Source organism: Gadus chalcogrammus, chromosome 1 (genome assembly GCF_026213295.1).
Source record: "Gadus chalcogrammus isolate NIFS_2021 chromosome 1, NIFS_Gcha_1.0, whole genome shotgun sequence".
NCBI classification, from domain to species: domain Eukaryota; kingdom Metazoa; phylum Chordata; class Actinopteri; order Gadiformes; family Gadidae; genus Gadus; species Gadus chalcogrammus.
The window spans coordinates 198845-270933 of record NC_079412.1 but is presented as its reverse complement, the minus strand read 5'-3'; the positions used below and the strand labels follow the sequence as shown (position 1 = coordinate 270933).

At 44.5% G+C, this 72089-nt stretch overlaps 2 protein-coding genes and 2 long non-coding RNA genes across 4 annotated transcripts; 3 read left to right on the top strand and 1 right to left on the bottom strand.

Annotated features, from left to right (window-relative positions):
• Positions 1-29624: 29624 nt before the first annotated feature.
• LOC130390184 (uncharacterized) lies at positions 29625-42463 on the top strand. The gene is made up of 2 exons (XR_008896759.1): positions 29625-30287; positions 40027-42463. It is a non-coding gene; the product is annotated as an uncharacterized LOC130390184 (long non-coding RNA).
• Positions 42464-43377: 914 nt separating this feature from the next.
• Positions 43378-45188, top strand: LOC130390440 (zinc finger BED domain-containing protein 4-like). Its single transcript, XM_056600406.1, has 2 exons — positions 43378-43876; positions 44657-45188. Exons 1-2 carry the CDS (start codon positions 43794-43796, stop codon positions 45186-45188), a joined length of 615 nt encoding a protein of 204 aa, XP_056456381.1. The 5' UTR covers positions 43378-43793.
• A 10161-nt stretch (positions 45189-55349) lies between these two features.
• Positions 55350-56426, top strand: LOC130390130 (uncharacterized). The gene is made up of 4 exons (XR_008896757.1): positions 55350-55491; positions 55854-55923; positions 56016-56170; positions 56380-56426. It is a non-coding gene; the product is annotated as an uncharacterized LOC130390130 (long non-coding RNA).
• A 729-nt stretch (positions 56427-57155) lies between these two features.
• Positions 57156-60515, bottom strand: LOC130390426 (uncharacterized). The gene is made up of 9 exons (XM_056600381.1): positions 60196-60515; positions 59554-59686; positions 59180-59417; positions 58652-58928; positions 58386-58563; positions 58162-58238; positions 57883-58063; positions 57401-57649; positions 57156-57247 (listed from the first exon to the last, which is right to left on the bottom strand). Exons 1-9 carry the CDS (start codon positions 60490-60492, stop codon positions 57156-57158), a joined length of 1722 nt encoding a protein of 573 aa, XP_056456356.1. The 5' UTR covers positions 60493-60515.
• Between the last annotated feature and the right edge of the window lie 11574 nt (positions 60516-72089).

The following is a 72089-nucleotide window of genomic DNA, read 5'->3' as shown; positions in this document are numbered from 1 at the left end:
TGTAAACTGGCAGTTTACACAGATTAAGATGTTCAAATGTATTTAAAAAAAGGTTAAAGGCCATGGTGCAGGTTATATTTTTTTCGAATTTGCGCAATTTTCTTGTTGGTAATAAACATTTGAATGGTTACCTATTGTATTTAATGTTGTTGGGTATCACAAAACGGATTTTAATACGAAAACTGGGTCAAAACTGGGTCATATTGGAGCGGTTTGCGATAGCTTCTCATTTCTCCCGGAAGGCGTTGCATGACGTCACGGTAGGGAGACGACAGACGTAGCCCTTCGAAACCCATTGAGAGTAGAGTACGAGAGAGATAAGAGATAGATAAGTAAGAGATCAATTCATAGATACATATATAGATAGATAGATGGATAGACAGCATAGATAGATAGATAGACATATATAGATATAGACCGAGAGATAGGGAGAAAGACAGATAGCATAGCATAGCATAGCGTAGGTAGGTAGGTGGTGGGTAGGTAGGTGTAGATTTAGAATGGTGTACAACTGTGTTTGTGCTGGGTGTAATAACTCTAATAACTCATGCCTTTCCGAAGGACAAGGCAACCCTCAGACAGTGGGTACAGTTTTTCCGCGTTAGACGAGCAGATTTTTCTATTCCCTCGGTCACAAAGAACTCCAAGGTCTGCAGCGCTCATTTCACGGAGGAGGATTACGACCAAGGGGATGTCAGGATGGTATCTCTCGGGTTAAAGAGCCTGGCACAGCTTATTCCGAACGCCGTGCCTTCTGTGCACACGCATCTCTGCTAGGGGTGTAACGATACATCGATGTAGATCGATACATCGATTGATTGGCGAACGATCCAACTGCATCGATGCAACGGCCAAACATCGATGCATATCGCAGTATTACACCCTTTTATTATTATATATCTCCTTTCGCGGGTGTTTGTGAAACTATTTCTGCGCAAAACGCCAAGCCGCTCGTATCCATTCACCGGTTAAACGAGGCAACAGCGAGCACATGTGTTAGCGCGAGGATGTCTAGTTTCGGTTTGTGTTGCCAGATTGGGCATATGTCCCGTTTTTCCAGCCTAACGTGATTAAAAGTAGCCAAATCGGGCTGAAAAATGTGCCCAATCTGGCAACACGGACGGCTTATTTTAACAGCCAAGATGATTCCGAGGGATGTTTTGTTTTTAGAAGAAAACTATCCACACAGATAGGTTGGGAATGGTCTACGTTCAAAATGAAAGATCATTACAGGCTCTTTAATTTAAGCCATAAAAAACCTTTGGCGCTTAAATGCAATTATGTGGCACTTTATTATTTGTATTAAAAAATTGATTTTTTTTGTTTTAAATATAATATTGTTTTAAAGAAATAAAATGATGAAATTATAATTAAGTTGATGTGAGTTGATGTGATTGTAAGAGGTTGTGTTAAATGGGCATATGATATCGTCTCATATCGATCGCATGCCCCTGAATCGAAATCGTATCGCGGCAGACTTTTGATATCGGCAAATATCGTATCGTTGTCCAATGAATCGATATAATATCGTATCGTGATGAAACCAGAGATTTACACCCCTAATCTCTGCCTGCCCTGCCCTGAGACCGAGAGGCACCAAGATCAGTGCCGCCAGCCGCAAGCGAGAGCTGGCTATGGTAAGCCTCATGCTAATGTTTACAAGCTGTGCGTTAGTTAGCCCTGTGTATACTACATACCGTATTCCCTTTGACACCGCCTCCACTACAGTCATGACTCATGATCAGTCTGACATTAGAAAAGCACATTTCGTGATTCATGAATATGAACCAAAACAAAATTGTCCTGAAGTAAATGTCCAAAAGCTTGTCATATCTAACTAGAAAGCGCCATGGCTAGTGTTTGGATCACTGGCGCTCATCGGCTTTCACAACAGTGTGTGTGTGTCTGATTTAGTTGATGTATTTAATTGCCCTTTTCCTGATGGAAAGTGACTATTACGGTCCTCTTTCATATGTATTTAGACGTGACCGTGTCGCTGACGCTAATTTATTTATGCAAGATGTTGACAGATGCCTCACCTTGTGAGACCACGGACAGTGTCAATGCTGCTACGGTAGAGGACCCCTTGCCCTACTATTTGCTATAATTCATATGCAGGACAATTTCATGTGTGTTTCCACTGGAGAAAAGAAAATCTGTCTATTTGTATGTCTGCTGTGTGTGTGTGTCTGTCTGCGTGCCTGCCTACCTACCTATCTTGGTCTCTTGCAGGCTCAATGGCAGCAGTAAAACTGGAGGGTATCATCACAAGGACATCCTTACTGAAGGATGTTCGACAGCTGTCTCCGCAGCACCAGACTTACTCCCTTGAAGCCTTCCACTCCCTGATCCTGCACTTCGCGCCCAAGCACACTGGGTTTTCATACCATGGCATGTATAGCAGGTCAGTGCTGTCCCATGGAATAACAATGCCGTATTTGATCATACATACACCAGGTTTCGAAAGTGTTCTCAAATGTGTTATTCTGTAGGCTTCTCTTAGCGGCGCTGCATTACAACTATAATGCGAACCGAGAGACCGCACGAAGAAGCGATGGTTTGGAGAGGTATAGCGTGCGATATCCACGTTTCAGAAAAGGTGCCTGGGTAGTTGAAGAGAAGGCCTCATACGGTAGGCAGTGTCATGCAGTTCTATCATATTTTGACATTTGCGCACAAGACATCTGTAATCAGTGACAGCGATCTTTATACAGTATTTTATCATTATTATGTCTGCAGGTTATGCAACGTCATTAATCAAGGCCCTTCGGGAGAGCTACATGGATTCACCCAAGGCTCTTCAAGAGGTTAGCGCCAATTTGTCAGCCTGTGCACCTGCCCCCATCGCCAAATCCTTCCAACAAATTCCCAAGGAGGAGGCCGTCAGCCTCTATCTAGCCCAGCAGTCACGCTACAAAAAATTGAATTAGAATATTTTTTTTCCCAGACAGGTCCAATCATTTAGTTGTGAGTATGTATATGTATATAGTAAGTATATGTTATTTTATTTGGTGGTGGTTTTCTGTATGCCGCATGTTTTGTTTTCTCTTTGTGTGCTGTTTATTGCTTGTTTTTTTTTATTGTTCCAGGAAGTTTATTATAACCTTACATTTGAACCCCTTGCGCTGACCCTAACATCTGTAGACTAACATTATCTCTTGGTTATTTATGGCATTCATTCCTTTATCAGCATCACCATGGTCACTGCATGTCGCATGTTTTGTTTTTATTGATTGGGTTTTTTACTTCTTTTTTTTGTGTGCACAAATCATTCCTTTACAGCTCCATTTGCCCCATAATTCATAAAAAATAATTTAAGAATCCGAAAGGGACCTCTGTGTGCGCTTTTCTCTTGGATCACTATGCGTCTGCTCTATGTAATATCATTGCATGCATGTGTCCGTGAGTGAGTGAGAGAACCATCAGCTGACCCTCAGGTAAGACCACACTATTGCAAGATTATTTTATGTTGGTTTCTTTGTGCCTAACCCTTTTTTTCTTGAGATTTGTTTACTTTATCAGGCCTTTCAACCTGTCCCTTTTTTCAGTAATCGATCCCCATTACTTGGGATGACCTAATAAACTGTTTTTATATGAATTCACGTGTTCTGTGTATTTTATAAAATTTTAAGGGCAGTTGAGCGATCGCAACACAACAAGCATGAGTTCATTCTTGAACTGAAAAATAATTGTATTCATGTTGCACGTGCCAATATGGTTTTTATTCTTCATCCAAACGAGGCCATTGAAAGCCATGATAGGTCTGGTCACCACTCTGAAATTGTTGCCTGATGGCTGAAACCAGACAGGAGGGTAGAGGCTTCCTTATATGCAGGCCAAGAACTCCATAAGCCCAGCGTATAGCCTGCCTGTATGCAGTGTACCGGTATTGCCTGGGAAGTAGGTTGGAAAATAAAAAAATGTCATGCATGTTTATTGTCTATGCAACACATCTCTAGTCGCCTATAACTGTTTAAGTTGGTTCATAGGACTCTATAAAAAGAATGCAAAAGTAAACAAACAATTAACATACTCGTGCGTGCTGGCTTGAAGGGGACCATGATCCTGCTTGAAATGTGTGTATGCTATCTTCAGCACAAACGGATTCAGGCAGCATGCCTCAAATCCTGGATGCTGAGTGAGGCATGTCACATCTGCTGGTCTTGGGCTGAGCTCCTCGACCAGCGACCAAAACGCACTCACTTCCCTACAGCACAAGCTCTCCACCACAGATTCCATGGGACGGCACCGCCCACACAAACACCAGCCAAACACAGCGACACAGACACGCTTACTACTCTCCCTCCCTCGGTAAGCGGTACCCTGACGGTGTCAATGACAATCAATCACGAGGAGTAGAATCGAAAATAATCACGCTGAATTCATGACCAGCCTACGTGACCGGCGGCTACCGGGTACGTTTGCAACAACACTTTCACCGGAGGAATAGGTAAAAGCTTAGAAATAAACACTAGGCAAAATATGTAGTTACTGGAGCTATTAGGCAACCATCAAAACGTGGGATAACTAATCGTAGGGGTTATCGGGGGGGGGAAAGCTCGTACAGCAACGAGCTCAAGCACTCGTTGCTGCATTGCTAAATGATAGCAACTCACTGGACACCTCACCAACTCTCCACCCATTCTCCTCTGACCATGAATTTAATTGGCTTTGACGGCCATCAGTCCTCGGCAATTCCTCATTCGCCCTCTCACGTCTAACAGGCTCGAAATTATACGGCTGCGGGCCATCATAAATGTAATTTGTGGTTCTTGCCACCTCTTCCTCATCCCAGTTAGACGCCATAGTTCTAGTACTAGGCTGAGGCTACCTTCCACCACGACTCCCTACCGTGACGTCACCAGCGAACGACGTTAGAAAACACCCGTTACTACAAAAAACGACAGAAACTGGACTTTAACACCATTTTGGAGACATTAGATGAATGCTATACATATTTTGAGTGCTTTATGTACCCATTAATCGAAACTTCCGGTTAACCTGCACCATAGGCTTTAAGCTAAAACATGCTTAGATAAAGTTGTTACATTTTGTTGTTTAACCCATTCAGACCGGATCACGCATACGTGTGTATTTACCTTTAAGACCGGAACACGCATCTCTGCGTAGTTACCATTGAGACCAGGAAACGCGTCTGTGTCATTTTCAGCAATGCGGTCTTTTTCAAGGCAAATGACCAGTTATACTCACTGTGATTGGTTGATATATTCTTGGGGTGAGCGAACGAGATGCTTGGGATTTTTTTTTAATTAATAGCGAAGCATTCTATTGGTCGAAATACACGTGGATCATGTTTTAGTCAGTGGGACGTTTAAACTTTAAATCGCCGAAGCGATCGAATATGGCATCGAACATCACACATTCGAGTGAAGTTAGTGACATCGAAGACACTGAATTAGATAACTTAGATGAATTAGATAATTTGGAAGAAAATATTTTACCATCTGATCGCGTGGTAAGAGAGCAATGGATTCAAGCGATGTTTGGGGAAGAAGAGGATTTGAGCGAGTTTGAAGGCTTCGCGAACGAGTGGAAGAGTGGCAACTTTCACTCGCGGGAAAAGATTCCATTCAATCGCCAACCTGGCATAAAGATCGAGCTGCCAATGCCAGATGTTATAACACCGGTGCAGGTATTCTCCCATATCTTCACGGAAGAAATGTGGATGCGTCTTATAACGCAAACCAACCTCTATGCTGAGCAAACGCGGAGTGCAACGCCTTCGAACAGCAAGTGGGATCCCGTCACAATCCATGAAATGAAGACGTTCGTGGGACTGTGTCTGGCCATGGGGATACATGATAATGATTTGATCCTGATACTAATTACAATACGTTATGTCACAAGTCACTGATAATAATGGATGATTTGAATAATAATATGATACATAAAAACAATACAAATGACAATTATAGATTATTCTTACGATAATAATTCATGTCTGATGATAATGATTTGATCCTGATACTAATTACAATACGTTATGTCACAAGTCACTGATAATAATGGATGATTATGGATAATAATATGATGATAATATGATCCATCAAAATAATACAACAAAGAAAATGAACATTAATACAAATTGAAATTATTAGGTAAAGAAGAAGTAACCCTCTGTTTTGTTTTGTTCTATATCTGTGTTTCAGTGTCTATCACTTGTCACTTTGGTACCTCAAAAGTATGACATAGAAGCAGATCTGTATTGATTTTCAAAATGTTCTTGATGTTTTTGATGTCTATTGATTTTTTAAAAATATGCAGTTTAAGTTTATGGTCAAGCAAGTCAGTCAAGTTGACAGCCAAAGAATTAATCTCTCAAATGCCTTTTACCTCATGTTTTTATCTGCTATAGAGCCTGAGAAATTAAGGTTTTATTAGGCGTTGACAAACTTTGAATATTGTTCTGAAAACCTTCAGGTTTTGAGAGGGGGTTTACAGAAAAGTTCTTAGGCATAAAAAGGCCTTTTTTAGTAGGCGTTTTAGGCCTAAATGGGTTAAAAACGCAAAAAGATGTAATGTTTCAGAAATATGTTAAAAAAATATGTTAAAAAATTTGTTTCAAATGTTTTAAAATTATGATCGGAGATGTTTCAAATGTGTAAAATAATTAAAATAGCTTTCAAAACACAGGTATTTAGAAAAAAAAATTGGGGGGGGCTCAGCTGAATTTTTTTCTCTGAGGGGGGGCTCACTCTCTCACACTATGAAAACCCCTGTTCTAGAGAGAAACAAAAGGATGGGGAGAGGGGGGGGGGGGGTCTGACGACAAAAGGTTGGGGGGGGTTTCACGATAGGATTTTTTAGAGATAAACAAAGGGATGGGGAGAGGGGGGAGGAGGGAGAGAGAGAGGGGGGGGGGGGGAGAAGAGAGAGAGAGAGAAGGGGGGGGGAAGAGAGAGAGAGAGAGGGGGGGAGAGAGAGAGAGGGGGAGGAGAGGGAGAGAGAGAGAGAGAAGGGGAGAGTGTGGGCTCTAGCCTTTGGCCCCCTACATAGCGGAAGATGGCGCCTGTTTTCACCAAAGGCAGTGACTACTGGCGAGGGTTGATAACAAAAGAAACCGACGTCATGAAGACGCGCCGTCTCTTTAAACCGTACACCCGTAGTTACACTCAAGACTCGCGGAAGAAGCAAAGTATAAGCAATTTGACCCTGATTATTGGTCAAACGCGTTCATGGATCTCTATAAGAATATTGAGATTGCGGTAAATCTGCTTCCACGGCGGGTTAGCGAGGCACTCACAGCAGTTGGGTTAAAATTGCGCAAGTGTATAATTACCTCTACGGCTGCGTTTTACACTATGCGAAATTGCACATTTGATTTTCTCATGAACCGGGCCGAGAGGAATGAATCCCATTCTAACTCCAGGTCAAACAAAGGCCTAGCCTTCGGTTTAATATGCAATTAAGCTAGATTAACGTTAAAAACCCTGACCTTTCCTCCCCCCACCGATCTAGAGTTTGGAAGTTTATGGTCGGTATAAATAATACCTTATGGTGGCCCGGCTTAACTTCGGCACATTCACCATATACCTTATGGTGGTCTCGGCTTAACTTCGAGACATTCACCATTTACCTTATGGTGGTCTCGGCTTAACTTCGAGACATTCACCATTTACCTTATGGTGGTCTCGGCTTAACTTCGAGACATTCACCATTTACCTTATGGTGGCCCGGCTTAACTTCGGTGCTTTCACCATATAACACAAAAACCACAGGTAATACGTCTCCCACGTGGTACAAACATTAGATCTAGACGGGATTGGATACAGTCTATCGACAAACCCATAAAAACACACTCCTAGCCCTTTGTTCCTTTAATATAATTATTTAATTTCGTTCTCAATCTGTGGTACGCGTACCACTGGTGGTACGCGAGCGCCCTCTAGTGGTACGCGGAGTATGAACGATTTTTTGAAGCAATTTTTTGAAGTTGAAGCAACCGTTTCTGATATCTGGGGAATCGATAACTCGAGTACTACTCGTTACAAATGAACTCGGTTGGTGGACAGGCAAACTCGAGTTTGCATACACACAAACAAACAAAGTTTTCTGAAGCAAATGTATACATTTTCTGTCGGCGCCACTAACGCATGCCGTGGGCACAAAGCAAATTAAATGTATCCATTTCTGTGTGGCGCGTTCCGTGCCGTGTGCAGGCACGCCAGAATTCAAAAAGTTAAGAGATGGCGGTTAAAGCAAAGCGCAGCGAAGAATTGAAATAGGCCTACTTTAAAGAAATAGGAGATCATAAGGTGAAATGTAAAATATGCCAAGCGAAATCGAGCTACCAGAGTAGCTACTACAAGTAGGCTACTAGGCGGCAACATATGCTCCTGAAACACAACGGTGAGTTCGGGAAAGCAGGCCCGCAGCAACCAAGTGTGTCGGCTATTTTAACCGCCGCAAGACGCAGCCGTAATCCCGGCCGTGTAGAGAAGATCACAATGCGTAATCCATAGTCCATTTGCTGCCATTTTATTTGCAGCTTTAAATTATTTGCAATGGTTAGGCTACTTGTTTTGTTTTAGGTTTTTTTAAACTGTTACAGGCCTTGGTTCGACGTGATTTAAATTGTGAGACGCATAGGCCTATTTATTTTTGTAAGGAAAATGTGTTTTGAACGTTTGCAAAAAAAAAAAATGATGACTCTGATAACGCTGACTGTTTTGATGGAGAATAAGCATTACATGTTTGGTTGGTAATATTGCCGTTCATCATCAGGCCTATTCCTGCTGCAGATGCGTTGCATTCTAAAATAGATTTGATTAAACGAGTACTCGATCTCGATTGATCCTCGAGGATTTCCTTAGATCACTCGAGTTTACTCGTGCCCATCCCTAGGCCATGCACCCATCATATGCAATCATCTTAAACCTGCATTGACTAACTGCTGTGACGACGAGTAGAGGGAAGCAACATTTTTGCAACAATCGTCCCTGTGCACGAGACGTTGAAAGTCTGCTTTTCAGAGGCCAGACATTTCTGGACTTTCTGGGCGATGCCCATCGCGAATATCCTGCGCCCTTTCAGACAAGGCACTGTGCTGGGGCTTTCTCATCCCATTTGCGACCAGGCTTCTCTTGGTCGCAAATGGTCGCAAATAAGAGCGATGACTACTGTCATGTCATCGCTCTTAATTTATCCCCAAAAACGCAGCTGATCGGACGCATCACACGATTCGGAGGCATGCATCACATTTAAGGATTTCAAAAACTGATTCTTCTTATTTTTTTTTAAAAAATGCATTCGGAAGAGAAGGGAGACTAGCGTTGCTCACGGGTTGGAATGAAAGGGAGAAAAGGGGACAGAGTTTCCTGCGGAAGCGATGTCTGAGATGCAGAGACTGCTTCACGCTAACAGTGTCAGTTTCGTACGGTGTGGAATGAGAGCTCGGGAAGGCACTATTGCGCAAGTACGCCTGCGTGCTTGCGCAATAAGCATACTGCCCGAGAATGCAGTATCGCTGTCAAATCTGTCCCTGGGAAAAGTAACGTTGCTTGTGCCGAAATGAAAAAGGAAACCGCTATAATGAAATAGCGGTAATATTTCCACATTAATTGATAAAATAACAGGGGATGGTAAAGGGGGGATGGCTGTTTTCAGAAGGGGGATGATTTTGCTCATTTTAATTCCAAGGGGGATGCCCAAAATTTTCCCCCCCCCCTCAACTTTGGTGTGCTGGAAGCAGGGTTTGGAGACTGACCAGTCTACGCTAAGCTAACCTCAATCGAGCCCACATCACCGCCCTCCAGCTAGCATGATGGCCTAATTTCAATGTGTGCCTGAGTAACATACTCCTTCAACCTATAACATATTTTATATTCTGACCTTATGGCACTTACTGCACAGTATTTTTTTAATACTGACAATACGTGTGTTTTTCTATGATACATTGTTTCTTGACTCATGATCTAGTTTGATTCTACAGTGTATCAGCGTACACATGAGTTCTCCTCGTTGCTCGCATGCTATACTTATAAACAGATTGTTGACTCCAGTATTTAAATATTCATCTTCAATTCTTTGAATTGTTTGAATGCAGGAACAATTATACCTCACCATATTGGTTGACGTGCAGTTGTTTAAAAATTATATATTCAGTGCTCTGAATGCTTTAATGCAGTATACTTGTTAATAACCTCACTAGATTGACTGGTATGTTATATGCCAGATGATATCCCCATTTGCTGGGTAGCCCTATTGAGGCAGTTGTTCAATTGTTAGTATTATCCCGTTGCAAGTGTTTAAATACAATACATGAGTTATAGACAGTTGGTTGCTTCAGTCAAGTCAAGTTATGTGAATAATAAATCGTGTTATTAATATTAATGCCTTCTGTGTAAACTCTATGTAGTTATAGGCCTACGCACTTTATTTTAATTCCGGTGGTACTTGGAGAGCCAAATCATTTCTAAGGTGGTACTCATGGTAAAAAGTTTGAGAACCACTGTGTTAGCGTATATGAGGCCGTCCAAGTAACCGGCTGTTTTGAATTACAATCGGATGGCCGAGACCCCGGGACCACGCAACCAGACGGAGGCAGTAAAGCTATTTGCCTAAATGTTACTATTCTAACTATTACAGAGTTTGGTCATTAACAACAGGTTCTGTTTACCTTTCAATGGCGGGGCCTGCATCCAGCCTTGTACTAGCATCTCGCACGATCGCACGTGGGTATATGAGTTCTCGGTAGATAGAACATTTTTCCAAGAAGAACGTCACTTCGGTCGACCAAATGGTTGAGTTTTCTTCAAGGAATAAGAGTTTCAAGTCCGGGAATAGCTTGTTCAACTGACTTTATTGTGTCTTAAAAGGTACGGCATGTTTCGGTCATGCGTAACTGGCCTAATCGGAAACGACACGTTCTAGGAATCGTGTCGAACCTCGTGTGAACGAGACTAATACACTCTGGCCACTACTTTCAGCCTACGGGCTAGACAGACCCGCCCCGTGATGCTGTCCACGGGTGTCTGCCTGAAATCTCTGCTCCCCCTTCACCCTAGTGGTGCACAGGTAAGGGACCGTCTAGTGGGCGTGTGCCTAGTGGGGCCGCTAGTGTGGCTTCGGCTTCCTCAGGTGATGCCTTCTTGTGGGTGAGCCGCCTTCAATAAGGTCTAGCGAGCGGTTTCTGTGCAAACGTCATCGCAGATGTGCGCCGCGCAGCCCCAGTGGCGCGCAGAAAGCGGGACATTGTCATTTGTTTACCAGCGGAGTCAGCGGAGAACTGAAAATGACAAGGAGCTGTTGTGCTGTAACTGCACGAATCGGCAAAAGGATGCGATGGGAACTGTTTAATATCCGAGAGGATCTCATCCTTTTGCCAAGAGAAGAAGAAGATTGTGGCTCCAGGCCATTAAAAGAGTCTGTGCAGCGCCCACTTCGTTTCTGGTATGTTTGTCTTTTCCAACATGAGCTGGATAATGAGTAGCGACTGCGTGTGATTTTACCATACTTAATGAGGATATATTAGCCTGTCGAATTTACTGACTAACTGGCCAACAACTTTGTCCGTCTTCTACTGAGTTTGTAAAGTTTAACGTTGGCTCTCGCGGTCGTAACCTATAAGTTAGCTTTAGTTGTTACCGTAAGTACCAACATTAGCTGCATGGCTGGTGTAGGTTTCTTGGTTCAGGCTGAAAGTCATACAAGAAAGTGTCTTCACAGTTAATGTTGCAGTATACGATTTTCTTTAACTCTGAACCCGTAACTTAAATGCTTGTGCTATTTGGTGCTCATTATGACTGAGCTCGTAATTAGCAAATAGGTTAAAAAGGTGAACAATAAAAATAAGCATAGCTAATTCTCATTCTTTTTTCTCAGTGGTCACCTGTCCAGGATTGCTGATAGTCCAGATTTTGTTCCATCCGTTTTTTCACACAGCAGAAACAGAGACATCTCGGGAAAGGTGCCAAGGTCAAGTGTCATGTCATGCTATTGAAATTTTCTAATTTCTTGGTAGCTTGTTAATTACGTCTGAGCAAATAAGATATTCTTGTGTGTCTTTCTGTATTATGTAATTGTACTTATCTCTTAATGTGTTGATTATTATTTTGGCGCTTTTTTAACCTTAACTACTACTCTCGTTTGTCCTAGATATGAAACGAAAAGAGACCAAGAGATGAAGATAAGCGCCCCTGCTACCTGCCCCACAAGCCAGCCTGAAGCAGATACTGTAGAGTCTTCTGAAGGTAGTGCACAAGTCATACTATTAAGTGTGTGTTTGTGTCGGTCGGTTGGTTGATTGGTTGGTTGGTGGTCAGGTGAGTAGAGTGACAGAGAACTAGACAGATAGTTTGTGTGTTGTGTCTGTGTGTCTGTGTATGAAAGATGATGTGTTGCACATGAGTTAATTTATCTCCGTTTTGTTGTGTTTGTAGATGAATGTAAGTTTGAGTCCAGAAAAGAGATGCACCAACTCAACCTGCAGTACAACCAGCTCCGTGATGATTATGAAGCTCTTGAACAAGAGAACTGTATGCCACACAGGAAGAAAAAAAAACATCTGAAGGAGCAACTGAATGCAGTCAAGTTTTGGGTTTGACTTCCATAAAGACACAAACGCTAAAATATTTTTTTTTACTGGTTTACAATCATTACAAATGGTTATGTGGCTGCTGGATATTGTAAAAAGAAGCACCTGTTGTCCTCAATAGTGAAACCTTTGATAATGTTGGGAAAAACGGTCTGTCTAGTTACTGGACCAGATGAAATGAGACGGAGAGGTAATAAAGTCTGTCGGCACGAGGACCTTGGATTTATAGAGTAAAGTGGCAACGGTTATACAGAGTCATAAAGCGTGAAAAAATCGAATTATGTCTAAGTCCCATAATCAGCGCTGATGGTTCGTCCGGAGCTTCGCCTCCCGTGGAAGGTCTGCTTCAGAAGAAGGTGGTCATGAGTCCCTGTGTGATACAGTTTTATACTGTATCCTCCTCTCGATGAGGTGTGTGTGGTTCTGTGTGTTTTTTGCTTGACCTTGGCTCTCAGGCCCTGGTGTATGCAAGTGTATCTTCTTGTGTTCCTACTAACGGGGAAGAGCTCCTCAGTGTCATCCTTTGTTTCTCCGAAAGTACTTCCTTGGTGTGCTCGAAGTATCTCTTGTGTGATGAATTAATGTGGCTCTCCCCGTTAGTGTCTACCATTTGCCTGCTTGGGGAAATGGGGCCTTGGCTCCTGGCCTTGACCTGACTATATTATCATGTTTGTGTTATGTGTTAAAAGCTGACTATATTGTAACGTGACTGCCATGTGTTGTGCTCCTCAAGCTAGGGTGGGAGTTAGCTATATTTATATGTGCTCAGCAGGTTATTTTGCCCAACATATCCCCCTCAAGTCGTCGCAAGACGACTTTTACTCATTAGGGGTACGAGGGATAGGACTTCAGCGCGGGACCACCATCATAACACTTTTAGAAATAACAGAAAGAAGGCAAAATTATCATAAAAACAAACAACCATGAGCATGGGACTAAAATAAGTCGCTGGACCGGGTGTATGGGGAACCACGTGGGAGAAACGCCACCCATGCTTCAGACATGGGTATGCCATACACACCCCACCTAGGGGGTGGCATCCACCCCGGCCTTACATCGCGAACAGACAATACCAAATAAAGTGGCAGCAGGTGATACACAACAAAACCAACACCAAACCATAACAATAACAACAAAATGCAACAATAAAACTAACAGTAAACAATAACGATACAAACAAAAACGCAACAATCACACAAACACTACACCATAACAATCACAGGAAAGAAATGCAACCATGAAATGTGTCCCTAAATAAAATAATAATATCAGAAAGATATGAGGTGCATAACGAATGGCAATCCCCCTCAACCCATCCCTAGGTGACCACACACTAAGGATGTGAGGAGGAGTTAGCTGGTCGTGTAACAATAAGCAATCACACGCATGGGGTATCCAGGGTAGGCACGGGGCACGGGAACAACTGAAACCACGGAATAGCCCTGAGCGTCATCACGGGCAGGTGGACGCAAGGCGCCACCTGAGCATTAGACCCTTTTATTCAACTGCGCTCAGGACCTCATCTGATAAACGGGCAATCAAGGCCCCTGGAATCTCGCCCGTGTGTATCCCCGAGCTCCATCTAGTGGGACAGCGATATAAACAACAACATTTACGTTCCCGGCGTCGGTTGCGTAGACGCGGGCATAGATATGGGAGCGGCTAAAAACAGTGAAGCGTACAGAAGCGAATACAGCCAGGGGCGCCCTCAAGCCTTAAGGGAACGGGCCGCAGCCCCTGGTGCCGGAACGCAGATCCCTGGTCCGGGCGACGTGGGTGCATCAGGTGGGAGGGGGGTGGTGCCGTTGGGGGGACGGGGGAATGCGGGAATGGGGCAGCCCACCTGGAGAGGTTACTAGCACGTCACAGGCGGGGGGGGGGGGGAAAGGGGGTGTCGTGGTGGGGTTTCAGCATACGGTGGTGGAAACAGGACGCCGGGGCCGTGCACCGGGAGAGGCCACTAGCACTCACGGGTAGATGTCCGGCTCGGCGAAGACACAGTCGAGCTCGTACTCAAAGTCAGGGGTTGCAGGGCGAGGGAGGCCATACTCACAGTCAAATTTTTCAGGCACCATCTGGTCGTCCAGGGGAAGCTCGTCCAGGCAATCCAGAAGGGGCATGAGGGGGGCTGCTTCGGAGTAGGGAGGGGGCTGTTGTTTCTCCTTTTCGAGGGCCGTGGTGATGAGGCGTGAGCAGAGGGTGCGGGCACAGGGGATGCAGCAACACCCGCAGCAGACCACAATCCCGACGAAGCAGGCCAGGGATGTCAGGACGGCCATGAGAAGGCCCTTCCACTTGCCGAACATGTCGGTCATCCATTTCTCCATGGGGTTGTCGATCCCAGAGTCCTCTGCCATCTGGACGGAAAGAGCTCGAAGGCCGGCCAGGGCCCTTGTCACTGACCCGTCAGGGGCCGTGTTGTTGGGAATGAAGGTGCAGCACTGAGCCCCAAACATCGAACAGACCCCCCCTTTCTCGGCTAACAACATGTCTAGGGCTAGACGGTTTTGATACGCCATTAGAGAGGTGGCGGCCAGTTGTGAGGCCAACCCTTCTACCGCGTCGCGAGTCAGGTTGGATAGGCGCTGGACGTTGTAGTGAATGTAATTAATGCGATCTACGTTTTGTTGGGGGTGATTGGAATTATGGCAGAGATAAGGGGTATGTTCTCGAAACCCGCGGCTATCTGGTCTGCTAACTTAAACTGGTTCGGAACGCCCCGGGGAATGCCTATGCTATCCATGTACGTGGGGGTTCTTGGTTAGGTCAAAGTGGTCGGTGAGAGCGGAGTCGCGGCGGTGTCGAGAGGTAGTTCGGTTATCGGCCCGGGCGAACCCCGGGTAAAGAGCGTGACGGGCATAAGTAGGCGCACTATAATGCAGGTTCCGGACCATTGTGCCGGGAGTGTAAGTCTAAGGGTGAATTTGTCACAGGACCAGAATAGGTCTTGGCGTCCTAGGCCCGGTTCGGTCATGTTGGGCCAAAGCGTAACGTTCGTGATGGAGTGGCACCACGATGGTGGTACCACCCCAACATTTACCGCTCCGACCCTGGTGATGCAAGAGTGGGTGTACTCCCCAGGGGAGTACACCGGGGGAATCGAGTCGTTAAGGCCGGGTGGAAACAGAGAGCTAAGGAGGCCGCAGCCGGCCGGTTTGGGGTAACAAACAGAGCTAACATGCAGTGAGAACCGATGGGGTCGCTGGTAAAATCGAACAGTACTGGGGTCGAGATTAGATGGGGGCGAGCTGACGCACAGGCTACGCAGTCGGACAGCCCCTGGAATCGGATCGTAGCAGCAATCCAGCTAAGCCATGCATTATCGTCTGCGTAGCCGGTCGCGAGCGCGATGGAATCGTGGGTGGGGAGTCGCCCCACGGAATTTAAATCAAAAATCGTGACCGGGCCGTCGCGAGTCATTATGGGTCGGACGGGGGGTTTAGGAGTTGTCGTGTTGGCCCTGGAGGCTGGTGCGGTGGGTGTGGTGGGGGCCTTTCTGAAATTTATTTTCAACAAAGCCGCCGTGTCCGTGCCGGATTGGGACACCCCGAACACGAAATAGGCAGAGTCAGTATTTACACCGCACGCCCGAGTCGACCCTAATGTGGGGTTGCCCCATCCTTGGTACGGGTTGCTGGTAATGTTCCTGAGGGTAAGGGTGATTCTGCCGTTGCCTCCCGAGAGGAAGCCCTTCGCCTGTAGTGCGGCCGTCGCGTCAGGCCTGTGGAGAGTCTGAGAGCGGTTAGTCACATAGTACCCCTGGTGCCTCCCTGTCATCCATAGTACATTTCGCCATCCTCGACACCAGCTCTGGCTGTTGTCCGGGGACATCATTACCCCGTTGCCCTGGACTCCCGCGAAGGAACCCTTGGGAGCATCGCAGATGTATGCATCGTACTTCTCCCAGGCTGCGGGTCCGCCTACGCACGGAACGACGTCGCATAGGAGGAAGGTATAGGCGGCGCTGGAACCATAAGTATAGGTTAGGGATAGCCCACCGTATTTGTTGAGGCAGGGGTCGCTGGGGGATTTGGCGGCTTGCAGGGGTGTCTGTCTCCTGCGGCGGTGTGGACTCTGGGTTGGGGGTCCCGATGAGGGTTGTGTCGTCGTAGAGGGGCTTGATGGTGGGGGACCTCCCCGGGATGGCCGTATGGAAGTCCACTCCCCACAGGATGAAGAAACCCATCATGGCCCCGGTTATTCCTACCATGCCGATGATGCAACGTCTATTGGTCCGGGCCTCCTGCGGCGTCAGTGGTGGCCTCATGGTGCAGCCGGGCGAGGTCGCGTTGAACGGTAGTCAAGGTGCGGTCATGCGGGTTGTCGGCCTTGCGGGTGGTAGACAGGTGGTGCCAGCGGGCGCCGCTCCTTCCTGAAAGGGAGACAGAGAAGGGGGTGGCCAGACGTACCTCATAGGGCCTTCCCACCGTGGCTGAAGGCAGTGTCTCTTGTGGACCTTGACCCAGACCCAATCCCCGGGATTAACGAGGACGGGGTTGGGATCTGCGGGGGTCGGGAGGGAGGTGACCTGTGTGTACAAGGCTCGGGAGGCAAGAGTCAGGGCCTGTACATATTCTAAGAGGGCTTCATCATAATGGTCTAGTACCGGGCCCCTGGGGGGAGAATGTGGGCTGGGCGTGGGTTGTGTATTTGGCAGGCGTGACAGTCTTTGATCACTTCCTGGATGCTGGCTTTCATTTCGGGGTGCCACCAGTCTCGCCGGATTGTCTCCATTGTCGCGGTGGTGCCCTGGTGGTGCGGGAGTGGTGTGACCGAGCCATGAGAGAGAGAGCTCGGGAGCTGAGTGCCGGTTTGCCATCGGAGTAGCGGTAGATTTCGGATTCGTCCTGAGTGCATCCTTGTGCGATCCAGCAGCTCTTCTCATAAGGACCGGCGTGTTCTTGCATCTCGCCAAGGTATATCAGGAAGTCGCTCATGCTCCTCGGGTATGGCTCCCCGTCTATCAGGGACGATAGGTTGACCCGGAAGGAGGCCAGGGGCCAGGGGCGCCGATTCGCGTCCGTATCCTTTCTGCTTTCGGCTGGGCTCGCTCTGGTGGTGGTAACCTGGTTTCGGGGGCCTGGGCTTGGCTGTAGCTTGAGGAGGAGGGTGTCCAGTTCTCGGCGCTGGGTGGTTGCTGGTATTGTAACAGGGGTGGTGCGGGCGCCGGCACCGGGGCGGCCATTGTGTACCCAGGGTAATTGGTGGGTTGGTATCCCGGCTGCAGCCATCCAGGTGGCGGGGGCCCTTGACACGCCGGTATCTGATACATTGCGCATGATAGGGGCATTGGTGCTGGTGTTATTGGTGGGGTAGTCGGGGTGGCTGGGCGTTGGGGGTGTCGGCAGTGGGGCCGCTACAGGCATCATACTCATGGGTCCCCATGTCGTCCTTGGTCTTTTGTGCAGCTGGGATTTCTCGGCTAGCTCCTTGATCTGCATCCTCACGAGTTGCTTCTTCAATTCCTCGTAATCATCATCCTTTTCAAGTCGTTTGTCTTCCTCGAGTCGGTGGTGGTGATTAAGGTGAGCCACCCATTCCGTCCGGGGCTTGGAGTGCAGTGCCACCACTGTCTTCAGTCTCCTCTGGACCGTGGGTGGCAGTCCCTGTATTATTGCCCGCTGGAATGTCTGTGTCGCCAGTTTGCTACTGTGTGGGGGACAGTCATTATTATCCGTCCACAATCCTTCAGCCCTTTCTATGTACTGAAAGATAGATTCTTCAGGTTGATGGTCAGGCCGAGATTCCCACTCTCCTGCGTCGGCTGGGAAGAGCGCCCTTAGACTCTCCCAGACAAGAGGTTTCGGTAAGCTCGAAGGGGAGTTGTCAGGTAGGTGCCTACAGTCTTAGGCCAGTGTCTCCAGTTCAATGATTTCGTCCGGCACCATGTGCCCTGCCGATGATGGGCTCGTATGTCTCCCAGGGTCAGGAGTCGCCAGACGTCTCAGTTTCAAAGCTTATGATCCGGCCGAGGCTCATGCCGTGAGCGGTTGGCAAGCGGCTGGCGACCAGGTGGCCAGGTACCGGTTGGCTCCATGGTGTGTATGCTGCTCTTCCCTCCGCATCTATCAATAGAGAGCCATCAAAGCCTCTTAGTATACCTGGCCGGGGGGCGGCTGGGGCTTCGCTTTATTGGTACGGGGGTCCTTAATTGATTGGGTCAGGGCTCTGAACTGGGAGGGGGCGGGGGTATTAAGGGGGAAGGTGGGGTTGTAGAGGCGGGGGCTTTTGGCTGGGACTGAAATGGTGTGTCGATTCTTTATAGGGGACAGAACAATTCGGCATTATGGGTAGGTGAGCCCTCTCCAGGGGAGGGTGGGGGGAGTGGCTTGTTCAGCTGGCCGGGAGGCTGAGAATCGTCCTGTGGTCTTCGATTTCTGGGGTTCGTCTTTGCAAATCTCTCGGGGGCTCTCGTCGCTCGGTCCGACATGTGGCCTCCGTGTAGCCCACCCCGCCTTCTTCTACAGCAGCTGGTATTGGGGTGGTCGGGGTTGTGGACGCCTTTGCACTGAAGGCCGAGTGCGGGAGGAGGTTGTCTTTTAGCTTTATTAGTACCTGGGATAATTCTTCTAACAGGGGGTGATCGAAGAGTCGGGTTGGATTGGTATTGATTGCTGTCCAGTAGGGGCGCGGTGTAGCTTGAGGAAGGGTAGGCTGGAGTGGTCCAGCAGGCGGGCGCTGTAGTTGAGGAAGGGCAGAGTCGGAGTGTCCAGTAGGGGCGTGTATGTTGAGGAGGGTAGGGCTGAGGGGTCTAGATTTGGCGGAGGGGCAGGTGGGCTGGGACTGGTCGAGAGGAACTCAAAAAATGGGCGGCCGTGGGTGCTATAAACTCTGTGTGACCTGTCTACCACACAAGAGCAGATGAGAGACTAGGGGGTAACTGTCACCTTGGAGAGGAGGAACGAGACAAAAAGCGGGGAACAAAAACAGGGGGGGGGAAGCAAAAAACAACAACAAGGCCCTAAGACGTTATTCAATACATCCAGATATTCCTTATAGCACTAATCGTTATTGATATTATGGTAATCGCTTCAACCAGACTAAACAGTCAACAACGCGGCAAAGAGATGTGGTTTAGTATCGTAGTTATCTATGCGAAGGTTACAGCAGTAATAAAGCAACACAGTAAAGAGATATAATTTATCCTTGTCAACTTATCTAGGTTTTAGTTTTAACGGGTCAAACAGTAACTTGAAGAACACAGTAAAAGGTTATTATCATTGTCTAATTTATCTATTTCCGCAGGTTAAGCCATAGACCGAAGCAATACGTCAGAGAGACATTATTCATTATTATCAATCTATCTATTCTTTCCTTTACCCGTTTTAACGGGCGAAGATAGAGCGGACCACGCATACACTCACTGATTCACTCACAGATTCTCTCTTTCGCGCAGACGTACACAGACACATATCAACAGACTTCTCATTCTGTGTCCCGCACCCACAATCATCAGACACGGCAAAATAGCGTTGGGCATAACAAAGCAGGCAAGCGTTGCACACATAGCCGGGTTATCATTAATTGATTTATTTCTATATTTAACCGGCTCACAAATACGCTCGTTCTCTTTCTTTCTCTCTCTCTGGGCCTCTTACACACACACACAGCCACTTCGTCGCTTTCTCTCTGGGCCTCTTACACACACACACACACAGCCACTTCGTCACTCTCTCTCTGGGCCTCTTACCCTCTTGATACACAGGTGGGGCCTCTAACCCTCTTGATACACTGGTGGGGCCTCTAACCCTCTTGATACACAGGTGGGGCCTCTAACCCTCTTGATACACTGGTGTATTTATTACACATCCATTACTTGGCCATCGGTAGTCTCGTATCACTATGACCGATTCTTATAGGCCCTATGGTCTCGTCGGTATTCTTTCACCATGCAACGAGCCGATATTCGATGTGTCACGCGTTCAGGGTTAATCGGGTTTATGGGGAAATGCTGGAATGCAACTCTATTCGTCCCCACGAGATATCCCGTAGCGAACCGCTCTCACAGTCTCACCTCCTAATGTGGTTCCTATAACTATGCAGAGTTTGGATTTTATCAACAGGTTCTGCCTACCTTTTGTTGGGCGGCCGCGAGGTGAGACTGCAGGAATCGGTCCGGTGCTCCGGGGTCCCGAGGTCGTGCCGCTCTCCGTCTCTCGTTTCCCAGTTGCGTGTTCAATTCAGAAAAATCACGTCGGGGTCGCCAAATTGTTGGGAAAAACGGTCTGTCTAGTTACTGGACCAGATGAAATGAGACGGAGAGGTAATAAAGTCTGTCGGCACGAGGACCTTGGATTTATTAAGTAAAGTGGCAACGGTTATACAGAGTCATAAAGCGTGAGAAATCGAATATGTCTAAGTCCCTAATCAGCGCTGATGGTTCGTCCGGAGCTTCGCCTCCGTGGAAGGTCTGCTTCAGAAGAAGGTGGTCATGAGTCCCTGTTTGATACAGTTTTATACTGTATCCTCCTCTCGATGAGGTGTGTATGGTTCTGTGTGTTTTTGCTTGACCTTGGCTCTCAGGCCCTGGTGTATGCAAGTGTATCTTCTTGTGTTCCTACTAACGGGGAAGAGCTCCTCAGTGTCTCCTTTGTTCTCGAAGTATCTCTTGTGTCGAAGTATCTCTTGTGTGATGAATTAATGTGGCTCTCCGTTAGTGTCTACCATTTGCCTGCTTGGGAAATGGGGCCTTGGCTCTGGCCTTGACCTGACTATATTATCATGTTTGTGTTATGTGTTAAAAGCTGACTATATTGTAACGTGACTGCCATGTGTTGTGCTCCTCAAGCTAGGGTGGGAGTTAGCTATATTTATATGTGCTCAGCAGGTTATTTTGCCCAACAATAATGTGGTCTAGTAAGGATGCAGTGAGAGCAAACATGCCAAAGTGTTTTAAACCCAAATTTAGGAATTGTCGATGTATTATAGACTGTACTGAAATCTTTATAGAAAGAACACACAATCTTAAAGCAAGGGCTGAAACCTGGTCAAATTATAAGCACCAAAACACAATGAAATATCTAATAGGAATCACACCAGCAGGAGCTATATCTTTTTTGTCTAGTGGGTGGGGAGGTCGTGCCTCTGACAAGGTAATAACAAGGTAATAACTTTAGATTCTGGCTTTTTGGGTAAACTTGAGCATGGTGACGAGATCCTTGCAGATGGAGGTTTCCTTGTTAGAGAGGATTTGGCCAGTGTATGAGCAACATTAAGAATGCCAAGTTTCACGAAGGGGAAATCTCAGTTGCCAGGTTCTTGTGTTGACACTTCACGTCAGTTGTCAGATTCTGCTACATGGTTGAACGAGTTTATTGTGTCAGCTAAACCTTTAGATACTGAACACGGGTCATACCATCACCAAGTCGATATGCTAGAGGACTTTTGAACCATATGTTCTGGTCCTACGAAACCTTAGGGGGCTGTGGTGGCCCGGCGATGACTGTTCAGAGTCAAGGAGGTGTACATGATTTTCCATGATTTTGTCAGGGCTTTTAGGGCTAAGAGGGCAATGTGGGCACGTACTACTTGCTCTCACTGTCTCTCTCACTTACTCATCACTCTCTTTCTCTCTGACTAAAAAATTAATAACAGACTATAAAATTAATAACAGTTATGAATAACTAAATTTGATCAGACAGGATCATTCAGAGTACAAAAAGGTTGAGACCCACGCACCGCAGAACTATTTGAAAGAATTTTATTTATGATAATGGAGAAACTGCGTTTAAAGCTGCGTTTAAAGCTGACATGGCAAATATTGAACATGAACTGAATGTTGTAAATGCAATATAAATGCAATATATTGAAGGCAATGCAATTAAAATTAAATGTACATCTCAACAATGAATGAGTGTACATAATTAATACTATATGAACTCATTTAACATTTATACCTGGATTTTTTTTTTTTTTCTAGCTTTCAACTAAGTTTTGAGTATTATCATTGTCTGCCGAACTCAAACTGCACTTCTTTCTGGCGTAATGAACAATAATATATCAGTGCTGTTTGTGATTTTACGGTAAATGTACATTCAGAAAAAATAACATAGAACACTTAAAGAGTCAGATTGTGTTGTTTGTTTGTGTTGTTGTTGACAGTAGATGAAGTCAGTTAGATTTGGCAGGTGTAACTTATCCATCTTTGCTCATATATCAGTTTTTTCTAAATGCTGTTGTCCAGCATCCAGTATTTACCATTGTTGATGTATCTATTTGCATCCACATTTCCATTTTTCGGATGTATCTGGAATGTTCCACACATAGATAGTGAAAGTGTTGGAGAGCAGTCTGTGCACCTTGATCATTTTGCCAAAGCTTGGCTTTTTGCAGGTACAGACATTTGATTCTCTTTGCCAGGTCAGGGTCTTTGCAGCGGCAGACAAGTTTCTGGGAGGAGTGGTCCATGAAGAAAGATTCAGCCTTGGGAAGAGTTTTCTTGTAGAAAGGGCTCATCTCTCCGTAGCCGGCAAATATGCTGCTTGATTCGTCCACACCATGAAGTCACACATGTCCATTGGGAGAAGCATACTTTGTAAACTGGATCTGTGAGTAATATGGGTGGGTGGGGTTGCAGGTCATAGTTTCCATCAAGGCAAAGGATGCATCAGTCTCTGACCCTCTAGTCCCTCCCTGTACTTGTATGGCACTTATCTCTAGCGGCCTGTTCCACGCAAGTCACAAGAGAATACCGCCATCAGGAGAAGCAGAGCCAGGTACGGCTCATCTGCTCTCACCGTTAGACCCACTGCTTTTACATTAAGTTTGCATGGTTATTTTCTTCATTTCTTTTTCATAATTTTTACGTGCTGTGTCCTCCATTTGCTTTCCCCCCATGACAGCGTGGTACAGTAAGATCTGTGGGCATCATATTGCATGATCAGTTTCATACCACTGTCAGCTGAGCTGTCTTTGCATTTAATAATTCTGTGAAAATTGCTGCCAGTTACGTGGCCCCACTCTATGGAGTCCCCAGGGTTGTGCACTTTGCTCTGCTCTTTCGTAACATCCTGTAGGTTGCTCTAGTCCTGTCAGTTGTGCATTGCCCTCTCATTTTCTCATAGATCTTTTTACACTTCTCCTGGAGGTCAGCTGTCGACAGGTCCCTAGCAGATGGGTCAAACGTGGCTGTCAGGGGCTCAGGTTCACATCCTGATTCTGATGCTGTGTCTGTGTCCGAGTCTGCAGCTGTGTTGATGGATGTGAATATAGCAGTTTCTGGACAAATGTTTTTGAGGGCCTGAAGATCTTCCGTTGTAATTGCTGAGTGAAGGAGGAAATGTATTTGTAAGGATTGTCACATAAGAGGGAGCAATTTTAAAATAACATTTAGGCTATGATTTTATAAAAGCTTGATAACTGTAAAATATTGCGTTTTAATTTATCCCGCAGAAAAAAAAAGTGAAATTATTTGTGCATTATGACAAAATTCGTGTGCGAATACTCTGTCAATATTCGGGGGGTTTGTAGGCCTATTTCTTCCTCACTAGTTTTATTTTTATGTGGATCGAGAGGGAGCACGAGAGAAACAGATGGGCGCACCAGAATTCTCGTGCAGACCGAAGACGCCGGCAAAAACCGAAAACAATTAGTTTTGAAGAGAGGAAAAAACACAGATTTACATAGACAGAGGTTTATGCAATTATTGTCCAAGAGGACTCAGAGGAGGGACGGGGGAGGATTGGATGGTGGCTGCAGTCGTTTAGTGATATTTGAAACATCACTAAAACACCGTCAAAACTGGTAAGTTGAGGAAATTAGATGGACATTCAGTAGAGTGTTTTTATGATTGTGATGCAATGAATAAACAAAAGCGATTGTTCAGTAAAATGACATTGTTATTGCAACCTGTGTCAGGGAGAACTTACAAGCAATTACGGCATCTACATTGATATCAGTTCACTCCGAAGCAGGCTTTTGCCCCCTGGCTATTTCCCCCACCTAGTATTGTTTGTACACAAGAAACCCGTCTATAGTATTTACGGCTTATATGTTTGGTCCTGCTTCATTGGGTCTATGTGTGGGTAGCTTAGATTCTTAAAATACGCAACAACATCATAACATTGTTTGGGTGTTTTGATAGTGTTACGTATTTTAAGAACGTATGCTGCCCCCACATAGCCTCTAGGAAGCAGATTCAAACACACAAGCTGTATTACCCTCACATAGCCACTAGGAAGCAGGAGCCGACACATATAAGCCGTAAATACTGTACATAGCCACAAGGGGAGCAGGACCTTACTGAAGGCTGCTCCATCCACAGAAGGCAGCACCTTTAGATAGGTGAAGAAGCCGAGGCTAATACGTCACCACGCCCACTTCATATAGACCACGCCCACTTGACCCGATCAATCTCGACACTAGAGAGGTTGGAGGGGAGAATCTTCAGGCAGCTCAGACTCGAGGGTTAGAGTTTTGATCAGCTGGGAGTCGCTCAGCACGTGTTCGACACACTTCCCCTCCTTTTGCTCCGTAGTTACCATACCGAAATACTTTGACAAATAAAGTGAGTTAAAAGCGATCCGGATTGGACTACTTTCTTCGAAGAACTCTTTAATAGTATCAGACATTGTCAGTAACTATATAGGGCCGGCTAGGTCCTATAATTTTTTTTTTAATTAATCCCTTTGCTCGTCTTGGGTGCATAGCCCGGGCTAGGGCCTATATAGCGATGTTATAATAATAAAACACATACATAACCAGCACACACACGGACTACTCGCATATACACACACACAAATACCACTTATAAAGACACTGTAAAACATCAACGAAACGTCAACGTTTCGAAAAAAGCTTTCGGTAAATGGCTATACCTATACGTCAATAGTATTTGAGGAAGTTCAAAACACTGTAGTCGTCCAACAACAGTGAGCATTGCACGGAAACCAGAAGGTGTTGAATGGCAACCGTCACTAACCAATCCGGATACTGTCCGTTGACCCAGAGATTTCTTTGGCTCTTTTGCCCCACTGGTTAGGAGTGTTCGCTACTGTGTTAGGAACTGTTAAGGTAAGGCCACACTGAACGCGTTATGCGCGTTAGAGGCGTAGAAAATCGGCATTTTTGCATAGGGAACCATTGGTTTAGGTGCGTAGATGTGTTACACGCGTTAAAGCAGCGCATTAGGTGTTCAAAAAGTTTTACGCACCTAAATAACGCACCTACACGCAGAGTTCAAAAAATTTAACTTTTTACGCTCCTACACATGACGCTTAGCCACGATAGCCTATCAGCGTTGAGCTTGACCCGATTTCACTAGCAGAGAGAGGGAAGACAGGCACTCCACAGCTCAGTAGCGCTCTGCAGCTGATATGGAGCGCCTGTAGTTGGTGTCCTGACGGTAGACCCTGGCACCAACCCGGGCTAGCAGGTCATCGAACATGGCCCCAGTCCACCGAAAATACCGCTGGAACCGGCTGTCATCCAGGCGGAGTTCCTGGAGGAGGTGGTGAAACTCACCCAGCTGTGAGTGCCTACAGTGGATGTCATGCACCCAAACACGATGGTGTTTGGGTTTTCTAATCTCCTCGAACTCCCACAACAAATACAGCGCAGCGTTGGTGGTGACCTCAGCCATGTTTGTGGGGCAAAAGAAAAGTAGCGGGGGAAAATAAGTTTTGGGCGGGCTCGTCTAGCTGCGTAGGCGCATTACACGTTCAGTGTGGCCGTACCTTTAGGAGTTGTTAGGAACTGTTAGGACTTTGTTAGGAGTTGTTAGGAATTTGTTAGGAACTGTTGGGCAGTCCATTCGGTGACAGACAACACACAGCCATAAGTTTGAAGTCTCTCAATTGCTCAAACAGTAATGGCGCGTTTCCATCGGAGGGTGCGGTTCGGTTCGCAAAGGTGCGGCACGGATCGCGTTTCCACCACCCAAAGTGGCCGTGACCTGGACTGAGCCGTACTGAGCCATACTCGTCTCGCAGTACTCCTCTGTTGGGGTACTGAGACGCCTGAAAGAGTGCTATACATGGATTACACTAATATATATCAGTGGCGGCTGGTAGTTTTTAAAGTGAGGGAGGAAGGACCGCGCGCTTGGTTGCCATTGGCCTTTGGTGTATGGTGGCATAAGAATGTGATTGATACAAAGCCACCAGTGGCATCACTGTAATTTGAAAGCTGGTGGGCAGCATGTCTTTGAAATGGACTACAAGGGCAGAAGGAAAGTATGGAAGCATATATGTAGCAAAATTCAAATGGCAATGCAATTTGCAATTTGCAATTCAATAAGTAATTACGTTATGCAATTGACAATGCATTATGCAATTTCATAATGTAATTTGTAAAAACGTTATTCAAAGTGTATTTTAATATGCAAAGTGACAATGCAATCCTCAATTAAATTTGCAAAGGTTATAACAATAAAAATACAATAACAGTCAAATTCTTTGAGTTCCTTTATTCAAATTGAAAAGCTATAGCGTCCCCGTGATTGCAATCCACTTCGCCACGCTCCGTGTGTTGCGATATTCAAATGACATTACAATCCGCAAAACGGAATCCAAAACGGAATCCAAAGCGGAATCCAAAGCGGAATCCAAAGCGGAATCCAAAACAGAATCCAAAACAGAATCCAAAGAGGAATCCAAAAAGTCAATATGCAAAGTGGCAAACATATCTTTCTCCAAGGGTATCTCCACGGTAATAATAATTGTAACGGACCTATTGTGTATCGACCTGTATTGTGCCCCGGAACCTTTTATTTACGTTTCACCCGGTACCCTTTTAGAGGCGCACAGCAGCATTCATGGCGATGCGTGTCTTGCGCGTAGTCGCGTCGAAAACGTAAGTTTAATGTCTTAATGCCTGTATTTTGGTTACATAAATGTTGGGTTCATATTGAAACGTTTTCTGTATAATTTTTATAGTTCATGTGTCTTAAACCGGTCGCATTTCTATGCCGTTTTATGTCCGTAAATAGTGTATGAAGCAAGCTAACGCCCAGACCCATGAATGTCCGGTGAATTCAACTTTTCCCGCTCAATTTACCGTCGTCTTGCACCCTTGGCAAGCGGAGGGAGGTATGTTGTTTTATTGTATGCCTTTAGTGTGATTATGTTTAATTTTGGTGTCTTTATGTAAGTTAAGAAGATAATGCACATGTTTAAGTTTTCTTTGTTGTCCTGAAATATGTTTTCTGTCATTCTTTTATTTGTGAACATTGTACTGCCCTGATCTTAATATTTGTGTAAAAGTGCAACCATTTTATGTTACTTTTTCTAGTTTCACGGTGCCATAGCAACAAAAGAATAAAAGGTTGCACCCGTCAGAGACTCTCCGGTTATTTCGTGTCAAGGGCTGCTACAATAATAATAATAATTTAATTTAAAGGGCGCCTTTCAAGACACCCAAGGTCACCTTACAGAGCATAAAGTTATCATAAATCGTTTACAACAAGACATTGTGGAAAAATAATAATAAAAAATAAATAAATAAAACAAAAACAAGACAAAACAAACAATCAAGACAGTGATCAGTTAGACGTTGTGTGCGAGTTTGAACAGGTGAGTTGTGACTTGAAGGTTGTAATGGTGTCTGACTGTTTTATGTGTGGGGGGAGGGAGTTCCAGAGCCTGGGTGCTGAACAGCTGAATGACCGGGCACCCATTCGTAATGTGTCGTGATGTGGGGATACATAGTAGTCCAGCAGAGGTTGAGCGGAGGGAGCGGGAGGGAGGTATTCTTGGAGGAGGTCGCAGAGGTAACTGGGGGCTAGGTTGTCGAGAGCTTTGTAGGTGAGGAGTGGGTGGAGACGGTGGGTCTCCCGACCCTATGTTTCGCACCCAGTGCCTGTAGCACTTGGGAAATCTTTGTGTTTACCACACTGGCGTCAAAACGTACCAGTGAGGATAAGTCCTCTATCCTATCTCCCAGAACACGCACTCTATCTACTGCATCTGTGTCTTCAACACGATTGTTCTCCACATCATCGGCCAAACTTCGGAGCGTATCAATAATCTCCATTGGTGACCATGGACCTGACACATACGAACTAGAAGTGAACAAGGAAATTACGAGCAAGTGACGTAGTTCCCGCCAGACGCTGATTGGCTGATACGTTGCCACTTTGCATATTGACTTTTTGGATTCCTCTTTGGATTCCTCTTTGGATTCCGTTTTGGATTCCGTTTTGCCAAATCTTTTGCAAAGCGTTCGTTTTGCGGATTAAAATGTAATTTGAACATCGCAACAAACGGAGCGTGGCGAAGTGGATTGCAATCACGGGGACGCTATAGCTTTTCAATTTGTATAAAGGAACTCAAAGAATTTGACAAAATGTTATTTATTTGTATTGTTATAACGTTTGCAAATTAATTGAGGATTGCATTGTCATTTGCATGTTAAAATACACTTGAATAACGTATTTACAAATTACATTATAAAATTGCATAATGAATTGTCAAATGCGTAATATAATTCCAAATTGCATTTTTGCAATTGTAGCAAATTGCATTTTGCTACATATATGCTTCCATAGGAAAGGATGCAAAGCCCATTAGTCAAATCAGCTTACTCTTGATTTGTAAAAGTAAATAAAAAAATCTGGGCCTATTTTGCCTGCAATTTAGTTTATTTTCAGGTACAATTGTTTTAAGGAAAGACTGACCAAAAGTGATGCCAGTTAAAATGCATCATGCTCTGAATCATTCACCCTTTCCACACCATTTCCACAATATCAAACAGAACGTTCAGATTAGCAAACTAGTAAAAGAACGAGAACATTATTCTAGATTCAACCTGATCTATAGGCATGATGCCTAGCAAGGAAATTTGCATAGCAGCACCAATGTGAACTTGACACTAGTCGTGGCGTTTGGTTGCCCTATCAAGATTTTTCACATCAGGGAAACCATGAACAGCCCACGTTGGAGATTTGCCATTATTCAGTAGCAAACAGGGCCAGCAATACATTCAATTGCTAGTAATGCTACCAGTAAGCCATGAGTACCTAGCAAACCATGTAGCACCCACAACACGGACGTTGCAATTACTTTTGGTGATCTTGATTTTGCGAAGTGGTCTACCTTTTTCTTTGGTCGCTAACTTAGCACTGTAACTCAATGAATGGAATGCTTTTATTCGCAAATGTTAGAATCTCGTTATCCTTCAGATGATTTCACCTGCTTTGCGTCTCTTAGACTGAACGGCGATGCAGGCAGAGCGGGTTTGTTTGTTATCGACAGCGTTGCCAGATTGGGTAAATTTCCCGCCCGATGATAATTTTCCCAGCCTAAAGCTGTTAAAAGTAGCCCAATTGGGTCGGGAATCTGCCAAATCTGGCAACACCGCTCACCAGCCAGGGTACCTGCTGATTGGTTCATAGGGCAGCGCGACTAGATTTTTGCGCGAATCAGACGCCTGTAAGGTCACACCCACTCAGAGGAGGACTTTCCTCCTCTCTCCCATTGAAACCCATGTTATTCACCGGCCGCCAGTACTTTCTTGGAAATGAATGGGAGTCAACGGAGGCTGAGGGAGCACCTTCCTCCCTGAAGTAATTGTCAAAAGGCGATAGGGGGTGCTAATTAGAGGTCGACCGATATATCGATCGGCCGATGTATCGGGCCGATATTTGTCATTTTTTAATCTATCGGCATCGGCCGATATCTGTGTTTAGTAGCGCCGATTTATAGTCAGGCATGTCCGCGGGCAGCCCCGTGTCATTGGTACCGGCAGAACGCATGTGAAGGACCCCAACCCAAAACTTGTAATCCTGGGAGATAAGGTAAGGCTTAAATTCTGCTATTTCAAAGTTGTATGGTGGTAACATATTTACTAGGTTATATATGTTACAAGTAAACTATGAAGTGTTGCTTCACTTAGTGAAAGAAAAAAAAAAAAAAAACGAAAAGCATTCAACCGTCGAGAGCTGTAACCTAAGGCTACAGCTGATTGAGTTCACAGGCTCACAGTTAACTTGTCCTTGCTGTTAGCTTGAAGGACTTTACTCGAAATCTAGTAGCAGCTTGCTTGCTTACAGTAATATGTTGGCCCAAATGTTATGAGTTCTGCTTACATTTTCCTGTATTGGAGTCGAAAAATGTCCCTCTGTTCGTGGGGTGGAGGAGGCGGCATTATGTTGCGCTACGTTATGCTACTCCGCCCCTCTCACAGGCAGCTCCGTGCTTGGAGACACAGAGCAGCCATGGAGCAGCTCAGAACGGTGTATGACATTTGTTCAGAAGCGTGGTTTAGGTGACGCAGAAAATAGCCGAGTTTCCATCTTATTTACATCAAAGAAAATTCACCTCAAGAACATGTGCAGCTGCGTGTGTTTCTATCAACGTGTTTGCGAATAAAAATGGATCGTTAGCCTGATGAAGTGACGTGTTCAGACCAATGTCTGTATATAGCCTACGTCCACAGTAAAGTAGTATAACGTTAATAGTCAAGAATGTGAGAAATCACAAAGGGTTTAGCATTGCCCTTGCTAGTGTGTTTGCAGTACTACTGTTTTTTTTATGTAACATATTTTTATATTTTCCAAGTAATTTATTTTATTTATAAAATATTTATTTAATTTTTCTTTAAATTAATATTTCAGTTAACACTTGCGCCCAAACAAAACTGGTATGTATGACTCAAGGTTCAAGTCAGAGTTGAAGAATGTTAAAAAATGTTAAAACAAATTGTGTGCATCTACTTATTATTAGTGTGACGCTTTAGCATGCAATCTAATGGGAAAACTTTTAGATATTGGCCCAAAAAAATCGGCAGCCCATATCGGCTATCGGTTAACCCTGACCTCTAAGTATCGGCATCGGCATCGGTTATAGAAAAACCCATATCGGTCGACCTCTAGTGCTAATGTCCCTTTATCCAGGGAAACAAACATTATATATTCAAAGGCATTAAAGTAATCATATTTAAGGGCATTAATTCATTACAGTAGTCTGGGCAATCTACATTTTTATTCTCAACAATGTTAAGGAGGATCTTCCTCCCTCTCCTCAATGGAGAAGCCTCCACTGATATATATATATATTAGAGCTATCAGTTAAACGCGTTATTAACAGCGTTAACGCAAACCAATTTTAACTGCGTTAATTTTTTTAACGCGCGATTAACGCAAATTATTATTTTTTACAAAAGATATATATATATATAATATATATATATATATTTCTACAAAATGCAATACAATGTAAAAAAAAAAAAAAAGAAGATTTTACTTTCACAAATTATGTATTTATTTTGGTATCTGTAGGCTACTAAACATTTTCAAGCAGCCTACAATGTGTTTAGGCTTGGCCTCCACAAGCCTAAACACATTGAAGGCTACTACAATAGGAAGTAGAAGAGATGACCTGTTTGGCAAGTGGATTTCAGAAATAGCTCAATTCCTACACGTCTATTAACCCATTCGTGCCGGATGCTGCGCGGCGCAGAATTTCAACTCCCGCCGGTTGCTGCGTAGCGCAGCTTTGAGTCTCCTGCCGGCTGCTGCGTAGCGCAGCATTTTGATATGTCGTCATTTTCTTGACGCATGCAGCATAGAATGCACTGTCATTGGTTCAAATACACATGAGGTGGGTCTTTAAAAACCACGTGACCACCCAAATGTCGTTGTTGGCCGACAATCACGTCAATCAAATAAAATCGCAAACCTATAAATAAAAAATAAATAAATAAATCCCCGGCAAAAATGGCTAGCAACGAGTACTGTGACAGCGACGGCAGCGATGTGGAGTTGGGAGAGAGTGGGGAGTTTGAGAGGGAGGTGGAGGTAGAAGGTTTTGTACCTGATGATCCTTTGGATCGAGCCCAGGAGTGGGAATTTTGGGTCGAAGGAGAGGAGGAGGACGACGAAGACTTTGCGGGATTCAGGTGGACTGGACGACGGATGGATACATGCCCCGAAATCCAAGGCAGTTCACGCAAAAACCGGGACCGAAGCAGCCGATTGCCATGGATGAAACCCCCCTTGGGGTGTTTTCACGGATAGTCGACGATGAACTTTGGGACATGTTGGTGACCCAAACTAATTTATATGCGGATCAGACGCGCGGCCAAACCCCATCCAATTCGAAGTGGAACCCCATCTCCAAAACCGAGATGAAAACGTTTGTCGGGCTCTGCTTCACTTTTGGGGTCCTGAAACTGCCAGCACGCAGGAATTATTGGAGGCAGACCAAGTGGCTGTACCAAACACACGTCCCCAAGGCCATGGCACGGGATCGTTTTGACATGATCTGGAGGTAATGATTTGTATTCTTGCGCTCTCTTCCGAGTTCCTATGTCTTACGGTAGCGTTAGCGCACTGACGTCTCCGTCATGGCCAGTAATGATAGTGGTGCTACAGCCTTCTGCTACTATTGATATAATAATGCCATAATAATTAATAGCATAATAAATAGCAGTGTTGGGCAGTAGCTTCACTACTTGTAGAGAAGATAGTAGGGCTTTGACTCGAAATTTGTTATTAGAATATATTTCGAATATCAAACAAAAAAAATCAACAACAATATTAACAGCACTAATTATTAGCTGAATATTAATATAATAAAACAAACAAACTTCGAATTGCTTTTTGGGCAAAAGTCAAAGCCCTAGAAAGATGGTAACTGCTACAATCCTCATGTAAGTAGTAGTTTAGCTTGGGTGGTCGCTTCCCTTTATCCATGAACTCAACGTAACCTGTAATGTACAATTATTTGTAACTTTAGTATTATTAAATTTATTTGTAATGGCACAAACTAGCTTGGCCACACAAGATACGATTCTGGGGTATTTCTCGGTCTAAACCACAGCACAACCGTTTGTAGTATTGCCAATTCCCGGCATCATACAACATACAACAAAAATGATGGCAATGTTTAGGCATAAACTCATTAATCTTATGTGCATTTTAGATACTCCATCTCAAAGATGAACATGGAACCCTGCTGTGGACAAGTCGACATGCTCTGGAAGCTACGGGGATTTCCATGGACCCCTCCTGCAAATTCCAGGATATCTATGAGGTCAATGGCTTGTCACGTGGATGAGTCCATGGTGAAGTTCAAGGGACCGCCTGGCCTTCTGGCAGTACATCCCCATGAAGCCAGTGAAGTGGGGAGTAAAGGTGTGGTTGACTGGCGGAAAGTAGACAGGCTATGTCAATAATTTCGATTTACACTGGGGCTATTCAGGGTAAGGCTGAGGAAAGACCTGGCTCACAGAATTGTGATGGACCTGGCCAAACCTTACTTTGGATCCAACCTCACCCCATATACCATGGATAACTTTTACACCGGTGTCCCATTGATGATGGACCTCAAGACCAGGGGGGGTACACAGCTTGTGGGGACGGTGCGTGCCAATAGAAAGGGCCTCCCCAAGAGCAAGGACCTCACGAAGCAGGCTCGGCATGAACATGCAACCAATTCAAGGTGGCGCAGCAGGATGAACTGACCTTCTGCATATGGCCGGACACCAGGCAGTGATGGTCCCTGTCAAATTTCCATGACCCGACAGCTTTTGGGTCAGTAAGGAGGAAGGCGAATGGTCAACGCCAAGTGGAGGTTCGTGTGCCAGCCTGCCTTGCTGACTACCAGCAGCAATGAAGGGGTAGACCCTGCTGGACCAGATGGTGGGATACTACCAGATCCCGCACTAGGTCTACAAAGTGGTGGAGGAGGCTTTTTTTTATTTCTCCCACGGTGGCGTGCTACAATTGCCTTTGTGGCTGCCAGGTCTGCAGGAGGAGCCGACTGGAAATATAGGAGGGGGGGGCTACAAAGGACTGGCTGGAGGATCTGACCATGGAGCTGATCGTCCCGGTCACCAAAAGAAAGTGCTCCCCAGGTGCTCCCCACCAGCCCAATTGGAGCTTCTGCTGAGCATGACCTGGTCCAGCTAAACACAAAGAGGAAGACCTGCAGGGAGTGTTCTCTGAAGCACAGCGGCACCGAAGTGCGTCCTGGGTCCACGCTGATGGGGTGCAGGCACCGCGAGTGCTTCACGCATCACGTCCTTCGCCACGAGAGATGCATCGTGTGTGTGTGTCCGTTGTTCTGTGTTGTTGGTCATGTTTTAAAATGTACTTCTGCGCATTTCGCCTGATATGTTACCTTTGATGATATAAACGTATTTTTTCCTTACCAACTCTGATTTTGCAGATTCTTTATAAAAATGAGTTGCTATGTTTAGGCCCCCCTAAAGGAGCATGTTTTAATAACAACCTGTGAGTCTTACACTTAAAATGCACTTTATTTCATGTTTCTATGCCGCTAACAGCAGGCTTGATATTATAGGTTTTCATAGACGTGACAATTCTTAGTATTTTCAGAAAACCCTCAGGAGATAAGGGACATTTATATCTATTATACATAGGTTTTTATAGCGTTTTTGGCAGGCGTTTTAGGAGTAAATGGGTTAAACTATATCTCAATATTTACAATTTTTGTATAGTAACCGCACAAATCAAAACTTGAAACATACAATAAGACACAACTCTTTCAAGAATAGCTCAATTCCTACACGTCTAATAAACAAAACACCCCTTAAAATCTTCTTACCAAACAGGTCATCTCTTCTACTTCCTATTGTAGTAGCCTACAATGTGTTTAGGCATAGCCTCCACAGGCCTAAACACATTGTAGGCTACTACAATAGGAAGTAGAAGAGATGAACTGTTTGGCAAGAGGATTTCAGGGGTGTTTTGTTTAGCTCACAGTCAGGGCACTGCACTTCAAGGCACATCTAATAGAGGAATTGTATGTGGCTAACATGACGCAAAAACTTGGCAAGATGACATGGAAAGTCCCCTGACACACATACATAGAGGATATTCTAATGTGTAGTTCCCTAATGGTGAAATGTGCCCAAGTGCTATACCAGTGCAAGGACACCCTTTTCTATATTCTAAAACAGGGGTGCCCAACCAGTCGATCGCGGTCTACCAGTAGATCGCCGACAGATCCCAAGTCGATCGCGAGGGGTGAAGAAAAAAAAAAAAAAAAAGTTTTTTATTTTTTTATTTTTTTTTTTAATAAAATTAAATTTGCGCGGGACATATACGTGCGGTAGCGCATGTGCTGTTAACAGCAGTTGAAAGCCGTCAACAGTAGTTACACACTCCTAAACGTTGGCATGGCTGTGGGGAAACAAGCTAAAGACCCTACCATTTTCACCCGAGTGGGAGGAAGATTATTGATTATCGTTGAGAAGGTGCCGTGCGCAGACGGAATGAAACCCCCACTGAAGTCCGTAGGTTCACGATACACCCCCCCCCCCCCCCCCCCCCCCCCCCCCCCGTCAACAATTGTTCTCTACCCCCCCCCCCCCCTCCCCGCTTGAAGGTAGGTTTGCTGGTAGATCTCGGGAGGTTGGCTACTTGAAAAGTAGATCTTGGGTCAAAAAAGGTTGGGCACCCCTGTTCTAAAAGCTCTTGTAGACACAACTCTTTCAAGAATAGCTCAATTCCTACACGTCTACTGAACAAAACACCCCTTAAAATCCACTTACCAAACAGGTAATCTCTTCTACTTCCTATTGTAGTAGCCTTCAATGTGTTTAGGCTTGGCCTCCACAAGCCTAAACACAGTGTAGGCTACTACAATAGGAAGTAGAAGAGTACCCAAAGACGCTTTACAAAAACACAAAACAAAAAGGATACGAATGGACAGTAAAGTACATACATGCATGCATACAAATACTCCAAAACATCAATACAGAGAAAGATAGGAAAATAAGAAAGAGAGAGGGTGAAAAAAGATTTGTCAGGTGTTGTAAGTGATGTTGAAGAGATGGGTTTTGAGACGACTTTTGAAAGACGGCAGTGATCAGAGTTACGGCTGGCCAGGGGGATGGAGTTCCAGAGGGTAGGGGCGGCAATGGCAAAGGCACTGTCCCCTATGGTGCGGTATTTGGTCCTGGTGATGGGGATGAGGGTGTTGGCGAATGGGGCGTTGGAGGAGATCCGTCAGGTATGAGGGGGCAAGGTTGTTTAGGGCTTTGTAGGTGGTGAGGAGGATCTTGAAATGTATGTTTATGTTCCCCGGGTCCTATGTTCCCCACTCGGGGAACATCGGACCCTTTTTTTAAAAAAAGGTCCTATGTTCCCCGTTTTTCACAAAAAGGGTCCTATGTTCCCCAGTAGCCATACATACCGGGGAGCATAGGACCCTTTTTGGGAAAAGCGGGGAACAAAGGACCCTTTTCTGGGAAAAGGGTCCTATGTTCCCCGCAATCTATCAATCTTTAAAATATTAAACTTTGACGCGACATCCGCGTGATAACAGCCAATCGGCGTTCAACAGCGTGGCCACTGAGTGACATGTGTAACGTAACAGCCAATCACCGTTCAACCGGCCAACTCAGTGCAGTGCAGTCCGGGGTGAACTGCAGCATGGAGGAGAAAGTTATTGTTGCCGTTTGCGACTCCCGGAGCTCTTTATATAATAGTATATAATGTAATATAATTGTATAATAATATCACGGCCAAAAGCTCTGTGCGCCTCCGGATGGCCGTAGCGCGGGGAGCTCTCGTAGGAATTGGGCTTCTTGGGGTTTGTTTATTGGTTATCTCGGCCGGAATTTGGCAGTAATGGTGGAAAAAGTAACAGACCGGGGAACATATAACCCTTTTTTTTAAAAAGGGTCCTATGTTCCCCGGTCGCATACATATCGGGGAACATAGGACCCTTTTTGGGAAAAGCGGGGAACATAGGTCCCTTTTTTTAAAAAAGGGTCCTATGTTCCCCAGTCTCATACAAAGAGGGGAACATAGGACCCGGGGAACATAGGACAATTCAACTTTGTCGAATTGTTTCTCTGCTGATCAACGCTACGAATGATAACAAATACATTGGAAAAAGACACACTGTGTGAAGTTATTTTTTCGATTTGGCAAGTAGCCATTACTAATAATACCAATACTCTTTGGCTGGGATGATGAGGCATCAAGTCATTTTAGCCTGAATACATAGGTAAGAAGCACCAGAGCAGGTTGCTAGTACCATGGACAGTATCAGAACGATAACCTGTTGAACTAAATGGATGTGGCAGGCTACACCACGGGATGCATCTGCAGACCACTGCCACATAAATAAAGGTAAGAAGCGATATTTATTGCTTAAGATTTGCTGGTGCTGTGGCGAGGTCTTTTGTGTTTTTTGCAATCAAGTGGTTGGCTGTTTTAACTTGCAATTGATAGTCGGTGGAGTCAGTCTCTTGTTGACACAAAGTGACAACAAGAGTTCATGAGTATTGGTCAGAATGCCTGATGTAGGCTAGTTTTGATGGAATGCATGTTGTGAATTTAGAACAGCCAGCTCCTGATGTGATACAGCGTTCAGCTGTGCAACAAATATTATTATTTTTTGACGACTTTTGTAGTGCTGTGTGTAGCCACACCTTTGGCCCTTAAATTCCTTTCCTAGCTCCTCTTGTTGTTGTTAGCTTAGCCATACCATGTCACGTTGTCAACATTGGATACATGGAGCAGAACATAGTGGGTCATATGTCCGATGCTTTTTGAAAACGTTTTCTTCATAAAACGTGCCAGACAGATTTTGTATACATTTTATTCCTTAGTAATTAGCTACATGGTTATGCCGTCTTTCAGAACCTTTCATTACCGGCACTAAAGAGAGAAAAAGGAGTGCATCCTCATTGTACCCAGCACTTCTAAAAATGCACTTCCGAATCTCTGTCCCCAGCACATTTCAAACCAAACTGACGCCAATGGGTGAGGCAGTTGGTGAGGGTGGACAGAATAGCTGGAGTGATGGTTTTGGTGGTGATGTAGAGTTGAGTGTCGTCGGCATAGCAGTGAAAGTGAAGTCCATGGCGGCGGATGATGTGGCCAAGTGGGAGCATATAGAGGATGAAGAGGATGGGGCCAAGCACTGAGCCTTGGGGGACTCCGTGTGAGACAGGGGTGGTGGGGGATTTGTGGTTGTTTATGGCGATATAGTGAAATCTTTCTGACAGGTATGAGTTGAACCAGGAGAGGGCGGTGTCAGTGATGCCTAAGGATTTCAGGCGGCTGAGGAGGATGGAGTGGTTGACGGTGTCGAAGGCAGCACTGAGGTCCAGGAGGAGAAGAATGGTGAGGGAGCCGGAATCAGAGGAGAGTAGGAGATCGTTTGCGACTTTGATTAGTGCTGTTACAGTGCTGTGGTGGGTTCTAAAGCCGGATTGGAATGTTTCATATAGGTTATTGGAGAGGAGGTACTTCTTGAGTTGAGTTGCGATGGCTCTTTCCAGTAATTTTGAGATGAATGTGAGGTTGGAGATGGGTCTGAAATTGTTGGGGTCGTCAGAGTCAAGACCAGGTTTTTTAAGGAGAGGGGTGATGGCAGCAAGTTTAAGAGGTGGGGGGACAGTGCCAGAGGTAAGGGAGGAGTTGATGGTGTCAGTGATCAGTGGGGCGAGAGAGGTAAAACAGGCTTTGACGAGTTCAGAGGGCATGGGGTCCAGGGGGGAGGTGGATGATTTCATGGTGGAGAGTATTTTGGAGAGGTCTGCAGTGGTTATCGGTGAGAAGGTAGAGAGCCGGTGGTCTGAGGATGAAGGAGGTGTGGGTTCGGGGACCGGGGTTGAGGCAGAGGAGGTTGCAAGCTGGTTGTGGATGTTTTCTATTTTGGAGTTGAAAAATGAAATGAGGTTGTTGCATTTCTCCGGGGTAAATGAGGATGAAATGTTGTCGGGGGGCTTGAGGAGTTTATTTATGTTGGAAAACAGGGTGCGTGGGTTGGAGGATCCAGAGTGAATGATGCCAGAGTAGTATACTGAACGGGCTTTGTTTAGTGCTGATTTGTAGAGGTTTGTGTGCTCTTTGTATGCGAGACCGGTTTTCTTGTGGAGTCGTTCTAGTTGTCGCAGTTGTTTTTTTAATTTGTGAAGTTCCGGGGTGAACCAGGGAGCCGAGTGAGTGAAGGTGACAGTTTTGGTTTTCAGGGGGGCCAGTTTGTTGAGGGATGAAGACAGTGTGCTGTATTAGATGTTGACGAGGTCCATGGGGGTTGGATTTGCAGGAAAGGTGAGGCTGGAAAGAGTGTTTGATATGCAGGTGGAGAGAGAGACTGGGCAGATGAATTTAATGTTGCGGAAAGTGATTGTGCTGTCCTGTTTGAGTTGGGGGGCGGGAGTGTCAACGACAAGTGTGATGGCCAGCTGGTCAGATATGGAGAGGTCAGTGCTGGAGATATTGTGGATGTGGAGGCCAATGGAGCAAACCAGGTCTAAGATGTGTCCATGGTTGTGGGTGGGAAAGTTGATGTGTTGGGTGAAGCCGAGGCAGTTGATAAGGTCCAGAAAGTCCATGGCATATTTACAGTCCGGGGAGTCAATGTGTAGGTTGAAATCACAGAGAAGTAAAACAGATGGTGAGATTGAGGAGAGTGCGGTGATGAATTCAGAGAGTTCTGGTAGAAATGATGGATTGGGTTTGGGGGGGCGTTAGATGATTGCAATGATGAGAGGTTTTGGGCCGGGTAATTTAAAAGCCTGTCTGTCACCTTTCCTGTTTCTTCTAGTCATTGACTGGATTATGAAGACCATCACAACAGGAAGCAAGACCGGCATACAGTGGACCCTCTGGAAACAACTTGAAGACCTCGACTTCGCTGATGACCTGGCTAGTCTGTCCCATAATCACAAGCAGATGCAAGACAAGACTACAAAACTGGCAACAACATCCCTTGGAACAGGCCTCAGGATAAACAAGGAGAAGACTAAACTGATGAGGATTAACACCCCTACCACCAACCCTGTCAATATAGATGACAGACCCATTCAGGAAGTTGACTCCTTCACCTACCTTGGTAGCACCATAGACCATCAGGGGGGCACAGACACCGATGTCTTGGCCAGGGTAGGCAAAGCCAGAGTAGCTTTCATTATCCTGAAGAACATCTGGGCCTCCAAAGAAATAGCAACATCAACTAAAGTGCGCATCTTCAACACTAATGTCAAAAGCATCCTTCTCTATGGTTCAGAGACGTGGAGAATGACGAAGAAGACGTTACAGATGATCCAGACCTTTATAAACACCTCTCTGAGACGCATCTTTAAAATCCGGTGGCCAGAAAAAAACAACAACAAAGAGCTGTGGGAGAGAGGAAGCCAGGAGCCAGTAGCAGAACAGATCCTGAGATGAAAATGGGGATGGATAGGCCACACACCGAGAAAACCCGCAGATAGCATCACACGGCAGGCCCTGACCTGGAACCCCCAGGGGAAGCGGAAGAGAGGCCGCCCCAGGAACACCTGGAGACGGGACACAGAGGCGGAGCTGAAGAGGCTTGGATCCAGCTGGGTGGAGGCGGAGAAGAGAGCCCAGAGCCGTGCTGGGTGGAGAGTCGTCGTCGATGGCCTATGCTCCAGGCCGGAGGAACGGGCATAAAGAAAGAAAGAAGAATTTAAAAGCCAGGTGTTCAAAAGATGGAGCAGCAGGGATGGTGAGAGGGCGAGGTTGGAGGTCTTGTTGGTAGATGGCAGCAATGCCCCCTCCTCTGATCTCAGAGCGTGGGTTGTCCAGGTAGGAAAATCTAGCAGAGGTGGTTTGGTTTAGTGAAAAATAATCCAGGGGTTTTTGCCATGTTTCATTAAGGCACAGGAGGTCAAGTTGTTGGTCGATGATGAATTAATTGATAATGAGACTTTTATTGTTGAGGGATCTTGTGTTGAAGAGGGCGACTTTTACGTGCTTTTGTTTTGAAATTGATGGGGCGGAAGTAGGAATTGGACGGAGGTTGAAGGTGTTCACTCTGGTTGCGTTCTGATGACGTGTGTTGTTGTGATGACACGGAGAGGAAGTGCGGGAGCCGGTGGGTGAGCTGTGGTCAGACCACAGCGCTGGGATGAAGTTTTTAGCGGTGGAACTGTACATAAACATGCGGCTGGACCCTCGACGAATGTAACGGGGACAGAGGAGAAGTCGAGAATTTTTTAGAGTCGTGATGAGTTCTAGGGATGTCCCGATCCGATATTGATATCGGAAATCAGTCCGATATCAGCCAAAAAAGTGAATATCGGATTTTATCGGACTGAATCTAAAAACTCTGATATAAGTGCTCCGATATAAGCTGTCCATTTACCGCTCCAGGACTTCTATAATAGGTGACTCTGGTTTGATCACACTCCAACACAGTAGGTGGTAATGCCCCTTAATTAACGTTGGTGCCGGCCGCGGAAGAAGAGCGTCTCTGATCCAGCATGCACAGCCCACGTGATCACAACAACGACAACGTGTGTGCCTGCAGCAAGGTGTAGTGATGTCGGCTGTGTGGAAGTATTTTACCGTAAACTCGGACAAAGACGTTGCAGCTAAATGCAACATTTGTCAGGCGCAAGTGTCCCGTGGAGGGACAGAACCGGGAAGGTTCAATACAAGTAACCTCATCGCACATTTGAAAAAACACCACAAAAAAGAACATGAGGATTTTCGCGAGAGCAGCAAGGCAAAGCAACAAGCCTCTGGCTCGCTTCAGCAACCCACGCTGGCCGAAAGCTTTGCAAGACGTGACAAACTACCACGGGACAGCAAAAAGGCAATGGCCATAACAGAAAAGATGGCCCAGTTTATTGTGCTTGATGACCAGCCCCTGTCGGTGGTGAGTAATGTCGGGTTTAAACGCTTAATGGAGCACCTCGAACCTCGCTACATTATTCCTAGCCGCCACTACATTGTAGACAAAACTATACCCCGGATGCACGAATAGGTTAAAAAGTGTATTGCCGCACACTTGGAGAAGGCAAATGCTATAAGCTTCACCACCGACATCTGGAGCTCAGACCATCGTCCGCTGTCTCTGTTGAGCCTGACTGCGCACTGGGTGGACACTGACTTCACACTGCAGAGAGCAGTGTTACATGCACGTGAATTCAGGGGATCGCACACAGCTGATGCAATCACGCACGCCATGGAGGAGATGCTGCATGACTGGAAGATTGAGAAAAATAAGGTCCATGTCGTTTTAAGAGACAATGCTGCTAACATGAAAAAGGCAATGAATTAGCTAGGTGTGTCAAGCTTAGGATGTTTTGCTCACACTCTTCAGCTTGTAGTCCATGAAGGGGTCTTGTCACAGCGAGCTGTAAGTGATGCACTAGCCAACGGGAGAAAAAATAGTGGGCCACTTCAAACATTCCCCCAAGGCTTATTCAAGCCTTTGTTGGGAAAAATAACCTGCTGAGTACATCACATGTACATTATAAATATAGCTAACTCCTACCCTAGCCTGATGAGCACATCACATGGACACATTACAATATAGTCAACTCTTGCTCTAACCCAACGAACACAAACATGATAATATATAGTCAGGTCAAGGCCGGAGCTGAAGGCCCCATCTCCCAGGCTGGCAGATGGTGGACACTCAGACAATGCACCAGTCATCCTCAAGAACGGGAGAGCCACATTAATTTATCACACAGGAGACATTTTTAGAGCTCTTCCCCGTTAGGAGGAACCAAGAGATACCCCTGCCTATACCAGGGGCCTGAGAGCCACATTAAATTATCACACACGAGACATTTCAGGGGGGCACTCCCCGTTTTAATTTATCACACCGGAGACACGAGGAGCTCTCCCCCGTTACGAAGCTCTCTCAGGGCCTGGGAGCCAAGACCAAGCAAAACACACAGAACCACACACACCTCAAACGCACACACCTCATCGAGAGGAGGATACAGCATAAAAACTGTACCACACAGGGACTCTTGATCTTCTTCTGAAGCAGACCTTCCACGGAGGCGAAGCTCCGGACGAACCATCAGCGCTGATTAGGGACTTAGACATATTCGATTTCTCACGCTTTATGACTCTGTATAACCGTTGCCACTTTACTTAATAAATCCAAGGTCCTCGTGCCGACAGACTTTATTACCTCTCCGTCTCATTTTATCTGGTCCAGTAACTAGACAGACCGTTTTTCCCCACACCTTGAAGACCTGCAAATAGAGCTGAATGTCACACCAAAACGTCTCCAGCAGGATGTCCAGACACGATGGAGCAGTACAAAGTACATGATTGATAGCCTCATTCATCAAAAACGGCCACTGCATGCCTACTCATCTGAAGAAAACCACACCCTGCCAGCCATTCTAACAGCAAACCAGTAGGGGCTGTTAGAGAAGACCTCAAAGGTTCTGACCCCCTTTGAATAGCTAACAACTCTAGTCAGTGCCCCCTCTGCTACCACAGCCGATGTCATCCCCTCTGTCCATGCACTGGTACGGTTTCTCAGTAAGGAGAGTGAAGATGATCATGGGATCCTAACTATGAAAGCCACCCTTCTGGATGCAGTCCAGACGTTTCAGGCATGTGGAATCCGAGCCCCTCTACACCGTGGCAACACTGCTGGATCCACGTTATAAAGACAAGTAAGGGAATTTATGTTCAATTCTTACATTTATTTAGCCTAATCTGATGTATATGAGAAAAACTGTACTGTTTACAGTGAGTTGGTTGTAGCCTATGTGACTGTGTTGTGACTGCATAAAATAAGATTACAGGTTACAGATTAGAATCACTGTTTGGAGAGGTAGCACCGGGCCATAGGGGACAGTGCTGGGAAGGTATGGCTATAAGTCCAATGCTCCTTGGTCTCGTTTTCATTGCCAGAAAATCTCTTGGTCAAGAAGAGTACTTGAAGAATGAGCTTCGGCATCTTCTTGTGCCTCTGCTAATAATTCTAGTCGCAGGCGCTTCGCGCTTCCTCCCACATCTCCATCGTAGTCACCCTTCCCACCAGGACGGCCACCAGAACCACCATCAGTAGTCATCTCATCTCCAACCCCAAACACTGTTGAACTGAATCTGAAAAGTGAAATATATGCATCAGGCAAATAGCTGTTAAAATCAAAAATAAGAAAAGGTAGGTGGTTAGCAAGTACACTAAAATATAAATGTCACCTGGAGTTCAGATTCTCATGAAGATTCTGCAGCAGTTCTCTGCTTTCATCCTTCGTCATAGTGATGTCTCTGACCGCTGGATCAAACACTGCGGCGGCTCTAACCAGATCTGACATGGGAATTCGTTTATCCATGTTGTATTATCATGACTGTGTTTCTTTCTGTGAGCACAAATGTGTGGGGACTGGGTTTGAAAAGCTCTAAAATATACATGTTACATTATTTTATATATTTTATATTTATGCCAGGTACTTTACAAACCCGGAAAACCTGGGACATGCAAAAGCAGCGTTAAAGGCAGCGGTATGTAAAGTAGAAGAAGAGCTGAAGACCACGCCTCCACCTGATGTGACCGAGCCAGTGGACAAGACTCCATGGATGGCGGGTGCAAGCAGCAGCCTTGGCAGCATCTTTGACGAAATACAGGAGGAGAGCAGAACAGCAGCAGGTCCGTCTGACCAGATCACCACAGGGGCAATCTGTGAAATGGAGAGCTACTTCTGTGAGGCTCCGATTGAACGGAAGAGCAACTCTTTACACTACTGGAGCCTAAACCAAGCTCGACTCCCCACCATGGCAGCAACAGCAGCTAAATTCCTCTGTGCTCCCTGCACGAGTGTGGAGAGTGAAAGGCTCTTCAGCACAGCGTCAATTATCATTGAGGAGCACAGGAGCAGGCTGACAGCACAGCATGCTGAAATGCTTATCTTCTTAAAAAAAAATCTCCACATTATGCTCGGACTGCAGAAAGTGGAGAAGGAGGAGGAGGAGGAGGAGTAAGGGTAGTCAGCACTGACTGATTATTATTTGTTTTATGTTCTTGTTATTAGAGTGATATGTTTATTGTGTTTACACTCTATTCTTCAGTGAAGACTAATGGTGCGGCCACACCAACCGCGTTACTCGCGTTGGACAACGCGAGTACCGCGCCTAACCTGACGCTTGACCAGTGTGTGGTGGTTCAACGCTCCAACGCGTCAACGCGCCAACGCAGCTAGATGAGTCCATTGTCCATGCAAATGAACGGAGCGTTCCCTCTTCGTCATAACTATCAAACCAAACATCCTTCACATTCACTGACCGAACATTATGAAAGTAAAATGCACATTTCTCGCTAGAAATGTTTCCATAAACGCATTTAATGGCGTAACTATGTTACTATTTCCACCCAGAAGAAAAAAGAAAGATGTCGGCCGTATGCTTCTGTGCAAGCTCACTACTCTCTGCCAGTGACGTCGGGTCAAGCTCCACGCTGATTGGCTACCGCGGCTAAGCGTCACGCGTTGGAGCGTTGAAAGTTCAATTTTCTGAACTCCGGGCGTTGGGGCGCGTTACTGCGTTTACGTGCGTAATTACGTGCAACTGCCGCGCCTAACGCCCCCAACGCAACGCTTCAACGCTTCAACGCGTGTACCGCGCCTAGACCAATGGTTCCCTATGCAAAAATGCCGATTTTCAACGCCCCTAACGCAAGCAACGCGGTTGGTGTGGCCGTACCTTAAGAGTAATTACTACATTGTTTTGGGCACAGTCGGTCAGTGAAACTGGAGCTGTGTGAACTCTTAACTTAGAGCAGTTGGACAGTGGACAATATTGTGTTGTTTTTGTTGTTTTTGTCCCTGCCCACAGTCTTCACCACACACTGGTCAACCTGACGCTTGACCAGTGTGTGGTGGTTCAACGCTCCAACGCGTCAACGCGCCAACGCAGCTAGATGAGTCCATTGTCCATGCAAGTGAACGGAGCGTTCCCTCTTCGTCATAACTATCAAACCAAACATCCTTCACATTCACTGAGCGAACATTATGAAAGTAAAATGCACATTTCTCGCTAGAAATGTTTCCATAAACGCATTTAATGGCGTAACTATGTTACTATTTCCACCCAGAAGAAAAAAGAAAGATGTCGGCCGTATGCTTCTGTGCAAGCTCACTACTCTCTGCCAGTGACGTCGGGTCAAGCTCCACGCTGATTGGCTACCGCGGCTAAGCGTCACGCGTTGGAGCGTTGAAAGTTCAATTTTCTGAACTCCGGGCGTTGGGCGCGTTACTGCGTTACGTGCGTAATTACGTGCAACTGCCGCGCCTAACGCCCCCAACGCAACGCTTCAACGCTTCAACGCGTGTACCGCGCCTAGACCAATGGTTCCCTATGCAAAAATGCCGATTTTCAACGCCCCTAACGCAAGCAACGCGGTTGGTGTGGCCGTACCTTAAGAGTAATTACTACATTGTTTTGGGCACAGTCGGTCAGTGAAACTGGAGCTGTGTGAACTCTTAACTTAGAGCAGTTGGACAGTGGACAATATGTGTTGTTTTTGTTGTTTTTGTCCCTGCCCACAGTTGTTTCCAACATATGCTGACAGTAGAAAAATAAAGTGAACTTGAATTGTTTGCACTTTAAAATGTAATTTATTCTATTCAATTGTATAATGATGTTGGTAACCAGTGGTTATTTTGCACTTTAAATATAACATTATGTTTTTATTGGATTTGTTGAGGTAATACTCTTATGTTGAAGGTTAAAATGTATGTAACCAATTGGTTAATAATAAATGGGTCAGTTTTTCCTATACCTACTGTTGCTGACTATTGTTTTCTGTTATATCACTACAACATCAGTAACAGTAACATCACTTTATCAAGCCTTTTCTAACATTCCACACAACAAAATAAGGAATAAATATATGTATGATTTGTGCCTATCGTAATGTATTGATATCGGTATCGGCCAATACTCAAGGCTACAATATCGGTATCGTATCGGAAGTGAAAAAGTTGTATCGGGACATCCCTAATGAGTTCGGTGGAAGGAGGAATTTGGGAAATGAGCTGGCGGAGCTGCAAGGATGAGTAGCGAAGTTCCATGGCTGAGATTACCTGTTTGGTAAGTGGATTTTAATAGGCGATGTTGTATACAATAACTTGGCATTATCATGGATGAAGCTGATCATATTACACCTTGAAGGAGCAAGTGATGATCGTTTGCCATTGAGCAGAAGGCCAGTGGAGCTAAACATGCATTCCACCGGCACACTTCCTGGTGAAATGGAGAGGTAGCACCGGGCCATAGGGGACAGTGCTGGGAAGGTATGGCTATGAGTTCGCCAAAAGTCCAATGCTCCTTGGTCTCGTTTTCATTGCCAGAAAAGCGTCTATCACTTGGTCAAGAAGAGTACTTGAAGAATGAGCTTCGGCATCTTCTTGTGCCTCTGCTAATAATTCCAGTCGCAGGCGCTTCGCGCTTCCTCCCACATCTCCATCGTAGTCACCCTTCCCACCAGGACGGCCACCAGAACCACCATCAGTAGTCATCTCATCTCCAACCCCAAACACTGTTGAACTGAATCTGAAAAGTGAAATATATGCATCAGGCAAATGGCTGTTAAAATCTAAAATAAGAAAAGGTAAGTGGTTAGCAAGTGCACTGAAATATAAATGTCACCTGGAGTTCAGATTCTCATGAAGATTCTGCAGCAGTTCTATGCTTTCATCCTTCGTCATAGTGATGTCTCTGACCGCTGGATCAAACACTGCGGCGGCTCTAACCAGATCTTACATGGGAATTTGTTTATCCATGTTTTTCAGTATTCGTTCTTTGACTTTCTTCATTAGTGGTGGATCCCTGGGAGCCGCTGCACAGATTCTCTTGATACGAGCCCTGATTAGTGGTATGGGACTCAGGTTTGGACTGACGTCACTTATAATGAGAGTGAATTTTTCAAAGTCTTCCAAAAAGCTTACTAGGTTACCAAGTAGCCTGATTTCATCAGGTAGGAGGCATAACAAGGACTTTCCTATCCTCTTCAGGATTTCAGTGACTTTTGTCTCCAAACTGAGTAGGCTTCTGATCATGTTGAGGACACTGTTCCAACGTGTTGACACTGTGGTCTTTAGTTACTTTTTGTGTGTCTGTGGTTTTGATTTCTTAGTTCCCAGCTGCCAGTCCTCATCCTCGTCACTTATCTCATCAATTGGATCATTGGAATCTGCATCAATTTCATCCTGCAGGTTTTGAATCTTGGCATACATGTATGCCTCTTTCTGCTCCAACACAAATTCCTGTGCCTTGAAGTGCAGTGCGCTGACGATGTCTTTGCATTGGTAAATTAAGGCTTGGGCTTCAGGGATTTTGGTTAGAGTGTCTGTTATAAGTAAGTTGTGTTAACAGTGAGTTACTCTCTCATGGCCCAGTAACCGGGACAACTTAATCATATTCGCTGCTCCATCTGTTGTGTCAAAGAGCAAAACATTTTTATCGTTGGGAAGAAATTCTTCAAGTTATTCCCTTACAAACACGGTAAAGTTTTCTGATGTGTGACTTTGTACAGGTTTGATACAAAGTGTAAAAAGAAGGAAATGCCAGTTTGCATCTACAGTGCAGATTCTCACACCAACATATGGATATCGATGGTGAGCATCAGTCCAGCCATCTAACATTATAGTACCACTGATAATGTCCGCCAGTTGTTCTTTGACCTTGGACTTTAAACCCATGTAGACATCAGCCAGGGCTGTTGTGGCAAGGGTTCTGCTGGTTGGCAAATTAAGATGAATATTTTTGTTGTTGAACGTTTGGAAACCTTCCTTTTCTATCAATTCAAATATAAGCAGGTCTTGACACAGCCACAACAAGAGATCACGATTGACATCAAACTGGGAAGTAGCTGGGCTTCCTTTAGGAACAGTTTGTATCCAGTTTGTACGTTTATTTGATTGTTCTTTGAAAAATACTGTACTCTCCTTGTGTGCAGCTTTTGCATGAGCAAGGAAGTTTCCACTGGATGTGTTTTCTCCTAAGCTGTACACTTTTGATAACATCCCATGTTCTTTGGTAATTTCTGCCTCAAAGCAGAGTTTGCAGTAGAGTTTTTCATCAATGCGATTTTTGTTCACATACAGATCGCCCATATATGCCCAAAAATGTGGCGAAGGCTACGAGCAGCATTAACACTGTGAGGTCACCATGTCACACCAGAATCCTTCAGAAGGTATGTCCGTGGTGTGCTGATATTTTTGTTACGTCTGCATCCTTAAAGAGTACAAAAATATCCATGAAACACAATGACAAAATGGCATTAAAAGAACGGTTGCGCAAAACGCCTTAAGTGAATTCTTTTTATAATGGAAGTCATAATGGAAGGAGGGGAATTGTATCGTGCACGCTAGGGTGGAGCTTAAACTATAACTTTTTTTTTTTTTTTTTTTTTTTTTAAGTCTTACCCCCCTAATCTGTGCGGCATAATAAAAAAACACTCTATGCAAAGTTTGAACAATAAATTCTTATGTTTAGGGGTAGCTCAAGTGCCTCAAAGATTACGAAATTTATAAAAATGCAACGAATTACACAACTTTTAGGAGTATCTCTACCAATTTATTTTAAACAACACTATTTATTTTGAACACAGCAATAGTGAATTCTTGTTCAGTTTCTGACAACTAATATCAGTCTAACAATGTCCAGCAAACTCTAGATTTATTGTTTTCATGGCAGCCCGGACAGAGTCTGTTTCCTGCTATAAGGATACAATCTGCAATGGTCCTCAACAACTTGCAGCAGGAATTGCAGCTGCGTTTCATCACAGGTTAGTAATCCACTGTACTCCTGAATGAGTGCCACTCCACGTTCAGCTTGGTCATTGACAACATTAACATACTTGACTGCTTCTGTAGCCTGCTTGTAATCATCTCTGTCCTGCCACAAGTCTGGATCAACCGCGAGAAATCCATCTGGAAGTTCCATGATTCGGATCAGTTTCAAAGTTTCTAAGTTCTTGTCATTGAATGAATCCAGATCAACAGTGATTGGCTTGGAATGATCGTGCTCTTGGTTTTCTTCATTCTGCATGGCACTAACCATCCGTTTCTTGGTTGACGAACTGACCCGACTGTCGAAGAAAGCCAAGCCAACAAGTTCCTGTGACAAGTACCATAAGTGTTTGGAAAACTTGCGTGATGTTGACTTTGAAATGGCTGAATGCATTGATGAGTATTCAAGCAGTGACTTAAGTAGCAGCAGGTCACTGGAAGGAGCACCTGATGCCTGAGGAGCAGAGATCCAGGCATTCAGGTAAACACGTACTGCGAACACACACACATCACGGAACCCTCTCTCTTCTGCGGGAGTCAGTTTGAACTGAGCCTTGAACATCCGGATCTTGAGACTGTATAGAACTTTGGACATCCAACGGGCGTGGTGCATTGCATCAGATGACATGAATCGCACTCCTCGTACAGGAGCAGCACCGAGAAACACAATCACGAGTTCCAAGAATTCTTTATAGTCATCTCTTGGTAGACTCTGTTCAAGATGCTTGTTGGCGTAATCAATGGTGCTTTGCTTAATGTCTTCCACAAGACCTGCCACATGATCAGCTGCAATCCCCGGTTCATACTTTGCTGTGTCAATAAATCCCCAGTATTCCTGGAACCGTTTGAAGAGTGGAACCCCGGGAGAAGATGTGGCTCCCATACATACTTGGAACACTGCACCTATTATCAGTTCCATAATGTGGTGCCTACAAGACAGTGACAAGAGCTATTTCTTAAGCTACTGCTCTAGAAGGACACAGGCACCAGCAATCCAACCAGTGTTTGAGCTGATGGTCTCAAAGCACATAGCTCGGATGCTGTGTGCTAAGCCCCAGTCTTGAATGGCTCCGAAGACAGCAGCAGCCTGAGCCTCGCCTGTTCCGGATGGAAGCTTGGCAACTGTATGTAGCTGAGAAATTCCTTTACCTGAAACCAATACTGGCAGACGATCAACCTTCTTTTTTCCAATTAGATCCGGAATCCGTTTGCCATCCCAATGAACAACAAAGGGAAAGTTACCCTGAATCTTGGCCTTTATGTTTGCAGCCCTCTGGCCTCTGTGTGGTACTCTGTTTCGGCAAATTGAGTCTCTGTTCAGAGCAAGTTCATCAATGTTCTGCCCCAAGCTTTTGGCAGTTTGTGCTATGATAAAAGCAGCCTGACACTTTTGTGCGATCTAGAGCAGCTGCGAGTTCTGGAGTAATGACAGTTTTTCGCCCCCTCTTTCTTTTTGGTGTATGCATGGTGATGTCCATCTCTTCCCCATATTCTGCTAAGCAGGTTTCAGAATCAGATGAATTCAGCTCAGCGGTAGATGCTGTTGACTGTTTTATTTGTTCCATTTGATGACGCCTGGCAAGCATTTGCTCCTCTCTTTCGAACGCCCTTTTCTCCTTAGCAGCAAGCTTTTTATCTAATCCAGCCATCGACCCTCTTCTTCCTTTCTCTCGCTGGGCTAACAAGAAATCCTTGTCTTCTTGTAATACCGACGTCTTGGTCAGAGCATCAGCATGAGCGACATCAAAAAGATCTTCGAGCCTGGAAACAAAAGCTGACTCTCTCGCGAGTTGAGTTGGTGACGTTCGCGCTTTGTTCTTTTTCAGAAGTCGCCACACTAAAAAGTCAACTCAAGCTTAGTTTGGCAGTTTTGATGATCCCTCATTGGGATTCTAGCTTTGTGCCAAAACTTTGCTATTTCCATGATGGCAACAGCTGACGATTGTCTTATAGTCTCCTTTAGTTCGAGATGGTGATTTAGGAAGAATCCCAGAGCCATACGCAATGACGGCAACTTGCTGCCATTTAACTCGGTCACAGAGTCACCAAGGAGATACAGTTCGGTCTGATATCTTGAAACTCACTGATAGAGCTACTCCAAGGATTGGACAAACATCTGTGGTGGAGTAAAAAAATAAAATAAAATAAAAAGGCGGCTGCAGCTTTTGGGTATCAGAAACTTCACGGCCATTGAGCTACCCCTAAATATTGTTCAATTGTGCTCATATTTTGCCAGATTTATTTTTTTATGTATAGGAAAAAAATGAGAGGGTAAGAAGATCATATTTCAAAAGTTCATAAATAAGCTCCACCCTAGTTTTTTCGTTCAGCCTGGTTTCCGGTAGCGGTAAATCGCATCATGGAATGCACGCCATTGCACGGTTCTCAGCTGAGTCAGACAGACTCAGTGGAGTTAGTGCTACCGGAAACTCGACTGAACGAACTATTCGCGAACGTCACCTCTTGGCGAACTGAATCACGCGAACTGGGTCACGGAAACTAATCATTAAATCCACCACTAATACGGACCCGGACCTATGCAAGAGAGTCTGGCTGCAGACATCCACCCACACGCTCCAGACATCCACCCACACGCACTTCCGCTGCAGACATAAACATCCACCAGAACACCGGAAATCGGAGAATAAAAAATAAAAATCGGAAAATAAAATAAAAATCGGGCGTTACGTAATGTGTTTACATAAATGAACGGGCGTTAAGTAATATGTTTACATAAATGAACGCAATAAATTACGTTATAAAATCGGATAAACGCTTCCGGTTTTGGACAGAAGACTTGACACTCACTGTTGACTTTAACCATTTAACTGCCGCACCAAGAAGGCTGCTATGGAAAAAATATTGTTTTGCATTTTGTATTCCCTTGGGTTGATTATAATCAGTAAAAAATAATTCAACAGGACCCATATTTTTTATATATGGTAGAAAAAGTCAAATATTTTACCATTGGATCCAGTTTTTTTTATATTGTCAGTATTGCAAAACACACAGGAGAGAAATTGCACCTCTAACATATCTCATCACACTTTCATTGTGTGGTGGTCCAACAGCACAATTATTTTTGGGGCGAAAAATGCACATTCCTAGTTGAATACTAAGCTGGTTTGCAATTAAACATTAGAGAACAATGCAAAAGCTGGGAAACATTGGAAAACACAAGGACACATTACACTTTTGATATTCTTTATCTCAACACAACTGATCTCTGTGGTGGGGCAACAGCACCAATGCTCTTTGAGCATTAGATCCACTTTCCAATTGGAAAACAATGCAAAAACAGTTGTACAACACATTGCAAAAGACACAAACACATTTCAACAACACAAAGCATCAATGCAACAGCACCAATGCTTTTAGATCCACTTCTGGTGGTATGCTGCAAAGCATTCCTGGTTTGCAGACAAACACAGGAAAACATTGCATTTCTGACATTTCCATCTTGACACACCCTTCGGACAGAGGTTGCATCGCCCCCGCTTGTCACTGTGAAGTGGCCAATGTCCCATGTTGTCATAGCGCACATCTGGTGGGTTTTGGTCGTGAGGGTCGTGGGGTGTATTTTTGATTCTCTGGTGGGGGAGAGCTGAATGATGGTTGGCCAACTTTGGTTGCATACTTGTGGACTTTGATCAGACTGTGGGCGACTGCCAGGCGAAACCTTTTTAGACACAAGGGTTTCTCGTTCAGTACGCCACAGTCCCTTTTGTAGACCAGCCAGGAATTGGCGATGCACAAGTCAAGGATGTATCCGAAGAGGGGAAAGTACCATCTCCTTGACTTGGCTGGGGTCTTGTACAGGTGCACAAGCATGTCGGACAGATCAATCCCTCCCATATGCTCATTGTAGGCAGGGATGAGTGAAGGGCATGGGACAGCAATCTTTGCCTTAGACTCTTTGCTCCACCGTTGAAACAGGCGTTGCTCAGAAGATTGACACATTTGTTGTCAAACCATTTGACTGCAACCACTCCGTCAGCAGACATGTAATCACATGCTCCACGCCCTCTCTTCATCAGCTCTTTGTCTGTCATCAAGGGAGCTCCAATACGGTTTGGTCGGACGGTGCCAATGCACTTGACACCCAGCAATGTGTGCAGGTCTCTGACCAAGTTAAAACTGGTGAAGTAGTTGTCACAGAAGACGACAGAAAGGCGTGGCTGTGCTATGGTCTTGCACAGCGTTGTCACTACTTTTGCTCCAAAAGTAGCGTCTGCTCCTGCTCACTGAGGACAACATTGAAAAATGTGGATGCCCCTTGGTACATCAGCAGGTTGTGAATGATGCCAGATGAACTGGCTTGGCAGAACATCTTGAAGCCCCATTTATCTGGCTTGTTTGCAATATATTGGCGAAGACTGCCAGCCCTTGTGCCTTTATATGCGACCATGACTTCATCCACACTGTGTTTGTAAGTGGATGGAATCAGAAGGCATTGCTCTCGAAGCATATCAAAGAGGGGACGGATTTTGGATTTTTTACTGGAAGGGTGTCTGTACAGCCTCAGGGGGTTCAAATCTTGAAACCGGAGCCTCAAATCCCTCAATGTCTTCATGCTTCCAGATGATCTCTTTTCCTTTGTTTGGACCTGAGGGCGAACTTGGGTCAGGGGTATCCCCCGTCTCCTCCAAGGAAACTGTTTTAGGGCGCTCTTTCCTTTTCTGCTTTTTTTGAGAGGCGGCTGTGTAGTGGAGCTGCTTGTTGAGGGAGCCTCTTCTTCCAGGGATTCAAAAAGACTGTCACCAGCAACTTCTGCTGGTGTGGGATGATAATCCGGATCCTCTATTAGGTCATCATTATCACTCAGATCAGCATCAGAATCTTCAGGATGTTCTGGTACAAGGGCCAGGAGAGTGCGTTGTCTTGCACCGTAGAAACTCTTAGCATCCATCTAGTATTTTAAAAACAATTTAAAAAATGAAATAACAAACCACATTATTCTTCAATGGTATTCATTAGTATACCAGCATCTTTCATTTGGTTAAATTGGAAATAGTTGTGATAGTTAGTCCCGATTTATTTTTAGATATTTACCACATTTATTTTGAAAACAACTCAGAAAGTGTCAAAACTACATAATTAAAGGTCCCATGACATGCTATTTTATGTATTCTTTAATATAGGTATTAGTGGGCAACTAACACAGTATTCAAAGTCGTTCCCGAAATTCAGCCGTGGTGCAGAGTTACAGCCACTCCGAGCCAGTCGCACATTGAGCTTCGCCCAAATGCGCTGTTTCGGTGGGCGTGTCAAGGAGGAGGGTGGGGGTGTGGCCCTGAGCAGGGTGGGGGTGTGGCCCTGTACAGGGTGGGGGTGTGGCCCTCACCAGCTTGCAGCCACGTGCGCTCTGTTTACATCGCAATGGCTCGTAGAAACCCAGTCGTTCAAGCCTTTCAGTTTGACCCAGAATCGGATCCGGATTACGAATCACCTGAAGAAGTTGGTTCTCAGCGGCTACAGCAGGACGTCTCTGAATGGTAATTGAAAATATTGTGTCTGGATACGGTACTTTAGTTGGTTTGTTTATGCATGCGGTTAGTTATTATCATGTGCTAACGCTAGCCTACGTTGTTGGCTTTCAAAGTTGCTGATTTGCTATCGTTACGTTATATTAGCATCTATATCAGTCATCTTTGTAGTTTAGAGAAGTCACTGGCTCATTTAATGGGTTAATTTCAACCTATATTGAAGTCATGTTACACATAACCCATGATTTACTCGTGAAGATTTACGTCTCACATCAGCTTGTCCACTGTCATATGTATAGCTATAGACACTTACCAGAGCCACTATAGTCAGACCTCTGCCATTATTACATCTACCTTTATTTTATGGATAGGTGCCGTTGTGGAAAATGTGCGACCATGCCCACAGAAGAGGAGAATATTTGCTGCATGGAGATACCGCAGGTGGCACTCTCCACTAAATTGGAAACAACTTTGTCTCTTCATTTGACACATAATGCATAAAAATAAAACTTACCCTTTCAAATTCTAATTAGGTTACTAGAAGACTACGGGAGGTCGAACTACATCCAACGTGTATGGTTGACCATCCTGGATTGGAGCCGGTCTGCCTAAATGTTTACTCTATTCAGAATGCCAGCCAAATATATAGAGCCGACTATGGTCCTCTAAATTTGAGAAGAATACACAAGTAAGTTATGCATTGTTACAGAATTTAATAAAATAATGAAGTTGTTCTCAATCTTGTGCCTAATTTTGTGAAGATGTATTTATATCCAAGCTAAAAAAAACTACTTAAATAGTTACAGAACAAAACCAGCCATAGGAGCATAGTAATATTTATTTCATAACAAAGCAATGATAAATCTGCAAGACTTATTCTCTGACTCAATTGTTCAGTCGCTACAGGTATCTCTCCTATCGTTCCTTTGTGAGCTGGTGCTGGGGCCACCTGGACGCCGTATCCGGGTTGTCATTCCAGCTTGTGTGGTCCTGCGTATCCGCTCCGAGTTTCCTGCTGAGGAAGGCCACTATGTTGGTTTTAAACATCCCCCGTTTGAACCTTGACACAAGGCTGCTGATGACCGCCTCCTTGTCAGGCTTCTCATACTGTGCCGTTAGGGGCTCTGGAACAGGGATCTCCAACAGGGCCTCGGTGTATGACGTATGGTTGGGAAAGACTTCCTCAAAAATTACATCAATGATGTCATCAACGTAACCTGTATTGTAAAACATGTTTTCTTTACAAATTGGTTGGGTCTTGTGTTACTGTGTTTTTGTATTTATTTGATTTTCATCAAGAGAAAAACATTTTAGAAATCCAAAATGTGTGTCGTTTGAATTTATTTGAACCCTTACCAAAGGTCTGCTGTGTTTTTTGCGGTTTAGCTCTGCACTCTCCCTTCCTAGCCTTTGCAAAGGACATTTTATAAATCGGTACTCCTTCCTTTGTTTCGGCCTGTGGTCGGTCCACATTGTGATTAGAATGCATAGCAGCCAGGTAGAGTCTGGAAGTACAAGACAAAACATGTTAATATTGACAGATATTTTAGGCTACAATTCCAAAAAGTATTTAGTAAACAAACTTTCTTTAACCTGCACAGCATTCCAATAAAGGGAAAGACAACATTTTTGGGGGCAAAACGAAGAATAACCGCATGGAAAGCCTCCAAAGATTAAGTTTGGTGGTGGGGGCTCAGTTTTGCAACATCCTTCAGCACCCTTTTATTGGTCAGCAACTTCTCCAACTTGGAGAAAGTTGGAGTTGCTGCAGACAATAAGAAATATGATATTAGAAAACCATTACCCATACAGTAAAGAATACTACAACCATGTCCTCTGGTAAATTTCTGAAAGCCACTAAATAACTGTAGTTGTATGTTCACTGTTTTGACATTTAGCCTGTCTATTGGTGAAATACCTGCTTGAAGCCATTTACTCCGGTCACTTGTCTGGCGGATCGCATGCTCGCACTTGGGGTAAAGAGGATCTTCATGTACATGGACATCTCGAACATGGTTCAGGATCGAGGTCCACTTTGCGATTCTCTCTGGCCCGGAGTTTGAGCCTGCTGCAGTCCAGTATATGTGGTTGTTGATGCTCTTCATCCACTTCTTCAGTTTCTCACCGTCTTTCTGCTTACTGATTGCCAACAGCTTCTTTGAAATACCTACAATGAGAGCAAAGTACTTTCCACTTAGTTGAGATACTCATAAACTGAGTGATTACTCGATTGTAGCATTTGATAATTTCAAAGCATTTCTTACCATTTACTCAGTGTCACAATTTTAAAATGAAGGACCACCAAATGGGAGCTTTGCGCAAGCTTCAAAACATCAGGTCCTTCTCACCAAAAGGATATCACTAACAAATCAAAGAAAGGAAAAGGCTGGAGAAACATACCTTTTGCAAAGTGCCAGACATCGTAGTAATGGGTTATGTTTCTCTCCCTGAGGAACTTCTGTACTTGAGGATGACGATCAGTGACAATGCAGTCAAGGTGGACGCCACGCGACTCCAGTAAGGCTAAACTCCTCTTCAGTCCCTCCTTCTCCATATGGGTGCTACCACCAACTTCGTTGCTCTGTTAACACAGAAAAAATATATATTAATAGAATATGCATGTTAGACTTTGAAATTACAACCAATAACCCCTTTACAATATCCATTTTGACAACTCACCTGGACCAACTGAATGTCCACAATGGTCTTAGTATGGAGATCCATCATTGTGTAACTCCCATACTTTGCAGAGTGACCTATTTTGGTTCAAATAGGGAAATTAGTGTAGTAATCACCCTCCAATACTTTGGTATTATGTCTGACTTTATTTAGGTCACTTCTTTTAACTTCAAACAATATTGAACACTTGTATAAAATGCACTATTTCAGTTAGGTATCAATACCTGGAGAGTCAGCTCTCATGTCACCACCAAGTATCACCATTTCCTCTTGACTTAGCCGCTGCAGATTCAAATCATTTAGGACTTTCCACTGGTGAATAACTGCTGGTTCAATGAAACTTTTGGCATGGCGGCGAAATGTTTCATACCGAAACAACTGTAGCTTCATTGCCTTGAAGACCTTTTGGTGTGGGGGATAAATAATACATGTAATTAGATCTATATTGAAGCAATTCACAGTCACACATTTACAGTTCCACATCATTTACCTTTTCGATTTTTAGGAAAGATGCACCACTCAGGTACACAGCGGCAGAAAGGTGCAGATTTCCAGCTGGCGTGCTCCCAAGGATAGGCTGGCTATTCCAGCGTCTTCCGAATGTGCAATGGGGGCACTGCTGCTTCACAGACAGGAATGTCCCCAGCCTTTGGGTTGTAACTTCACATGCCCTCGTGCAGACTGGACATGCATTAAACAATTCCATGATGCAGCTCTCGTACACCATGTATTTCTTGCCGTTGGGTGTTGCAGTGGATGAATCTTCTCTATATCAAACCACAAACAAAGGGAAACGCTTTGTGTTAAACTGATTGAGCTTTCACCTGGACTGTACCTTAAACCATCACCCTGTTTTCAGCTAGTTTAATTATTTGCATGCACATAATCCTGAAGGTAATGCTATAAACAACAACAGCCTCACCGAGATTAATACTTTATGTTTAGAATGCCATACAATTTATAGAAATTATGAAAGTTCTCAAGAGCCACACATATATCTTCACACTCAGTAACTTACGACTTTAGTGTAGAGTCTAACAATGCTGTGATGGAGTCAGAAGGATCATAAGTGGAATCCGGTCCATTAGAAGCTTCCAATAAAGAGCTGACCTCCAATGGATTGTCCTCCAGCTCTTCCTCAAGGTCTACCCGAGGTCTTTTGGATGGTCTTCTTATTGGTGTCGATGACAGGCACAAAGGGTCTGCATTCGATGTGCCAACACCGAAATCCTTGCAGAACACAGTTGCCTGGACACCTGTGCAAACAATGAATTTTACTAAGGCAAGTCAAGTAATGAAAAAACACATAATGCAAGCAAAGAGAAATGCCAGAATAAAGAACACTAGTAACTACATCAAAAGTAAATGTACTCAAGGTGGAAAAGTAGATACCTTCACTTTTAATGTGGGTCTGCAAAGTCCTAAAGGATAGCTGTGTGCCTTCAGTACGCGTTTTCAAATGGTCCGTCTGGCATGCAACATCCCTTGAGAGAGGCAGCTGAATGTAAACAGTCGATGTGCTGGCCTGTGTAGAGGAAACAAGATCCAATTAGTACTCGATTATTAACCTGCTAACAACCCATTGATTTGAAACTGGCGTGAAGGGGAGAACATGAGTGGGCCTATGTATTTATGAAAATACCAACATTGCATTGCATTGCTGATACCTAAGTTACCAGCTCCATTGCCGAGGAAATAGTCCCTCAAAATGCGATGATTCATGCGATGGAAGGTTACTTTTATTTCTAACTTTATTAATTTATGCCTGTTGCCGTGCGGTAGCCTAGCACGAGCGAACAAGAAGGACTGAATGAAATGTGTTGTAAACTGTCTCCAATGATATAGAACACCAAGGCTAACTTGGGAATCAGGCCCTGTGTCTCACGCTAGAACTACTGCGTCACTTAGCTGTTAAAAGACAGCTGTATTAGTTTGTAGTAAAGTGAGCATTAGCTAAAGCCACATTCTAAGGGGAACAAGCAAGGTAATCATACACAGTAAAGCCAGAACATGATACAGCGTTAGTGTACTTACTTGTCCGCGGTTTGTAGCTGAGGCAAGGAGAGTTGGTACTGATCCAGGCTTCATTTTCAGAAGTTCAGCAAATCCAGCTTTGTATTGTCCCAAGTTGATGAAGCAGTCGTCGGGGAAATGTTTGGCGCACACAAACACACATTTCGCAATTCGTATCGGCGCATTTCCAGCGAAAACAAAATGAACCCACTGGTTCCTCAGAGACTCGGATGAAGGAGCTGCAAATGTAGGCCTACTTAGTTTGTCACTTTGACATCCGAACACTGAGCACCTGCCATTCAATTGTTTGGGAGCCATGATATCTCTACACTCCAGGCAAAGACAGCGTGGCGATGTTATGGTCTCTAGCTCATTGTCTCATTGGCGGGCCAACGTCTCTGGGCGGGCCAGGCAGAGTAAGGGGAGGAGCTGAGATTCCTCATGACGTCATGAGCACAGATTTCCAAATCAGCGCGCTTGAGCCTCCGTTTTTTCAAAGGCGAGCAGAACAGCTAGTGCTCGTTTTACACCAAACGCAAGTTTTAGCCACTGGGGGACCATAGGCAGGCTAGGGGAACTCATATTTATGTTAGAAAATCTCATAAATTGAGATTTTCATGTCATGGGACCTTTAAGAAATTTATTTTGGCGCATTTATGTTGGAATAACATTAAATGTTTAGTATTTAAAGCAATGACAGATAAAAGGTTTTGATTTCATAGAACATTGTTCATTATAAATGAGATTAGCTTAATTTTTCTATGTCTACCATAAAAATATTTAACACGTAAAAGAGTTTATTTTGCGGAATAATTTAACAACATTCTGTTCAGTAAGCTTTCTTATACTATAATATGTTGAAAAAATGTACCTATCTTTTCAATTTTTTTATCAAAAGCCGTCCACATGTTGGGAGTTATTTTCTCGTTTGGGATTTCCTGTTTTGAGTGAGACTTAAAAGGCGTACTATTGGAAAAAACAGTGACACCTAGTGGCGGTCTTTGGGATAACATACCTCAACCGAATGGTCGAGATGACTCAATCAGGTTGAATTAAGTTAAACATTCCTATCAATAAGATATTGTGACGTTAAATGAGCTCCATTTAATATTTGATAGGACACAAACTCATACTTGTATTGTAAAGCTGAAGGGCATCAAAGATTGAGGCTAATAATTATTTTAAATACAGCAACTATGTATGAGTGGACAGGAATAATTGGAACAATTCCTTTATAGCTTCACCTTTTCTGACATATTTATATTAGGTCTAGCTATGTTACATTCTGTTTTCTTAATATCATAAGGTTCGACTGTGCTAATGTTATTAGCACTTTTGCATTCCTAAATTCTTACTCTGAACCATCATTCATTTAATATCTGGCTCTAATTGTCTATAATATTGTCTTCCCTTGTGCTGCTGGACCACCTTATTTGCCCATTTTTAAATACGACAAACTCAAGTCTGTTTTAACATACGGTAGCTCTGTGTGTAACCAAAGTGAATAAGTAAAGTCATACAAAAAATCAATACATTGTAAAAGTTTTAACACTTTATTCAGAACACTCAACAGATAACCGAACTCAGAACCTCAACAAAGACACACACACACACACACACACACACACACACATTTTATGTACTTTATTTGATTCCACATTACAAGTTAATATCATTTTAGGAACCAAATGTGATGAATTATCCAACAACTATTTGACCAACAAACATCTTGTTATGGGAGTGCATCATTAAGGGTACAGGAAACATCTCCTTTTCCAGATGAACATGCTCCCTATAACAGTTGATATTGAGCAGTACTTAGCTAGCTGTCTGGCCCTTCTTTTACTTAGTCCACAGATGTTAAGTCCACTGACCACCAGCCTATGCACATGGCCTAGACTGCCAAAGACAAGAACAATGAGGACACATTTATAGCCACAGCTTTCAATGGCAGATGTTGGAGGATGGTATTTCAGTTTTTTTGTACAATAGGATTCCTCCATGAACAGGTCAAAGGCACAGGCTACTTCAAAGAGTCTGACTATTTCTTTCTCTTTTGATATGCAAATGATGTCTGGTGTGTTGGGAATTCCTGAAAAGCAGTTTGTGGATGTGTTAAACCAGTGGGACTGGACAGAGGTATGTTTATATAGTTGTTCCTGAGGAGCACAGGGGATCTGGGCAGCGATGAGGTCCACCAGTCTGTCATGTCTGGCAATATACAGTCCTTTGTAGGAAGGGCAACTGTTCATGATGTGGGCTACTGACTCCAGATGTTGTGGTGGGTCATGTAGCATGCATAAGGGGGAATGAATAGATGGAAACCAGAGGGAGAGATTGTATTTTGTGGGGAGAACCTGTAGGCGTGCCTTCACACAGAAGATGAGTATCTCATCACTGATGGTGGCATTATTGTAAATGGCATGTGATATGGAGTGATCTGCACAGGTGAGTTTGGCTAATTTTCCTTGAAGTTTAAGGCTGGACCAGTACTCCATATTGTGGCCCCTTTGGATGGTAAGAAGGGTTTGCCTGGATGTTGATGGTAACAGGAGGTGGGTGATGTTATTGTGTTGCAGCCTGGCTTGCACTGTGATTGATGGGTCATCCACCACTGCATCGGTGACCTCTACTGGTTGGTGGTTGGAGGTCCATTTTAGCTCGGTGCCTGTCCTCCAGCACAAATCATTCAGGTCACGCCAGTCTGATGACACACCAAATCCCTGTGCCTGGGTATCCAGCTTGCCACTGCTCTTTCTTCTGAAACCCAGGAAGTTATCCTCACCACTGCCTGCACAAGCCACTTTGCGTTTCTTAAAGTCCAGCAGTTATGATGCTCTTGCCAGGTGTCTTACACTGTTGTCATCACAGTTTAGCATATTGACTAGATGTGACTGTTACGACCCAGGGTCGTATGTGTATTTTGCAGCGTTGTATGGATGTCGTCTGTGCTGTGGATCCTCCCGGCCTGAGGGTGGTGTTAGCACCCTTAGGCTCTCTCCCTCTCCAGGTGCTGCTCCTCCCGGCCTGAGGGTGGTGCTACCACCATTGGTGTTTCTCCAGGTGCTGGCTGTTGATTGGTGCAGGGGCTGGAGGAGCTGCTATAAATGGCCGCCGCTGGAGACAATCATCCTCCTTTTCTTGACCCTGCTCCCAACTGCACCAGGCTTACCATGTGGCATTATATTGTATTGTATTGTGTTTTGTTATGTTAAAACTTAAGCAGTCCAGGTAATCGTAGGGGTGAGTAGCTTGTTTGGTTTATCGTTGTTTTCTCCTGTTTACCACATAGGGAGTCAGTGAGAATCCTGTGAACTTTGCTTTCTTTGGTTTGTCGGTTAGGGAAGTTAGTTTTGGGGTTAGATTGTTTTGTTTGTTGTTTTGGCTATGCTCACCCCGAGTCTCCATCAGTTGAATAAATCAACTTATGCTGGACTGCAGCCCTGTGTGCCTGGTCGTCCTTGGGAGTGGGAAAAGAGGGGAGCACCATTCGTTATGTCCGGTTCCCCTAGGCCGGTCGTAACAGTGACTGCCTTGCTGCTGTGTACTCCCACATACAGTTTGGAATGCCAAGCCCACCGTCCTGTTTCTTCTGGAAAATAAAACATTGTGTAGAATGTGTGTTGAGGCCCAGCCATTTCCTTACAACTTGCACAGTTTTATTGTCCATTGTGCGCAGATCTTTTTGTGGGATATGAACATTCGCGAAAAGATGTTGTATTTTGGCGAAGGCTATGGCTGTGTCCCAATTCCTAGGACGCATCCTTCGAAGCCTGCACTCGAAGGATGCGTCGACGCAGATTGCGTCACAGCAACGCGCCAAGTGCTGTCCCAATTCCAAGGGTCCTTCAAATGCGGCCTACGAATGCAGCCTTCTTTTCCCGGATTTGAAAGATGCATCGGCTGTATCCTTCACGGCCCAACGTATCCCAAGATCCTTCACGGCCCAACGTATCCCTCCCAAGATTCATTGCGCACTCAATCAATGGAGATGGCGGAGAATGGCGATTTAAGTTCTGCATTTAAATGTAAGTATTTGGTTTCTAGTCACTCGAGTATTTAACGATACAAATGTTAAAAGAAACAAGGGCCCTTAACTTTTTTCATTAAAGTAATAGGCAATATAAGTAAGGTAACGTTACAGTTAGTGACGCTGTAACGTCAACTAAGAACACCCGTTAAGCCCTATAGTTTCAAATTTAAGAGGTTAAAATGGTTATATTTACCGAAATTGTGTCGATTATATCGATAATTTGCTATTCTGTAACGTTAGATAAATGGACCAACGCGAACACAGGTTGTGGACCCTGGTTTTCAGACCGTAACGTTACAGACGTTGGGATTGATTACACAGTTAACTTGGTTATTTTGCTATTTAAGCTGCTTTTGTTTGGTAGTGTAAAGCAAAACTAATTCTAACATTTGGTTTTGGTTTAGGGAGCCAGCAGCATACTGCTCGATTTATTCTATTGTGGGGGGAGAAGGATGAGCTGTTCACCGGGATGAAATACTCAGCAAGTGTGGCTTGGGGGTAAAGAAACAATTGTTTATTTATATCGTAAGTTAGTTTATAAAAATTATTATAGGCCATTTATATATCTTCATTTGACCATCTTTTAAAGGTTAGTTAAATTAGCCCTCATTAAACAGCAGGACGGATACAACATCCCCAGAAATCGTTTACTACGATGTCCTATTTTGGGTTATTAAAGAAAGAAAGAAAGACAAAAAAAGTCACAGCTCGCATCAGTACTAGACAGCACTAGAAAAACCCACAAAGAAAAAGGGTGTTTTGACTTCTACTGGTTGTCTTATTATTATTATGGGCTTCATATAGGATGAGGGCTAATTTAAATGTAACCTTTACAAGATGGTCAAATATATATATTATAAATGGCCTATTGTTAACATGGGCTATTAACATGATTGATAATGTGTCTCTTGTTTTCTCTGATTAACAATGTCTCTGTGTTTAGGACAATTCTGGAGGAAATAGGCCTGCAGGGTAAGGTGACTCCCCCGCAGGCAAAGAAAAACTTTTGCTGAAATTTGTTTTGATACTGCTCTTGTTAACTGCCATGATTGATTTCCTCTGCCTTAGGATTGCAAGTATCCTGGGTCAGGAGAGGGGGTAGGTGGGAAACCCACTGCTGCCACTTGGCCCTGGTTTGTCCCCATGGATAAGGTATTGGATTGGGACAGAGGCATTCCACCAACCCCCCTGTCCTAATTGCATCCATCCCTGAGAACACACCGGGGCCAAGTACAGCAGTGGTGGATCAGGAGGTGGAGGACAAGGATCAGGAGGAGGAAAGACAGCGAGGGCCAAGGTCCAGAAAGAGGGACAGAGAAGAAGACATGTTCCAGAGTCGCTCACTATCTTCCGAAAAGGACTCAAGATTCACCTGTTCAGAGTTCACCTCGACTGCATAGCCACCCTCCCCCTTCTGGCCACCATTGTACACTGTGTTGTATTGTATTGTATTATAGTACTTAACTGTGTAGCAACTGCAGTAGCTGCTATCATGGCTGTAACACGGGGAATGGGTTAGCCTAGCGATTGTGGTACTTGGTTCTATGAACATCCTTTCTGTACCGACAGCGATATATTGATGCACTTCTTATGACAAATGTACTTATTGTAAGTCGCTTTGGATAAAAGCATCTGCTAAATGCCCTAAATGTAAAATGTAAATGTTCCAGTTAATAAAAGAGGACATGAGGCTACAAAGGGAGGCAGAGGAGAGGAAAGCCCAGGAAAGCAGGGAAAGAATGGATAGGTTTTTCTCAATTTTGGAGCGTTTATAACTTATGTTCTGTTATATTTAACACATTGTTTATTATTATTTACATATTTATTGAAACTAACTTATTTAATTAACTATTTAACTAACTTTTTTGATTAACTATTTATTAAAACCCTTACTAACTTTTTTGTATTGACTAATGTATTCGTATATAACTTATAAAACATATATACAACAATAAAACTATTTACAACAAACATTCATGTGACTATTTACAACAATTATTATAAAACTACTATATACAAAACATAATGATCAATAATAATTGTTGTTGGTTTCTTTTTTTCGCGCTGTCCGGTTTAACTTCTGTTTACTAACAGGTCAGTTCAGCTGTCAGGGTTGCTAGGTGACAGGAGCAGCGTGGTCACGCAAGTGAAAGGGCGGTAACGGTTTGTTACGTAAACCAGAAATGTTCCGTAGGCTAGACCGTCCCATTTCTTCGGCCTTCGGAGTGTCCTTCGCGGTCTACGAAGGCCGCATCCTTCGAAGGACACGGTCTACGAAGGATGCGTCCTATGAATTGGGACACAGCCTATATCTCTGATTGCATGGACTTTCAGAGTAGCTGGGAGAGGTGAAGTGTCAATCAGGTCCAGTCTGCTAATAAACTGCTGAACCAGATTGGTCACTTGTTGGCTCCAATCTCCCGCGATGTTGAATTTATGCCCTAAGTAGGTGTAGCTTTCTTGTCTGGCATACACTCTGAGTGGCTGGCCTAAGATGGTGAGGGAAGGAGGTTGGTCAGTCTTGGCTCTATACCAGCGGTTGCCTCCGCTCCTCCTCTCCCAAAGCACTGCACATTTACTCTGTCACACACACACACACACACACACACACACACACACACACACACACACACACACACACACACACACACACAGCAATGTCAATGAGTGTCCACCCAGCGACCCAGGAACATGTCGTTGACTCGAAGATCCTCCTCAGCTGTCATGTTAAGGAAGACCTCCATGTCTTCCTTGAAATCAAAAGGTGAAGAGCAGGGGATACTTTTCTTCTTCATCATTTGAAAAACGTATCCTTTCCAGGAGCTCCTGCTGTTCTGTTGCATCCATATTCTGAAACGCGGGCTCGACCACCTTCCCCCTGAGCAAACCTGCATTCTGACGCAGCCAGGCAACTCCAGCCACGATGTTGTTAAGTGGCCCTTGTTTAATGGAAAATGAAATACCACCAAGTTGGAATCATTTTATATTCAATTATATTATTTTTGCAACCAGTTAGTTACTTAAACTAAGACTTGGAACTGTAAGGTTCTACACCCAGGACTGCAGACAAGCCCATCCAGATAATAACACATCAAATTAGGCAGAGGTGTCAAAAGTATTAACATTCATTACTCAAGTAGAAGTATAGATACTAGCGTTTAAAAATACTTCTGTAGAAGTTTAAGTATCAACTCAAGCTTTTTACTTAAGTAAAAGTATAAAAGTACTGGTTTCAAAACTACTTAAAGTATTAAAGTAAAAGTAATGCAAGGGGAAACAAATACCAGTAAGGGCAAAAGCTTTGGCCGTGCCATAGGGGCCTATAGAATTACAATCATCTTTTCTGCCAAGTATGCTCACACATACAAGGAATTTGGTCTCTGCATTTATCCCATCCGTGAATCAGTGACACACACACAGAACACCTCTATAGCACACTGCCCCACTTCCCCCCAAAAAACATTTTTCTAAAGGCCATCCAATGACTATAATGTTAATGTTGAAAAAATTGGGATGCACCTGTTTCAGACACATTTATGCCCATTGAAAATGAACGCATATTAGTACAATGCAAATACATTAAAGAACCATGTATGTGTACTACTGAGCATTAACATGTGTTTCATGGAGCGGAAGATATGATGACTATTTCCAATACTGTAACTATTTGGAATGGTGCAAAAAGTCAAACTTCAGAGGCATGTTACCAAAAGCCTTTATTGGAAATGTAAATGTATGTATCCAAGCTTAGCTGCAGGAATTTAAGATGTAACAAGTAAGAACTGAGTTGTTTTTGCATCCAACCATTTCAAAAAATTCTTCCATGTACGGCCAGGGATGTAGAAGTGTTGGCTGTTCTTCTTGGCTACCAACCTCGTCACTGGTGCTTGGTTGGGACATTTCGCTCATCTACGTCTGCTATTTCGTAGCTGGAATGTGGCGCGATTTATGTCATGTCAGAGAATGAAGACGGGCTCTGGTCATGCTCAGGTGCCATGGATCGTCTATAAACCAATAGGGTGTTAGAATGATATATGTTTCTATTCTCATCCAACCAATCAAATTCACTTTATTCGATGGCGCAAATTATCTGGATAGGTTTTTTTGTTTTTGTGTTTTTTTGAACGCCGGTAGAATAAAAACAAGCCGAAATTAAATAGGAGTAACGAGGCAATTTTTAAAAAGTAAGGAGTAGAGAGTACAGATAAGTGCGTGAAAATGTAAGAAGTAGAAGTAAAAAAGTAGGCTGAAAAATAATTACTCCAGTAAAGTATAGATACCCGAAATTTCGACTTAAGTACGGTAACAAAGTATTTGTACTTCGTTACTTGACACCTCTGAAATTAGGCAACAACACCACTGGTGGGACACATAACTGGAGGGGGTAAGTCTGTCTACAGAGAGGAGGACCTGAAACTGTTGAACACTGAGTAAGTTGAACACCAGAATCATTTTGTCCTCTTTAAATACTTAAAATAATGAAAGACCATCACACCTAGGAGGATGGCACATTCTTTACAAAAGATTATTGTCATGACTGACTGGTGGAAGGATCAGGGAAATTAAAGATTGTTGTAGGAGTAAATGAACAAAAAAAGAACAAACAAATACAACTTAACGTTAACAGCATTAAAAAAATATAAATAAAAACTTACCTCATGAATGTCATCTCGCCTTCTCATCTTCAGTTTAAAAACTGGTGGCACCTCACCCCGAAGAAGAGCCTTAGATGCGTCGGTACAGTGGGCAAAGAGTTTGCCATGGCTCAAATATTAAGAATTAAAGGAAGAAAGAGAAATTAATACACTACAAATACAAGCGACACTCATGTGTAACCATTTCTTAGTCAAACAAAGGTGAACATAATTTGGCCTTACCTTCCAAGGTCAAGATTTTCGATCAGCATGATACACCACCATCACTCAATGCCGGCATATCAGTCTAATAAAATAGAAAAAATATATATCAGCCTTAATATAAAATAACTTTTTAGATAGCTTTGAATAAGCAAGGGAACTTACAACAGTGAAGTCAAAGGGTGCATCCATCACTTTGTAAAGGGCATACTGTAAATAAAACAATAATTTTATGTTTTGGTTTATTTAGGTTGCCTAGTAACGGGGACGCTGGCGAGTCTAACGCTGCTCTGTCTGGCTTGTTTTTATTCAGTATTTTTAATATTTTTCACGAATGCATTGAACATTTTGTTATTTTTTGTCTATAGTAGTTTACTAGTTTACTAGTTATATATAGTTGCTTTTCGCTGTTGTAAGTGCGTCAGTTTTCTTTATTTTTGCTTGTTTTGTTTTGTGCGTGGAGTCGTGCAGCTGTTTGACAGTTGGTGGATTATCCACCTCCGCTGTGCTGGCTCTGTGGCTTCACCATAATCGCCTGGATCTACCGCTGTCTTACGCCGCTGCCGACTTCACAACCTGTGGATTTTAACCTGTTCCTCTGGATTGCGCTATGTTTGACTCTCACGTCACGAGCGCATCTCTGCCGCTCCGTTACTCGTTAACGGAGATGTTACGTCTCCAGATCTCCTCAAGGACCCCCCCACCTCAGCTTGCATCCCACCACGACATTCTCAAACGACCAAAATACATCCACCGAGGCTCCGGGCGGAATTTTCAGTACGCTCACAACAGCAACAAAAACATCCGCTCCTTCTGGTCCACTGGGCCCCGCCCCCCTCCTCGCACAGCCCGTACGGTCAGTCTTGTCAATCACAGTGTACTGTCTCCTCTGCTCAAAGCAACCTGCTACACTCCACTCATCTGTCTGAAACTCTGTCTGCTGAACACCAGATCCCTCAGTAATAAGGCCCAGGGCTCTAAAGTGCGACCAATTTGGTCGCACATGCGACCTAATTTCTCAATGGTGCGACTAAAAAAAATCTGAGGTCGCACCGGTGCAACCAGCCGTTCAAAAAGAAAAAAACTCTGCGACTCTGAAAGGCCCATATCATGGTCCAAACCAATCAGAGATAATGAAGAGCGGGACCCCCCTCTGATTGGCCGTGGTCCAGATATTCCTGTTTATTCTACTTCATTTAAGAATGCTCGTCAGAATTTTGCGATTTTCACTGGCTACAATATTGCATCTGTCAGTTGTCAAATTTGCTGAACAAAATGTTAAACTTCAATAATTGTTCAGTCAACTTATATCGTGCATTTATTTAAGCTCTCAACAGCATAACCATACAGCTTCGCCACATCGGCGGGAAAACACGGCACACGCAAAGTAGGCTACATCCATGGAATCAGCCGTTCAAAACCAGTCTGCATGAATCGTATGACAACTGGATGGCAGGGGATGCGGACAAGGTATACACCGCAGGGGAGAACATGAGAGCCCCAGCTCGCCGCATAGTAGCCTGGGTGCTTTAAGCATGGAATAAGCTGGATACGGAGTGGGTGAAAAACTATGTGTGTGTGTGTGTGTGTGTTTGTGTGTCACTCTGTTCGAGCCTGGGCCCCGTTTCCCGATAACGATGGATCCACGCTCGTACGATCATTCTCACGATGGATCTTGCGATCCATCGTCAATTTCTTTGGAGCGTTTCCCGAAACTCCTCTTAACGTGAACGCGCATTCGCTGCACTCACGACGTCGTAGGATTGTAACTGTCTACCGACACGGTGCTGAAATGGGCTCCGTAGGAGGGGGAGACGCAGGAATGTCGCAGGAAAATTGTGTTAAAAAGGGTTAAAATATATCCCCATCAAGGACAACAGCAGAGTAGCCTACGAAAAAAATAGACTGCAATTATATGAATGCTAAAGACATTAAAACACAATTGATTAGGCTTAAACCGAAATATATCAGTCCTAATCCTGAATGCACTGTGCGTTTCACGGCATTTTCCCCCCTTAAATAATTCCTCTTCACACCTGTGAATAACCCGGGAGACGTATTGATGAGGAATACAACGAAGCCCACCGTCTGGCCCGGTGCATCGTTGAGCGCACGATCGGGAGGTGGAAGTTGCGCTTTAGATGCCTTCACAGGTCAGGCGGAGGGCTCCAGTTTTCGCCGGCCAAGTCATGCGCCGTGATATGTGTGACGGCTATGTTGCACAACATTGCAGCTAAGGCTGGGGTGGCATTGCTTGAACCGGAGGACGCTGAGGACGATGACGACGAGGAAGATCGGTGTGAGGACGGCCTCCCTCATAACTACGCGGCTGGTTTTCATGCGCGTCGAAGAGTGATTGAGACTTTTTTTTAACCCCCTCCACCCTCCCACATGTCACTAAACATTCCCGTCAACGTGACCAATCCCCACCATATCCCAGCCTTTTGCCTGCTCCTTTGCTTGTTTTTTATAATTTATTTTATTTCTTTATTTTTTATTTTTTTTAATTGTTTTAATTTATTTATTTTTTTACATTATTTTATGCTACGTTTTATGAGTAGCCTATGTCAGTCTGCACAAATCCCCCCACTTTCTCTCACACATTTTGAGTGCCCTGCCTGCGCAAACATTTTCTGGACTGTCCCGTTTTATTTTGGCCATTTTAACATCTTTATTAATAAATTAATTAATAATCTTTATTAATTACCAAACTAAGAACATAAAGGCGCAATGCGTTTTAATAAAACGCATCCAATAGACGGAATGTCCGATGGTGTCGCCACTGAGGCTATAGCTGACGATGCTCTTAGCGTCCTCCTACGAGTACCTACGAGCACCCCTGGAGTACTTGTTAGCTACGAGCGTTTTCAAGACGTTCGTTCCCCACGATGCTTTCGGGAAACGCGGTGAAAACTCTACGATGCCCTTTCGACGCACTTCACGATCCACTTAGGCTAACGACGCTTTCGGGAAACGGGGCCCTGCATGAGAGTTCAATGTTGTCATTAGCTGTTACGTCTTTCTGA

Excerpts from the sequence above, each read along its gene's own strand:
- LOC130390426 (XM_056600381.1), bottom strand. The coding sequence starts at position 60,492 with ATGGCTCCCAAACAATTGAATGGCAGGTGCTCAGTGTTCGGATGTCAA. Across the intron at positions 58,064-58,161 it reads TGGACATTCAGTTGGTCCAG|AGCAACGAAGTTGGTGGTAG; the intron begins GTGAGTTGTCAA and ends CTGTGTTAACAG. Across the intron at positions 57,650-57,882 it reads TGTCTGGCACTTTGCAAAAG|GTATTTCAAAGAAGCTGTTG; the intron begins GTATGTTTCTCC and ends CTCTCATTGTAG.
- LOC130390440 (XM_056600406.1), top strand. The coding sequence starts at position 43,794 with ATGCAGTCCAGACGTTTCAGGCATGTGGAATCCGAGCCCCTCTACACC. Across the intron at positions 43,877-44,656 it reads GATCCACGTTATAAAGACAA|GTACTTTACAAACCCGGAAA; the intron begins GTAAGGGAATTT and ends TATTTATGCCAG.